Below are 58,082 nucleotides of genomic sequence, written 5' to 3' on the forward strand. Positions count from 1 at the left end.
TCCGGCTTGGTCGGTCGTCATACTGACACAATTGGCAGTGTCAGAGGGTGGGAAGCCGTGGGTGGTATCCTGGTCGTTGTAAACAGCAACTCCTACAGGTCGGTCAGGGTGCCTGCACAGCAAGGGAAGGAACTGGTGAAGGTAGTGTGATCCTCCCACGCGTTACACTTCACCAATGAGATTCCGCGCTGTCAGGTGAAAAGAGGCTGCTGGCTGTCTCCTATGTATCGGAGGAAGCATCTGATAGACTTCAGGGCTCCCTAGACCGGCAAGTAGGGGGCAAATGCACGCAACGACCAGAAAGGGGAGGGGGGAATTGGCATAACGACTAAATTGGGGTGGGAGAAAAACACAGAAAAATAGGAGGAGAAAAAGTAGATAAATAAAAATGTGTTAAATATATGGTGTATGGGGGAAAGAACAGATGGGCTACTGTGAATTACTATAGTATTTCTGTGGTAAATATATGGTGTGTATGAAAAAAACAAGGACAAGGAGAAAATATAAGACTATTGTGGTCATGGGTCTCACTTTTCCACTGTCATCTCCCCACCTACCATATAGACCGCTATGGAATCTTGAACAACAAAAATCTTGTGAGGGGGTCCCAAAGATACAATCTTTTCAAACATCATAGATTGTAGTAAGTCCTATCCGATGGATGCAAGTTACACACAAATGGGGTCTTTTTGAGGAAATAAAATAGTATTGTTTTTTTTATTGTATTGTATTTGTGGTTGTTTGTGTTAAGCTCATCGACTACAGTTCATAGTGTATATGTAACGTGTATTTCACCCATGCAAGAGGATGACCTTTTAAAAACGTCAGGTCAAAAATAGGCAGCCTACTCTTTCAACATTAGATGGGAATACGAACAAAACAAACTATTCTGTAGACAACTCTAGTTCCCACGTATAATGTGTCAGACGGACCTTAATCTCATATGATGTCAAAGTCGAGTCCTGGTCAATACTTTCCGATCGGCTGTTCTAAATACAGAAATCAATAACCTGCTGGGTGTGAGAGGGGGATGAGTGGGCTGTTATTGCATAGGAGCCGGGGACTAAGTGCGCTTTAAATGTAAACATGAGACTATAGCTGTATATATATATCAACTGTTCTAGGAGCGAACGTCTGGACTTACATCGTTCTTTATTGATCAAATAGCTACAAGTCTATGTGTCTTGATAGTAATGACTGATTTCCACTGCCTTCGACCTCAGATGTGCGTCTTGCTATATTCAAAATATTCACATTTGCTCTAGAAATAAATAGACCAAAAGGCTCCTTTCCCAGAAGGTGTATTGTACACTGGATTTAACCTATAGACCTTTTTTAGTTGGAATATTTTCTCAGGATCATTGGAATAACTGTTGGGGGACTTTTGGAACTGCTTGGACCTGGACATTTGGCGATGGGTAGTGTTGTGATACCGGCCGGTCTGAAGGAGTTGTTACAGGAGTATATTGTGCAGGTTCTGCGCCGCAAGCCGCCGGATTTAGTTGAGTTTGCTGTGGAACATTTCACCCGTCTTCAAGAGAACCTGGGCGATGACCAGGGTGCTAAAGACTGCTCCGTCAAACCTGCACAACAAGGGATACCTTCTAGTACACACTCCGAAGCAGATTGTGACATTCCCAGTGAGTATTATTCCATTATTGTCCGTCTGTTTTAAAATATCAAGTTCACGTTTTGTTTTAATTGTCACATATAAGGTACATGTACATTACAGTGAAATGCTTGGTTCTGTATGAGCCCCCTGAGAATGTGCTTCATACAGTAAAAAAGAATAAAGTCTGGAAAGTACTCCATCCACTGTAGGCTACTTGTCCTTTCATCATAGACGCCAGTTTGTGAAATTAATGTTTTGTTTAATGCAATGACCTGGGTCAATATTCCATTCTGTAGTAAATAATGATTATCTGTGATAGCGCAATAACTGAAAACGATTAGAAGTCAGCAATAGACTTTTGTTTGCTCTATAATGGGCCTCCATATTCCTAAATAGACTTGTAAAAGATATATATTCGAATGGAATGTCTCTCTTTCTCTACAGAATCCTCGACTAGTAAATACAGGCGTCGGTTATCAGGTTAGTAACCCTGCCCAATTAGTTTACTGTATGGTGAATTCCATGTAGTCTGTGTCAGCCAGGGTTGGGATCAATTCACGTTCAATTCAGTCAATTCCAAAATGTAAACACAAATTGCCATTTTCCCGCTGATGATGGAACATTCATTCTCATTGACTTGTCAACAGGTCGAAGAGTACGACCTGAATTTATTGGGTTGAAAGTGAATTGATTCCAATGACCCCTGGTGTCAACCCATACAAAACACAAACTATAGTGAAACTATAGTATTCCTGTGCTTTCCTTTCCTTTTCTATGCGCCAAATACCATGGTAATACCATAGAGCAGGGGTTCTCAAACCTTTTCATACCGTGACCCCATTTTATTTAGGATTTGTTTTGGGGACCCCATACTTATTAATGTATCGCGTAATTTCAATGTCGAATTAAGGAATATCAAAATAAAAGCACACGTTGTTGAACTTGATCATGTATATTTATTAGAAAATTTTATTACAGCACTATGTTATCAATACACATTTATAAAACGAGGCATATTTAGCCAAAATATGTTGCCAGAACATAAAAAAAATTGTTTGAGAACCACTGCCATAGAGTGTTTCTATGGTAAAACCACAGGATTACTATAGTGATTCACCTCAGATTTCTAGCATAGAGTAATACTATGTCTATGGTGAATCACTATCTGTGTAAAATCTATGGTGTATGGAAAGAAAACGCATGGACTACTGTGAATTACTACATTATGTGCGCAAAAGTACAAACCCCTTAGGGAAAGTATTCATGCAGCCTGGCCCCCCCCCTACCTGACTGATCTCCTTCTTCCCTACCACCCCACCCGTTCCCTCCGGTCCTCCTCCACTGCCTCCCTCACTGTCCCGACATCCAAACTCAAAAACGTTGGTGATCGGGCCTTCTCTCACACTGCACCCCGACTCTGGAACTCCCTCCCTCGCCTCAAAACCCACCTGTTCCCCCCCCCTTCCAGCCCGATTGATGTCTGTTCCTGTCGCTCTGTCTTTTTGTGTTATCTCATGCTGTTTTCCCCCTGTTTCCCCCATGGTCTCATGTTCCTTTTTTGTTTCTTTGTTTTTACTATAACTACTGTCAGCGACTTCGGGTCATTGAGAAGTGCTATATAAATAAAATTATTATTATTATTACTACAGTATTTCTGTGTTAAATATATGGTATTTATGAAAAGAAGTCAAAGTCAGCTTTATTGTCGCTTCTCATAATGTGCAAGACATACAGAGAAGTGAAATTTCGTTTCCCCCTTGCCACGGTGTATATAAAAAAAGATCTAATATAAACATAAAGTAACATATAGGACACTATAAACATATTGTAACATATGGGACACGATGTACATACAGTATACAGGACTATATATACAGTATAAAATAGAAAACTTAGAGGTAAAAGAGAACTTAGTGCAAATCTTTTTTAGCAGCAGTGGTACATAGTAAGTATAACTGATAAATAATGGCAGTAGAATACAATAGTGGCAGTAAAGTGGCAGTGAGTTTGTGAAGTGGCATAGATATGTAATGTCAAATAAATAATGGCAGTAAAGTAAAGTGGCAGTGAGTTTGTGAAGTGGCAGTGTGTGTGTCTGTGTGTGTGTGTCAGTGGGGGGGAGGGGTTAGTCCAGGTTCTGTGGTGGCAGAGTGAGAGTGGGGGGGGGGGGGAGCTGGGAGAGAGTTCAGCTTCCTGACAGCCTGGTGTATAAAGCTGTCTTTTTAGTCTGCTGGTCCTGCAGCTCGGAGGCTCCTCATTCTCCTCCCGGAGGGCAGGAGAGTGAAAAAACGTTGTGAGGGGTGGGTGATGTCACCCGCGATGCTTAGTGCTTTGCGGGCCAGGCGTGTATTGTAGATGTCCTGGAGGGAGGGGAGGGGGGCACCAACGATCCTCTCAGCTGTTCTGACCTTGCGCTGCAGGGTCTTGCGGCAGGATGCTGTGCAGCCGCCGTACCATGCAGTTATGCAGCTGGTCAGGAGGCTCTCGATGGTGCCCCAGTAGAAGGAGCACAGGATGGGCACTGAGGCTTCAGCTCTTCTCAGTTTGTGGAGGAAGTAGAGGCGCTGTTGAGTTTTCTTCGCCAGTGATGCGGTGTTGGTGTTCCAGGAGAGGTCCTCTGTGATGTGCACACCCAGGAATTTGGTGCTGCTGACTCTCTCCACCACTGCACCGTTGATGGTCAGAACACAGGACTACTATGAACTACAGTATTTCTGTGTTAAATTCATGGTATATGGAAAAAACACAAGGATTACTGTGAATTACTATAGTATTGCTATGGTAAATACATGGTGTGTATGAAAGAAAAACTCAAGGACTGCTATAAATCACTACAGTATTTCTGTCGTAAATCTCTACAAAAGAACAGGAATACTACAGGTTTTTATTGGGTTAGTTTCCCTATGGAAAGACACAATGTTTTGATGTGTGCTGCTGCAGTGTGTGCAGAGGCTTACAACCCTGATGAAGATGAGGATGATGAAGCTGAGCCTCGGGTCGTACACCCCAAGACAGACGAGCAGCGATGCAGACTCCAGGACGCCTGCAGAGACATCCTGCTGTTTAAAACCCTGGATCAGGTACATGGGATTACAGGAGGCTGCACTCTTCAAAGATATGGGTTGAAAAATAACACAAGAAGTGTCCCAAACTCAAAACACGATGTAGTTCAAGTTCAAGTTTGTTTTTATTTGTCACGTATAAAGTACATTACAGTGAAATGCTTGGTTCTGTATGAGCCCCTGAGAATGTGCTTCATACAGTAAAAAAGTAAGTAAAAGAGGAATAACACTATATAGTACAATATACAATATACAAACTAATACAACCTAAGTACAATGAAGTAAAAATGCAGATAGTGAGGTACAAAATGCAGAATTTTTTTTAAAGGCAAGGTGCAAATGCAAATGAGGTAGGAATGTAGTGCAAATCTCTTTAATAAATAGATAAATATGATGTAGTGTTAAAGTGTCTAAAGTGAATGTTAAGGTGAGTGTATGTTGACAAAACAACACTACACATGTTCCTATAGCAACACAATTTTAAAGGGGAACATCACCAAAAGTAAGAATTAAAATGTGTTATTTCCATGGTCTGTGAAAGTTCAGTAAATATTCGTCAACATGAGCTGCTTTCTCTTCCAAACCAGAGAAGTAAGAATTAAACTTGTGATGTCATCGGGAGCTGCTCCACAATGAATGGGAGACTGATCTTCTGGATTGAAATAATGTAAAAATAAAAGTTTTTATATTTATATATTATATTTATATTTTGAGACTTTATAACTGATGACATCACACATTTGAATGTCTAGTTTTGGGCAAGGAATCTATAAAATAAGGAAGGGTCATCACGTCACTGTGTAGCGTGTGAACGCACATTGGTGCACAAGTGTGGAAACCTTCAGTTCGGCCGACATTGAGTTGAATGGGATCATCATAATTTAAACAGGCTATTACCTCGGATGTCAGAGTCATCGGTAATTTGTTGCACTGTTGACTAGCTAACGTTTGATATAATGGTTGATGTATATTTCCTCAGATAGCTGGTATATTTAGAATTTTAATACAGGCTTCAGTAGAACTGGCACCAAAGTCTGGCACCAAGCAGAGCATAGAGCGCTGGTATTCTGACGTGATGACACTTCCTTATTTTATAGTTTCCTTGGTTTTGGGATTTGGCAGAGAGAATGTTCATTCATATTTGCCATAGACCATAGGAATAACATGTACACTATGAATTCTTAAATTGGGTGGTGTTCCCCTTTAAACTAGGTTGTGTAATTTTTTAACACATCTGTATGTGTTTAGGTATGTGTTGTGGTGTTTGTGGGGTGTTTTAAGAGTATAAAGTATATGAACAAATACACAAAATACACATGTAGAATTAGAATCTTCTTATAACCCATCCTAACTATTTAGGAGCAGTGGATAGCTAATGCCAGTTAGGGCTGCAACAACGAATCGACTAATCGACAACTAATTATTAAAATAATCAAGAATATCATATTATCAACACTATGCATTAAATTCTACTTTTTTGCATCTCTTTAATTTTTACATGATCTAAAAACCCAGGTGTTACAATCTCACAAGATTAGAATTTTGAGATCTGAACATTCTAATGTTGATGTCACCAGAGCTGCTGGCCATTGAAAGCTACAGAGCTCTAGAATCCTGAGAAAACGTCAAAAAAGACATCCACCTTACCCATACCACAGGTTTTCTCTTAATTGTGGTATATGAGTTTGAAACTTTGTTTTGTGTTCTCCCTATTCTGCTACTCAACACACCCACTTAGAAACACAATCAGTAACAGTAGGCTAACCTGACTCAGACCTGACTCAACCCTGTAACTAATGTGACTGTACTGCACTGTCTACCAGGAGCAGTTCTCGGAGTTACTGGACGCCATGTTTGAGGTGCTGGTTAAACCACAAGAGCACATCATCGACCAAGGAGACTCTGGAGACAACTTCTATGTCATAGAGAGGTATGTGCGTGTGCGTGTGCGTGTGTGTGTGTGCGTCTGGATTTCTTTCTGGACCGATGCCAAAAATTGGGAGTAAAAACCTTCCAATATTGATATTTCAACCAATATACACACACATTTTTAGCAAGGATCCCTAAAAATCAAGGAGTTGTGACAAAGATATATATGTAACTTACTGGAGGATGATTTGTATTGCATGCAAAAAACCTGCATGGTTTGGGCCTAATTCTGCATGGGACTAGCATACAGTAGTCTGTCTGTATGTTATTATGCTATCTGTCTGTATGTCATTGTGCTATCTGTCTGTATGTTATTGTGCTATCTGTCTGTATGCTATTGTGCTATCTGTCTGTATGTTATTGTGCTATCTGTCTGTATGCTATTGTGCTATCTGTCTGTATGTCATTATGCTATCTGTCTGTATGTTATTGTGCTATCTGTCTGTATGCTATTGTGCTATCTGTCTGTATGTTATTATGCTATCTGTCTGTATGTTATTATGCTATCTGTCTGTATGCTATTGTGCTATCTGTCTGTATGTTATTGTGCTATCTGTCTGTATGCTATTGTGCTATCTGTCTGTATGTTATTGTGCTATCTGTCTGTATGTTATTGTGCTATCTGTCTGTATGCTATTGTGCTATCTGTCTGTATGTTATTGTGCTATCTGTCTGTATGTTATTGTGCTATCTGTCTGTATGCTATTGTGCTATCTGTCTGTATGTTAGTGTGCTATCTGTCTGTATGTCATTATGCTATCTGTCTGTATGTTATTGTGCTATCTGTCTGTATGCTATTGTGCTATCTGTCTGTATGTTATTATGCTATCTGTCTGTATGTCATTGTACTATCTGTCTGTATGTATTGTGCTATATGTCTGTATGCTATTGTGCTATCTGTCTGTATGCTATTGTGCTATCTGTCTGTATGTCATTATGCTATCTGTCTGTATGTTATTGTACTATCTGTCTGTATGTTATTGTGCTATCTGTCTGTATGTTATTGTGCTATCTGTCTGTATGTTATTGTGCTATCTGTCTGTATGCTATTGTGCTATCTGTTTGTATGTTATTGTGCTATCTGTCTGTATGTTATTGTGCTATCTGTCTGTATGCTATTGTGCTATCTGTCTGTATGTTATTGTGCTATCTGTCTGTATGCTATTGTGCTATCTGTCTGTATGTCATTGTACTATCTGTCTGTCTGTCTGTATGTTATTGTGCTATCTGTCTGTATGCCATTGTACTATCTGTCTGTATGCTATTGTGCTATCTGTCTGTATGTATTGTGCTATCTGTCTGTATGTTATTATGCTATCTGTCTGTATGTCATTATGCTATCTGTCTGTATGTTATTGTACTATCTGTCTGTATGTTATTGTGCTATCTGTCTGTATGTCATTGTGCTATCTGTCTGTATGTCATTGTGCTATCTGTCTGTCCATTATTGTGCTATCTGTCAATATGTCATTGTGCTATCTGTCTGTATGTTATTGTGCTATCTGTCTGTCTGTCTGTATGTTATTGTGCTATCTGTCTGTATGTCATTGTACTATCTGCCTGTATGTCATTGTACTATCTGTCTGTCTGTCTGTCTGTATGTTATTGTGCTATCTGTCTGTATGTCATTGTACTATCTGTCTGTATGCTATTGTGCTATCTGTCTGTATGTATTGTGCTATCTGTCTGTATGTTATTATGCTATCTGTCTGTATGTCATTATGCTATCTGTCTGTATGTTATTGTACTATCTGTCTGTATGTTATTGTGCTATCTGTCTGTATGTTATTGTGCTATCTGTCTGTATGTCATTGTGCTATCTGTCTGTATGTCATTGTGCTATCTGTCTGTATGTCATTGTGCTATCTGTCTGTCCATTATTGTGCTATCTGTCAATATGTCATTGTGCTATCTGTCTGTATGTCATTGTGCTATCTGTCTGTCCATTATTGTGCTATCTGTCAATATGTCATTGTGCTATCTGTCTGTATGTTATTGTGCTATCTGTCTGTCTATGTCATTGTGCTATCTGTCAATATGTCATTGTGCTATCTGTCTGTCTATGTCATTGTGCTTCTGTCAATATGTCATTGTGCTATCTGTCTGTCAATATGTCATTGTGCTATCTGTCTGTATGTCATTGTGCTATCTGTCTGTATGTTATTGTGCTATCTGTCTGTATGTTATTGTGCTATCTGTCTGTATGTTATTGTGCTATCTATCTAACTATGTCATGTCGCAACCTGGTTTTCAACCGAGCACTTGTGTAACTGGTAGGTCCAGTTGTGTCCCTTGCCTGTTTGTCATTATATAAATAAATAATGCATACATAAACTATTCATGAGTGTGTGTGTGTGTGTGTGTGTGTGTGTGTGTGTGTGTGTGTGTGTGTGTGTGTGTGTGTGTGTGTGTGTGTGTGTGTGTGTGTGTGTGTGTGTGTGTGTGTGTGTGTGTGTGTGTGTGTGTGTGTGTGTGCGTGTGCGTGTGTGGATCATCTGTGGAAAAAATAAAATATTTGACTAGTCTGAATGGAGGGAGAAGAGGTGAAAAGAGTGGCTCAAATATAGAGGGAGAGAGAGAGAGAGATTTGAACGCATTGTGCTTCTAATATCAAACCAAAGTCTCCAGTCCCGTGATGTCTTGTCTTGTTTTGTTCATTGTGTCCCTCCCACTGTCAGCAGGGGTGTGTATGATATTCTCATCGAGAAGGACGAAGCCAGTCTGTGTGTGGGGAAGTACGACAGCAAGGGTAGCTTCGGCGAGTTGGCTCTCATGTACAACACCCCGCGGTCCGCCACCATCGTTGCGACGCAGGAAGGTTCCTTGTGGGCCCTGGTGAGTAGGACAGAGGGGACAGATGATCCCATGTGTCAAGGTTCTGTGACATCAGACACTATCTGAGAGCCTGTACGGCATGTTTCAGAATCAGAGTCAGAAAGGTCTTTATTGCAGAGTAGTTTACACATACAAGGAATTTGGTTTGGTTGTTTGGTGCGACATTAACTGGACAGACAATTATGGTAGAATAGAATAAAAGGTAGAATAAGATAAAATGGACTATAAACTAAATCAAAATAGAAGTTCAATAGAATAGAATTATAAAATAAAATAGGCCAGTGCTGTACAATTGTGCACAATGTGGTCGAGTATATACACAAATTTGAATAAAAAATAATAATACATGGATGGAATATTTAACAGGGCTGTGCAATTGAGCAGTAATGAAGCAAAAATAATAATCAGTGAAGTATGAACAAGTATGAAGAGTTTTGATTGTATATACAAATATATAGTCCAGTAAGGGTGTGTTAATGTAACACAGTGGGGTGTGTCAGTGGGGGTCCCGAGCCTTGATGAGGCCCACTGCAGAGGGGTAGAAGCTGTTCTTGTGGCGTGAGGTTTTGACCCTGATGGACCGCAGCCTCCTGCAAGAGGGGAGTGTCTGAAACCGATTGTGACCGGGGTGGTACGGTTTAAAACCTTAGTCCAGATTCATAAGCATGGTAGACAATTAGCGCGTGTTTGTGTCCTTACGTGTGGGTAGCAAATGTCCCCACAAGGAAGGAAAACAAGAATTCTTGCTGAACTTAAATCAAATCAAATCGAATTTTTTTGTAAAGCCCGCAATCACAAGTTAATGTCCCCATGGGCCGGACAAGTCAAGAAGAAATATCACAATAAATCAAGAACAAAAAACCCACCATGAAATCCAAAATAAAATGTAAAATAAATAAATGCAACACTCCCAGAGAAAAACTCACTAAAAACCTAGCAATAGGAAAAAAGCACCACAGGCAATGTGGAGGAGAGAAACCTTTGAAGGGCCATTCAAGGGGGGATCCCCCTTCTTGGATGTCGGTGATAGTGTGAGGTTTTGCCTGTTCCCTGGACCTTTAATTCCCTGTCTCCCCACCCACTCGCTCCGTTCCTTTAAGGTACTTTGTTGATTTATTGCATTCCCTGCCTCGCTCCGTTCCTTTAAGGTACTGGGAGGATTCTGTGTTGATTGGTCCGTGCCGAACACACACTTCTAAGTCAAGTATCAATTACCATCACGCACCTGATGTGTGTTCTAATTAGCGCCCCAGAGGGCTTTAAATACCTGGACTTCCCCTCCAGTCCTTGTCGGGTCGTTCTCTATTCCGTATTCTTATCTGTATCTGTATGCTGGTTCGTCTCCGGCGTGAGACGAGGTGCCAGCCATCGCCACCTGTCGCCGTTTGCCTGGAGTGGGACACAGCCGGTGCGCTCTCTAATTCTCTACGGGAGGTTTTCCTGTGTCCCACTCCAGACGTCTAGCTGGCGCGCCACTACTCCAGACGCACATCGCTCCCTATCCTACGGGGGGATGCGCGCACTTCAAGCCGACGCGCCCCACTCCAGACGTCTAGCTGGCGCGCTACTACTCCAGACGCACATCGCTCCCTATCCTACGGGGGGATGCGCGCTCTTCAAGCCGACGCGCCCCACTCCAGACGTCTAGCTGGCGCGCTACTACTCCAGACGCACATCGCTCCCTATCCTACGGGGGGATGCGCGCTCTTCAAGCCGACGCGCCCCACTCCAGACGTCTAGCTGGCGCGCTACTACTCCAGACGCACATCGCTCCCTATCCTACGGGGGGATGCGCGCTCTTCAAGCCGACGCGCCCCACTCCAGACATCTAGCTGGCGCGCTACTACTCCAGACGCACATCGCTCCCTATCCTACGGGGGGATGCGCGCTCTTCAAGCCGACGCGCCCCACTCCAGACGTCTAGCCGGCGCGCTACTACTCCAGACGCGCATCGCTTCCTAATCCTCTACGGGAGGATGCGTCTCTCCGAGCCGGCGCGCTCTCCGAGCCGGCGCGCTACTACTCCAGACGCTCTCCTACCCCAGACGCGCTCCACTCCAGACCCCCGAGCCGGCGCGCTCTTCTAGCCGGCGCGCTACTACCCCAGACGCGCTACTACTCCAGACGCGCTCCTACTCCAGACGCGTTCCCACTCCAGACGCGCATCGCTTCCTAATCCTCTACGGGAGGATGCGTCTCTTCGCTTCCAAGGAGGATCTCCTTGCCAGGCCTCCGTCGTCTGAACCCTGCCATCCCTGTAAGCAGCTCTAGCCCTCGCCCTGTCCAAGGCCTTAACCCTGTTTTTTCTGTCCCTGTCTCCAGCCCGCCTCCGCGGGCCTCTGTCCCTGTTCCCCTCTCCAGTGCCCCTGTTCCTGCCCTGTCCTTTGCCCTGGCCCAGTCCTTTAGCCTTAGCCCCTTAGCCTCCTCTTAAAGGCACAGTGCCAATTTTCCCTAATCCTTGTTTCCAGTATTTTGTGTTCTCCCTTAAAGGGACAGTGCCGCTTTTTGTTTGTATTCAATAAATGCCCTGTTCTTGGCTTACTCTCATACCTGTCTTGTGTTGTGCGATTGGGGTCGGTTACAAACCATAACAGATAGTAGTGTTGCTATGGATGATCGATGGGTGGAGAATAAAACAGGCGAAATAGTTGGTATGTATGTACATATACGTGTAATAAAACCCAAATAAGTACATGCAATAGCAACTGGGGTACAGAAGAAAATCTTTGAAAGATTTGAATAGAATAGAGCTAAGAACAACAACAAAAAGAGAAAGCATAGGGAAACGAGTGCTAGTATGAAAATAGGATAAAGGCTAAATGTCAAGTTCAAGTTTCTTTAATAGTTGTCATACAGAAGTACAGAATACTTTTGTACAAAATGCTTCTTACTGTTGCGCTCCAGAGACTGTGCATGACAAGATAAGTAAATAAAGCACAGTCTCGTCGGAGCGATCAGAAAGGCAGCCATCACAGCAGCGCCAGTGTAAGGCTCGGAGCTCAAAATATCAGTCATATTCCGTTTGCACATGAGTATGTATTCCGTTCGGATCCATTTGAAGTGAACTTGTGGGGACATTGCTCAACCCTACAAGGACAGAGGGACATTAAGGCTAAGGGTCAGCCACTTATGAAGACATGTTTGCAGAGCTGATTCCATGGTCATTGAGAAGTCGTCTGGTAATCCGGAGGTTCCCAGTTCGATTCCCGCTTCTCCCGGGCAGCGTGTTGAAGTGTCCTTGAGCAAGACACTTAACCCCTAACTGCTCCCGATGAGCAGGTTGGCACCTTGCATGGTCGCCTCTGCCATCGGTGCGTGAATGTGTGAGTGAATGGGTCAAATGTGAGGAACAAATTGTAAAGCGATTTGGATAAAAGCGCTATATAAATGCACCATTTACCATTTACCTCTCTCAGGATCGAGAAACCTTCCATAGACTGATTGTGAAAGACAACGCTAAGAAGAGGAGAATGCATGAGGCCTTCATTGAGTGTCTTCCACTTTTAAAATCTCTTGAGGTAAGTAAAAATAAAAGATATATAAAAAATTATAAAAATTATAATAATGGTAATACTACTATAGCTGCTGCTGCTGATAGTTATTATCATTATAATGCATGCTTTGTCTGTATATCACTCAACATAATATGATCTGTATATCAAATAGATTATATGATACAAATGTTTGGACTTTATTTGAGTAGTTTACCCTATGATTCATCAACCTCAGAGAAAATAAACATTTGTGTTCTTTATTTTATTTATATTTTTTTAATGCCACCACGTCTGTCCCCTTTTCCTTTGAGCTATCTGAGAGGATGAAGATCGTAGATGTCCTGGGAGTGCGAGTGTTTAGAGATGGAGAGCGCATCATAATGCAGGTATTGTTATGGTTTGTTACCAACCCCAACAGCACGGCACAGACAGGTAGTTCAGAGTTAGCCAAAAACCAGGGCGTATTTATTTCCAATAACAGAGAATAGCAAAAACAACTAAAGCACAAGTGGGGAATGTTCTTGGCAGAGTTGTCTGCGGCTCTGCAGCTCGTCTCAGAGCAGAGACGGCACTGTGGCATTGCGCCTCTGACTCTGCGGCTCTGCAGCTACTTGAAGATCCACTCTGGGAGGAACAGAGAGAGAGAGAATTGTCAACAAACAAGCGAACGGAATACAAGGCAGTCCAGTCCTCCTTAGCTGAGTCCAGTATAAACACAAGTGACAAATCTTCAGTGTTTACCAAACACACAAGTTTAGCTGAGTCCAGTACAAACAAAAACGGCACATCTTCAGTGTTACCCAAACACACAAAAAAACAGAAAGGTCCAGAGTCAGGAAGATGCAAGGAAAAACAGAGTATCCAAAAAAGTACGTTCCAAAACTCACCCAGGCGCAATTGCACAAAGCGGGCAACAAGGCACAGATCCAACGGATGGCAGAGAAAAGCAACAGCGGCGACTTCCATAGACGTCCTGGAGAAAAACAGACGAGGTACAACACGGGAGGGAACAAGCAGCAGCCAGTGGTAATCCAAAACGACCCGACCCAGAACGTTAGGAACACCAGAGTATATAAGGGCTCCACCGAGCTGATTAGAACTCACTTCAGGTGCGCAAAGGTAATTGGTACCTTGAAGCGTGCGGAATTGGACCAATCCTCACAGGTATTGTGACTTTTCCTGTCTTCAGGCTCAGAGTAGAAAGCTTCAGTTCTTCCGTTAATACCTTGTCTGCAGCATCAGATTTGTCCGCTATTCTCTTTTCTTTAAAGGAGAATGTCATTTTAAGAATTCTCATTTTGTAGTCTATCCTTATAACTCTGTATGATAACGGCGGCTACGTGGCGTAGTGGGCAAGGCGCTCGCCACGAATGACGGAGACGCTGGGCTTGCCTGTTCGAGCCCAGCGCTCCACATTGCTTTCAGTTTAGCTGGTCGTTCATACTAATACACATTGGCCGTATTAGGGGGTGGGAAACTGATGGGTGGGGATCGGGCGTTGTGGACAGCAACTCCTACAGGTCGGTTGGTGCGCCTGCGCAGTAGAATCAGGAAGTGTCGGGGGCAGCGTGAGCCTCCCACGCGTTACTCCTCGCCACTGAGAGATCGAGCTGCGCAGGTGAAAAGATGCGACTGCTGTTACCTCAAGTACCGGAGGGGACTTGTGCTATGTATGACTTAGTCCACATTGCAGCCGGCTTGTGGGAGGCAAGAAACAGCGTTCGTGACAGGGGAGGGTTGAATTGGATGATACGAAATTGGGATGGGAGAAAAATATAGAAAATGGGTTACGCTACAACATGTAGCACACGCATTTTGCAATTGCTCCGCTCCCACTAACGCTAATTTCGTTTAAAAACATTATTTGGACAGTAAAGAAAGAGAATAGACCACATCGTATGTATTGTTAAGACCCTCTACTAACCATATCAAAAGACAATATGGTTAAAGGTGGAAAGAAGGCAGAGAAAATAACTACGGCAACTTCAACGGCGCAGGACGTAAAAAAACGAGATAGACGCGTCCGAACCGTCGCTGGTTCTGAGCCGACGGCGACAAGCTCCGAGGAGGAGAAGGAAGAGGACAACGTACCGGGATCATCGATTACGGTCCCCGAAAGAGAGTCAATAGAGACCAACATAAAAGAAGGTACAGATTCAAGCTCCGTGAGAGGGAGAGCAGCCAGATTTATGGATTCCAACGTCACTGCATCTATCTACCATTTGCCGTCAACTGAAGTAAGCAGAAATCCACCCGATTTCAACACATTGTCTAACCTGATGGTAGAACAGTCTAACATGATGAAAGAACAGTTAGAACAGTCTAACCAGATGAAAGAACAGATGGTAGAACAGTCTAACCTGATGAAAGAACAGATGGTAGAACAGTCTAACCTGATGAAAGAACAGATGGTAGAACAGTCTAACCTGCAGATTACACACATCAAGGCGCTCGAGGCAAACGTCGAGGCTAAATTCGATCGCATCGAGGCTAAATTCGATCACATCGATGAGAAATTAGAAGAAGTCAAGAAAGCGTTCGATGCACAGTCAGAGCGAATCACGACAGTGGAGATTTCGGTGACAGAAAACACAAAAGCAGTCAAGGCGAACGAAGGTATCATGACAGTGATGGGAGAAGAGATGGAAAAAGTTAAAGATGAATACCGGAGGGAAATAAAATTGCTTAAAAACGAAGTGATGGAGAGGCAACTAGAAACCCATCGTTACCACAGGCGGAATAACATCCGCATTGTGGGGCTTGATGAATCAGTGAACTGCGATGACATCAACTTTCCAAACGAGTTATCAACGATTTTGAATAACTCCGATCCAAACAAAGTGCCAGAAGTGGAACAAGTTTACAGAATTGGTTCCCAGGGGCAAAATATCAACGGGCCGAGAGTCATCATTGTCACTCTGCGGAAAACTACAACAAGGGATGAAATCATCAAATATGCTCGCAACCAACGTGGGAAGCTGAAGTATGGTGATAAACCAATATTTATCTACGAAGATTTGAGCAGAGAGGCCATCATCCGACGTCAACCATACAAAGTTGTGATGCAAAAGCTGTACACAGCCGGCCACAAGCCAAGGCTAGCATATCATTTTCATTCTTGGACAATAACGGCCGCAGGTCAGGTCCATTTACACCCTTTGATGCTGAGGATTTCCTGATTCAAAATGCAGCAAATAACCCAAAGCATGACGGAAATGCCGGAATCAGTTAAGCCTCTCTCTAAATATATACCAGTGTAGGAATGACTTTATTGTGTTCATCAATGAGGTCATTCCACCAGTGTTGGAATAACATTGCTGTGTTCATCAAAGTAGCAAACGATATGCAAGTCGTCTATAACAATGTTTACTGTGTATAATACGATACATAATACATTATAATTTCAGTCTCTGGTCTCTGAGGGGACAAATAAATATCAATGCAAAAAGATCTATCTGGAATATTCTGGGTTTATCGCTCAAATGCCCTGGGTCTCTTAGATCATTCTGGAATGTAAAATAGTCTAGGCACTAGTATATTCTACAACCTTCTAGAATATAAGGCACCATGACAACGAAGTAAAGTAGTCTAGGCACTAGTATATTCTACAACCTTCTAGAATATAAGGCACCATGACAACGAAGCATACAACTCTAACAATAACATTCGGTGTGCATACACATAGCATATATAAATTAAATGAAGTGCAATCAGCCCTTAATAATACTTTAAAATTATCCACACATAAACGTATGGGCACAGCAAGGTTATTCTAACAATTTAAGTAATCACTCCATTAAAGGCACATTGAAGCGCTAAAAGGCGCTGCTTTTCTATCTTATCTAATCAGTTAAATCGGTTCTAGTGGCTTCTCCACGTTGATAATTATTTATCTCTTATTCCTTATCTATATCTTTCCATTGATTTTTATTTTATTAAATTTTTTCTTCTCATCACCCTATATTTTTTAAATATAATTTAACTTACATTGTTCTTTTCCAATGTTCTTCACATTAAGGTGTCAATATTACTATATATTTTTTAAATATATTGTAACTTACATTATTCTTTTCCAATGTTCTTCACATTAAGTGTCAATACTGATCTACAATCTTTTCCTTTTTTTTTTTTTCCCTCACACGTTGGTGGAGGGTTCAAAGGAATATGTCGATAAAGGTTTATTCTCTTTTTATTTTATTTTTTATTTTTATCTTTAGGTTATTTATCACAATACTTCATTACAGTAAGGGAAGGTGCAAGACCAAAAGCGACATTCTATTGCAATAGAATGGAAATGTTAGATCCTATGGCAATGAGCATAGGAAAATTAGGATTACAATGCTCAGGTTGGGCAATCCGGTGGACCATGGGAGAAAGTCAATCGCGGAGGATGTGTTCTTGGAACACAGGCATGTTCGACTTTCTGGGAGAGGGGAAAATAGGGGATTTTTATTTGTATATATATATGTTTTTAAGCTCAGCTCTCAACGGGACCTCATTAATTGGATGTGCATCTATTGTAGCTTCATACTCCAGAAACATTACCAAAAACTACACGAAAACATGCATAGACTATGGCTAGTTTGAATATAATGGTATGGAACACCGGTGGGATAAACAAACAACACAAGCGCAAAAGCGTGCTTACACTGATGAAAAAAGAACATGTGGACGTGGCACTATTAAGCGAAACGCACATTTTAGAGGGAGACATAAATACGTTAGCGGATAACATATACCATAATATTGGTCACTCTTCTTTTGCTACGAGAACTAGAGGGGTAGCCATAGTCGTCAGACGCAAATTAAATATCGAATTGAAAGGGGTATGGTCGGATGCTGAGGGGCGCATAACTATAGCTAGGATTATACACAATAACAGGAAAATTGCATTGGCAGCGGTATATGCCCCGAATTTGTACGAAGTGGGTTTCTTCACTTCACTAACAGGAGAAATGTTAAACCATCCCGAGTACTCATACATAATAGGTGCGGATTTTAATGCCATTTGGAACCCAAGGATGGACAAAACTTACCTTTCCTTCTCCAGCGAACAAAAGAATTCATCTAAAGCATTAAAAGATTGGTCGAAATCAACAGGAGTAACTGATTTATGGCGTTCACTTAACCCCATGACCCGCAAGTACTCCTGTCGTTCGGCGAGACACAACACACTATCCAGAATTGATTACGTCTTTGCATCCCCGAGAATATTTGATAAATACGAAGTGGAAATGACACCCAATGCGCTATCAGATCACTGCTACTTAATCCTGAAAGCAACATTTGGTACATTATCTACCCGGGCCCCAAGATGGCGTTTTAATTCGATGCTGCTTAACAACAAGGAATTCATTACACAAATTAAAGAAGCTCTCACAGTATTCCTACAAGTTAATGCTAACTCGGTGCAAGATCCCAGAATATTATGGATGTCGGTAAAGAGTATGATCAAGGATTTCTCGGATAGATTTACCTCCATATTGCGCAAAAATCAAAACACAAAACTGTCTGAAATGGAAACGCTTTACTCAACGCTTTTTAATTCTTTAAAATACAACAACTCTACTAGACTAGATAACCAAGTTAACATTCTAAAGACCGAGATCAAAGCAATGTACAGACAAAAATCGGAATTGCAAATACGCAGCACTAGACAACAGCAGTACTTCCAAGGTTCTAAACCTAGTCACCTATTAGCCATGCGACTAAGAATTAATGCAAAATTTGCAGATATAACTGCCATTAGGAAACAACAAGCTCTAGTAACAGAACCCAAAATAATAAACGATACATTCAAAGAATTCTACTCCGATTTATATAACTCAGAAACGACCTTTGATCAAGACAAATTAGACACATATCTTAATCAAATTACTCTCCCTAAACTTACAGATGAAGACGCTAAACAGTTAGAAGTACCGATCACATTAGAAGAACTCAAGAAGGCCATATCCGGAATGAAAAACGGCAAAGCTCCGGGAATTGACGGTATCCCATCAGAAATGTACATTTCTTGCTGGGACATATTTGGACCCTTATTACTAAATATGATCTTATACTCAGTCAAAGAGGGAAGCTTCATCGAACACCAAAATACCGCACTCATTTCAGTTCTTCACAAAAAAGACAAAGACCCCACTGAATGCGGTAGTTACCGTCCTTTAAGCCTCCTCGGAACCGATGTCAAACTGTACTCTAAGATATTAGCCATCAGATTGCAAAAGCATATGACGTCTTTAGTTCATACGGACCAAACAGGCTTCATAAAAGGTCGCCTGATCAATGATAACATAAGGCGAATACTGCACGTACTAGATACAGACAAAGAGGACATCACACCTAAGGCGATACTATCCCTGGATGCTATGAAAGCATTTGACAGGTTGGAATGGTCGTTTCTATGGGCAGTATTGGAAAGGATGGGGTTAGGAAAAGGTTTCATTGATATGATTAAAGTACTATACAAGGACCCATCGGCCATGATTACAACAGGCACAATCATCTCCAAAATCTTTCCGGTATCACGCTCTGCCAGACAGGGTTGCCCTCTTAGTCCCGGACTATTCAATTTATCATTAGAGCCTTTAGCACAATATATAAGACAATCCCAATCCATAGAACCAATCGTAATCAAGGGCACACAACAAAAAATTAGTTTATATGCGGACGACGTAATATTGTTCATGCAAAACCCCAACACCACATTGCCTCATCTGCTCAAGTTGATTGAGAACTTTGGTGATTTATCGGGATTTAAGATAAATTGGCCGAAGTCGGCTTTCCTTCCACTTAACACCCCTGCAAAAAAAGATATAACCCTCCCAGGTGCGATACCGATGGTAAAACATTTCAGATGCTTGGGAGTGGAAATATTCCCCACCATAAGACAAACGGTGAAGCACAATTACACAAAAATACAGAACAAAATCAAGGACGACCTGGACAGGTGGGCAAAACTTAAAAACTCAGTACAGGCAAGGGTATCAATAGTTAAGATGGATGTATTACCAAGAATCAATTTCTTCAGCTCAATGCTTCCGTTACCTCCTCCAGAGGGCTACTGGAAAAGATTACAAACCTCCACATACAAATTTATTTGGAATAACAAACCACCTCGCATAAAAAGATCCACCGCACAGAGAAGTAAAGCAGACGGTGGCATGGCAGTCCCAGATTTTTTACAATATTTTAATGCCTTCACATTAAGACCATTGAAGAAGATATGGTTTGACCCCGAGGCTTTGGTATCTTGGAGAAAATTAGAAGAAAACATAGTAGCCCCACAGAGATTGAAAGACATAGCATACACTAAACTTTCAATCAAGCATTGTGAGCGAGAATTTGGCCCAATAATAACCCATGCAATCAGGACATGGCGGGAAACTCAAAGGAAATTTCCTAACAATCAAGTATGGCATAATCACACTCCCATATTCAATAACAATGCTCTCTTAATGGGAAAACGACCTATAAGATTCCCTGTATGGGAAGAAAGAGGCATACACTCATTAGGGGATATTTTTAATAACAAGGGCCTCTGTAGTTATGTCGAAATATGCATAAAGTTTAACCTCACCGAGTCCACATGGCTTTTTTACATACAGTTAAAACTTTGTATGAGATCTCACGGTGTTCCATTACACATACCAATTGAACACCACAGATACCACAAATTTTTCTATGACAGAAATACATTGGGAGGTTTTGTATCAGGTTTTTATTCACAATTACTAACGTCCTCGTACGAAACCCTTCAACTAGACAATGTCTGGAGGAGGGATATACCAGACCTGGAAAATGACTTTGATTGGCAAGGAGCCTGGGCAAATGTCCGACTTACATCAAGGAACCCGGATCATCAACAAATCAATCTGAACTATATTCACAGGACATACTTGACTCCTATAAGGCTGTGCAAAATGGGGCTTATACAAAACTCCAAATGCTCCCAATGTACAAATGGGGACGAAGGAACATTTATGCACATGTATTGGGACTGCCCACCAGTTAAGGCATTCTGGGAAGATGTGTCCCAACAATTATCAATACTCGTATTTTGGAATATACCTGTACACCCCGCGGTATTGCTATTGAATGATGTTTTTGAGTTTGCAGTGAACCCACAACTAAAAAGATTGGTTTTATCGGGTATCACAGTAGCTAAAAAACTGATTGCATCACGTTGGTTTCAACCGGAAAAAATGTGCCGGAAAGTGTGGTTTCTTACATATCTTGATGTGATATATCAAGAAATATCAACAGCAAGAATTCTAGGGCTCAATGAATCCAAAATGTTAATGTGGTTAGAAGTGGTGGAGAGAATAAAAGCTAGCCTATAATGGTGATGTCTGGTTAGGAGTGAGGGATAATGGAGGTACTATCCAAGAGGGGGTCCGGGAGGGGGGGATTTGAGCTGGAGCATATGTGTGTAGGGTTTTAGAAAATAGGTATTCGGGGTATATTATATACTAACATTTATATAATTGTAACTTCGCTGGATATACACGGTATACGGTTAAAATGTTATTATTGACTATTTTTGTTTTATCCTGTTTCTGTACTTGCATATATTTTAACCACCTTTACTGAAAGTTTCATTATACATTGTGTGTTGAGTACTGACTTTTAATAAGTTTTGTTTTGCAATAATAAAAAAAATTAAAAAAAAAAAAGAAAATGGGAGAAAAAAGTGGATCAAAAAAATAACTCTGTATGATAGCATGTACATACCGTATACATTTATATATTTATATTTACCGCATATATATATCCATATGTCTGAATATACCTGCATACAATCCTTCTATATATCTACTTATACACCTACATATAACCCATATAACTCTGTATGATAGCATGTACAATAGTGCTGTATATACCGTATATATACATTTATATATTTTATATTTACCGCATACACCTCAAAGCTATGATGGACAAATGTGGTGTTCGTGCTATTTTAATTTTATACTTCCAGGGGGAGACGGCTGACTGTTTCTACATAGTGGAGTCGGGGCAGGTGACGATCACGATAAAAAGCAAAGTATGTGGGTTGTTTGACATGCTTAACCATAGAGCTAGTTGCACTGTCTTGTGTTTTTAATCTCGGTCAACATGTTTTATCCACAACCTTGTCCAGCGGTTTCTATGTACCCATGTAATCAGAAATGGAAATAATATGGAAATACTATTACTCAAGTAGAAGTAATGTTACTTCAGTGAAATGTAACTTATTCAATCACAGTAACTTGAGTGATTGTAGGTACTTTCTAGGGCTGTCCCCTTAGTTGATTATCTGGTTGCTTTGATCTTAGTCAACAAAGAGTCAGTTAGTCAATTAGCCATTTTTTATTTCCTGAAAAATTATAGGTACTCTCTGGTAAGCACTAGATTTGAAATGATAAGTACTCCCTGGTAAGCACTAGATTTGAAATGATCAGCACACCTCAGTAAGTTCTAGATTTAAAATGATAAGTACTATCTGGTAAGCACTAGATTTTAAATGATCAGCACACCTCAGTAAGTACTAGATTTAAAATGATAAGTACTATCTGGTAAGCACTAGATTTTAAATGAGAAGTACTCTCTGGTAAGCACTAGATTTTAAATGAGAAGTACTCTCTGGTAAGCACTAGATTTTAAATGAGAAGTACTCTCTGGTAAGCACTAGATTTAAAATGATAAGTACTATCTGGTAAGCACTAGATTTTAAATGAGAAGTACTCTCTGGTAAGCACTAAATTGGTCCCTCTGCTGCACAATTTTACAGATTTGTTAAATCAACTAATCAACTATTAGTCGAGGACAGCCATAACAACTACTTTCCACTTGTAATGTTTTAGTTGTTTGCATCTATATGTAGTGTCGCCAACCATTTCAGTTAGGATGTTCAGTGGTTCGTTTGTGGTGTTCCTCTCCGTATTCTAGACCCTGGCTGGCCAGCAGGATAATACAGATGTGGAGGTTGCCCGTTGCTGTAGAGGACAGTACTTTGGGGAGCTGGCGCTGGTTACTAACAAACCACGCGCTGCATCAGTCTATGCTGTGGGAGACACCAAATGTCTAGGTTTGTCAAACACAAGATGTCATTCTGCTTTCCTCATCCCACTTTGCCATTTAGAAAAAGACGAGTCAGTCGAGACAGGGAGTTAGAGCAATGAGTTAGAGCAGTGAGAGCAATGAGTTAGAGCAGGGAGTTAGAGCAATGAGTTAGAGCAGGGAGTTAGAGCAGGGAGTTAGAGCAGTGAGTTAGAACAGTGAGTTAGCAGTGAGTTAGAGCAGGGAGTTAGAGCAATGAGTTAGAGCAGGGAGTTAGAGCAGGGAGTTAGAGCAGTGAGTTAGAGCAGGGAGTTAGAGCAATGAGTTAGAGCAATGAGTTAGAGCAATGAGTTAGAGCAATGAGTTAGAGCAGTGAGTTAAAGCAGGGAGTTAGAGCAATGAGTTAGAGCAGGGAGTTAGAGCAATGAGTTAGAGCAATGAGTTAGAGCAGGGAGTTAGAGCAGGGAGTTAGGGCAGTGAGTTAGAGCAGTGAGTTAGAGCAGGGAGTTAGAGCAATGAGTTAGAGCAATGAGTTAGAGCAATGAGTTAGAGCAATGAGTTAGAGCAATGAGTTAGAGAAGTGAGTTAGAGCAGTGAGTTAGAGCAGTGAGTTAGAGCAATGAGTTAGAGCAATGCGTTAAAGCAATGAGTTAGAGCAGTGAGTTAGAGCAGGGAGTTAGAGCAGGGAAACAGTGCTACACTGAAATAGTGCTAGACTTTGTTGGTAGAAGAAATAATCCCCTCCACTACAATTAGAGTTTTCTCAAACCAAAAGTGAAGACAAATTCGTCCGTGAAGCTGTGAATGCGCGCACCTCAGCCTACAACGCCGGGCTCATGACAGGCAACATGAACGAGCACAAGACGCCGCGTTACAACCTACGGAGAACAGTGATAGAGGCAAAAAGGCGGTACAGGGATATGGTGGAACTTCAGGCTGAACAATGATGTCTCCCTGGCAAATTAGCTAAATACCTTCTATGCATGGTTTGAGGCTGTAAATTACAACAACAGCCTACAGGCCACTGCAATGGAGAGTAGAGCCACTGCCGATGGAGGCCCATTCTGCAATCTGTTAATAAAATGTTCACTCAATCAATCACCGCGCACCGTGATTGATTGAGTGAACATTTTATTAACAGATTGCAGAATGGGTACAATACAGTACGGCTCAATACACACAATTGTTAAGGGGATGCAGACCAGAGAAAGACTTTAGTTTTGTTTACATCAGGGTGCCCCATTTTCAATTCATAATGAATTGTAAGTAAGGGTGCAATTAGCACCGTGCAATCCATTCTTTGTGGATCTAGCTCAGTGTTCAGGTTAACAGAGCATGAGGTGAGGAGGACCTTTAACACATTGAGTGCCACGCCCCTTCCGGGAAGTGACCCCTTCCTTGCCGTCCATTAACCCCATGTAAACGTAGTTGTAGTTTGTAGAGCTAATCCTATATTTTATAGTATAGCTAAGTTATGGGTCTAATAACGCTGTCGAGTCTCAGTGAGTTGCTTCTGGTCAACATGCAAAAAACAGATTATTTTTTCATCCGTACATTTCCGTTTTATACTGTTTTGAATATGAATATCGTTTGGTTGCTTCTGAGTAATTCCAGGGAAAAGACGCTAAAACAGCGTTTTTGTGTAATTCAATAAACACGTTGTCATTTTTCACCTGATTATCGGATCTTCCTGAAATCAACGCTAGACCATCATTATTATCCTTCCTTGTGCATGCATGCAATGTGGTTTAGACCGGCACGCCCCCTACCCCCCCTCCTGCAACCCAACGGCAAACAGCCATACACATAAAACACAGATAGCGTCAATCGCGGTAGAAATAAATATCAGATCAACGTAAGCTTTCATATATAGTGTCCTTACCTGTTCTCTGATGTAATGCAAAAAAAAGAATCCAATTATCTCATCGCCATTCCAGTTATCCACAGCGATCCTGTCTCCGACGTTGTTGGGCATTGCACTTCAACGGGCGGGCGGGGTCAGTAGTCCAAACCATCCCTACAAGCGTGTGTTTTGTCGGAGTGTTTAGGACCCGCCCCCACGCCGCAGCTCGGTAGAGAAAATAAACTAACCCGTTTCTAACGGGGTGCAATAATGGAAGAAGGCGTTAGAGGGCGGTATAAGACCGTCTGCCAGCTCAGACACACTCAGAACAGTATGCACAAGGTGCCCCGCTGAATTATGAATGGCAATAGCGCATAAAAGAAATACTGTGAGAAAACGTAGATCTACGTTACTTTCCGGCACTCAACGATCGGGCGACAGAAACGTAGTTCTACGTTTTCGGCAACCAAATGGTTAAGAAAGTGAATACCCAGGTACGGCATTATTTCAACCAAAATTTAGGGGGATAAATAGAAATGGGAGAATCAGGAATTATGGAAGTGTTTACATCAGCAGGCAGATCATCAAAGTGTAATAGGATCGTCTCTTGACTATACAGTGGACTCTGTCAGGCCAAATTGAACTCAACTAGCACAATGTATATTAAGGAGAAATGGGAGAAAGAATGTAATGTCAATCTCAGGGGATGTCTGGGATCGATTATGTACACAACAATGGGAAACAACATGCTCCAGTAAGGTTTTTTATCACTCCACTGCAGAAAAGACATCAGGGGACCGGGGTGGGATGCTGGAGATCCTGTGGACTAAATGAATTCTGGGAATGCCAGACCCCATGGTGCCATATTGGCAAGAGATTCACAGGAACTTAGAAGCCATTTTTGAGAATGACATCCCCTTTGACATCTCCTTCGAAAAATGGGATTTTAATGATAAGAAATTGATTATGATGCTTCTGATAGCAAGCAAGAAAGCTATCACAAGAAGATGGTTAAAACCAGAGGCACCCACAGTAGACTAATCAATGGATAGACGTAATTCATGACATATACATAATGGAAAAGATGTCATTTTCAATTAGAATCCAACTGGAAAAATTCTATCGGATCTGGATGAAATGGACAGAATATGTCAAACATACACGTCAGATTTTAGTTGAACTGTTAAAAGAACAGATGTGAACTTTACTTATTGCACAACAACCTAAGAATTATATTCGAACCTTTGTGATACATGTGACGAAATCTCCCCAAGTTCACTCGCTAGCCTGTTGACTTTATTTGATTTGATTTACTTTTCTTTTCATACATCTTTTATTTTTATTAATTGTTGGACATTTCCACATTCCACAAACAAGTGAGAATTGATGGACATTCTCACTTTCCACAAATGAGAAGGATGGGAGAGGGAAAAAGGACTGGAATTCTTTCAAGAATAATTGTTGTATTATGAATGCAATAATTGAATGATTAATGCAATAACCATGACCACTTGGAAAAAAGAAAAAAGATTAAAAAAAACACTCACCTTAGACACTACATTATATTTATCTATTTATTAAAGAGATTTGCACTACATTCATACCTCATTTGCACCTTGCCTTAAAGTTTTTGTACCTCATTTTACTCATTGTACTTAGTTTGTATAGTGTTATTCCGCTTTTACTTACTTTTTTACCGTATGAAGCACATTCTCAGGGGCTCAGAACCAAGCATTTCACTGTAAAGTACATGTACCTTATATGTGACAAATAAAAAAACAAACTTGAGTTAGTTCCAATAGTTGTAACACCAAGAAAAGTAACCACAGCCTGTGATAATAACATAGTCCAATACATATGTTTAACTACACAAGAGAAGTGTATCATTTCCAGCTGAGAAGTGACGTATGTCCCTCTCCTGTTATTGTGAAGGGGAGCAGAACTTCAGACAGCACTATTTTAAGAGATTAATACCTCCTTGTTCCATTTCCTCTCAGTAATAGACATTCAAGCCTTTGAACGTCTGCTGGGTCCATGCAAGGAGATCATGAAGCGAAACATCACCCAGTATGAAGACCAGCTGGTGGCGCTGTTTGGCTCCAGTGTAGATTTGAATCACTAGCTTTGGAAGAAAAGTACAACTAGATATTTAAGTCAAATGTAAAAACAGTGTATAGTCCATGCACTATTGTATCTAAACAAAAATTATGCCTACATTTGTGAAATGAAATGCAATTTGTAAACTATGTTTAGTAGAATGATATTTAACTATTCTTGTAGTAACTCTACACTTGTGGATGACTTAATGAATTTTCATAATTGTATGTTGAAATTACAATATTAGTTCAGTTCCTTGTAATACTTGTTTGTCATTGTTTTCCTATAATTTGTGGTCATGTAAATCTTTGTGTACAATTTATTGATCTGTTATTTGTTCAAAGAAATTGCCTATATTGTTGTACATTTCACATCTTTATTCAGGGTATCTGCAGGTTAAGACTTTAAGACCTTTTTAATGCCACTTAGAGCTAAATGTAATACCAATTTCACAATCATTCTAGCAAAAAAAAAAAAAACAGAGGCATTGAACTGGCGGCTATACTTAAATAAAATTATCGCACATTCCATACAAGCTCCTAGTAGCCCTGCAAAACACTACTTGAATAAAAAAAGCATTTGCTATATTTCATCTCCCGACAGCGTGCTGCCCACCCAAAAAATTAATAGCTGTGCAAATGAAATTTAAGACATTTTAATATACGTGTTAAGGCCTTAAATTGAGAATTATGAATTGAATACTTTTAAAACATTATACCCCACAGATACCTTGTTTATGTTGAAATAATCTTATACAACTAATGTTAAATACATTTCATAAACCTGTTCAATAGAGATGCCAAAAGAAAGTATGTGGACTTGAGTTTTATAATGAAGACAATTATTCCTGTTAATGTGCAATTACTTTTAAAGATTCAGTCAAATGAAAAGTATTTAACAAATCAAATGATACTAAAGAAGCTGAAGACATTATACTCATGACATTAACAGTCCAAAATAAACTTTTCACTGAATTAAAACATTGTACTGGATCTTTAAGGTTGACCACCACTTTTATAACTTAATACAGTAAAACTATCTATTCTACACCTACTAAGTGGATAACTGTCATATGCATTGCACCATTGCTTGGAATGTAATGCCAGGTTATTAAGACAAAGTAAAATGCAAATATCTCATTAATTAATTGCATTTATATAGCGCTTTTCTAGACACAGCTTTCATTATTTTCTTAACTTAAGAGATTCTGCAATGTTTTGAATTTGTGATAAAGCTGGAATGCACCAATATCAAGTCCATACCAGGCTGAAACGGTATAATACAAAGAACATTTCAGAAATCAACCCGACTTGATTTGCTGCATTTCTGTCACATAGAAGCATGTTGGATCTCTAATGGAGAAATGTATTTATTATTATTTTTATCTAAAGCCCCCAAACAATTGCCATGGGTCTAGTTTCAGTAAAAGTTATAGATTGTTAGAATATCGGCCGATATGTTACTTCTATATAAACCAACATTTTCCCAGCATATACAATTTCTTATATTTCTACAAAGTATCTTGCCAACATTTTATCCCCAATGAAAAAAACAAACTACATGAAATAAAGATCATGACTTTAATATTCAAGTTTTCTGGATTTTCTTTTTATTTGTTTTACAAAATGTGAAGTGCCATCAGCAGACTTCACAAGAGAGTTTGCCAACCTGCTGTGTTATAAGTATTTACACCACAAAAAAAATCATCAAGGATCTCCATGTATTCTTCCCACGCATCAACTTCCATGTATTTCCATGTCATGTCACAGAAGTCTCTCGGCTTCAAGTTGTCCCGAGTATCATTGTCAAAGTGTTCTGCTTTTTTTTCTTTTTTCTTTTTAAATATTTAAAATATTTACAAAGTCCAGTATTCCAAAACTCCTCAAAATCACACTCTAGCTTGTTTCTAATGCAAAGGCAGGCGAGAGCGATTTCATCTGCGTCAGTAGTGTGAAGATGAGCTGGACATGACCCTCCGTTATTTTTGTGTTTTTTTTTTCTTTTTTTCGATTTGTTTTCCCTCTTGAAAAAAGGAAAAAGGCTGGACAAGAAAAAGTGTACATAATTACTGTATTAAAAAATACATGTTGAAATGTCGATTTCTAGCTGTCACAGTACGACAGCTTCTAGATCCTTTCTGGTGATGAATTGAATACGACAATCATTTAAAAAGACAAACAAAAAAACAAAAAAAAAGGCCACCCAGTTTTAAGTCACTCGTTCATGTTCATCATCAAACTTCCTGATTTTCCAGACATAAAAAATAAAAATCCCCCTCCTCCCTCCCCAATAAATACAAATACAGCAGAGAAATGGGTCAAATAAGACTGAACAGACGTCCTGGTTTGGTCCGTCCCGGAGTTCTTTTGAGGAGGACAAACATACCAGACAGGAGTGACAAAAAAAAGAAAAAAAAAGACTGATATGGGGGGGGGGGGGGGGGGGGGGGGGGGAGTGAGAAGTTCTGATAGGACATTTTCCTAAACATTCCCATTGTTGTCCAGAAAAAAAAGAATTCTCCAAAATCCTTTTTTTTCTTTAAATGTTTTTTCTTCTTTTTCCTGAGGCTCATTCATTAAGAACGTCCCGACTCACAAGCCGCTTTCCCAGCCGTGGAGATAATTTTTCTTACACCGAGGTGATGACAATCATGAGGTGAGGTGAGATACTGGAGATCCGGTTGAGGAGGTCAGGGGCCAGCTGGGAGAGGTGGCTTTCTGAAAACTCACACGGGGGGAAGATCTGCAGCACGTAGGCAGGCTGAGGAGACAAGAAGACATGAATGTTAGGAGAGGTCTGGAGACAAGAAGACATGAACGTTAGGAGAGGTCTGGAGCAGGTAGGCAGGCTGAGGAGGAAACTAGACATGAACGTTAGGAGAGGTTTGGAGGAGGTAGGCAGGCTGAGGAGGAAACAAGAACACATGCATGTTAGGGTAGGTCTACTGCAGGTAGGCAGGTTGGGGAGGAGACAAGAACACATGAACGTTAGGGGAGGTCTGGAGCAGGTAGGCAGGCTGGTGAGAGAAAATGGTGGTTTTTTCAATGTATATTTGGTTATAAACTAATATAAAGAGACGCTTTAAGAGGGTAATATCATTATCATCACGGGATGATATTGACGGTGGTGGAACCAGTGGTTTCACAGGCACAGGCCGCGTCAGCGAGGGTGTTTGTTTTGAATTCCTTGTAAGAACAAAGATAACGGAGCGGTACAGAGCGAGGGAGAGGGGTGACCTCTTTAATGCAACAGTGAATGAAACGTTTTGAAGTGTGTGTAAAGGTTAAACGCGGTTGTCATGACAGCGCGTCGCCTGACAACCAGAAGAGGGGCGGGGCTATCGTTTCTACGACGAAGATCTATAAGTCGAACGGTGTTTCCGGGTGTAAGGCAGACTAAAATCTGACTGAGACTAAGAGGGGAGAAACCAGAAGAGACTCTCTCTCCTCTCATCACAAAGGGGGGGAGGGAGAATGCCACATCATCATTAGCTTCGGCTACCACGAGGATGGTCTTGGCTAACGACTAGGCCTGACCACTATTGGACTGAAAGGACAATCTGAACACACCGAGAGATCATTAGAATAGACTCTGAGCTGAGGTTTCTGTTTATCAAATAAACCACGCTTTTCCTTGTAAGGTATTTCACGTTGTCGAAGTGTCGAATTCTTACGGAGGTGGAGAATTATTATGGTTTGCGGATTGTACTAACGGGGAGAGATAAGGATCTTATCAGCCAGTGTCAGAGACGTCAGGACCATTAAAATGACACAACGCAGAGGAATTGGATGGAGAGCCAAACAGAAGAAGATGTGATACTGGCCAGTTTGATCAGGATCTAACAGTTGGTTGCCGATGACAGCCGGATTTGCAAGAGATAAAAACAACGGGAACAGTTGGTTGCCGATGACAGCCGGATTTGCAAGAGATAAAAACAACGGGAACAGTTGATGCCGTTTGGACCCGGATTATTGCTTGTTTTGAAGTTGCTTGAAAGGAAGAGACTATGTGCAGTGCCGAGGCGTGAAGGGGTAGCCAAGCCAGCCAGCGAGCCAAGCAAGGCCAGCGCCATGGACCCAGCCAGCGAGCCGAGCAAGGCCGGAGAGATAAACAGCGCCATGGACCAGAACAACTGACGGTGAAAAGATAAAGTGAGTCTCAACAACTTCACAAGCCAATAAGAAAACGAACAATAGTGTATCCGTAAACGTAATTAGTTTGACACAGAGAGAATGCCAGCTGTAATAGTGTGTTTGAATAACAGCAGAGCGGCACCGGTTTTTGTTTTGAAAATCGAGAGTCTTATCTACAGAGCACAGAAGCCACTGTATAGGAGATGGGAAGGGAGGCAAAGGGGAGATGTTTCATTCAATTAAAGGGGCAACATCGTATTTAGTTTGATTACTGTTCAAAACGCAGAAAGCGGGAAGCGGGACTGTGACGTGAAGGGAGCAGTGAACAAACGTTACGGGTGTGGTCGGTAGCGAGAGAATGTTTGAGACATTAAAGGGACGGTGAGGGAAAAAAAAGAAAAAAATTGGCCGCAGAGCCACGAGGAGATTAGAACCGGGAAGTGACACGTCAGCTACAATCCTCTAGAGTGAGTTTGGCCGCCATCTAGGGGGGGCAGTGGGATAATACAGGCAAATGGAGGAGGAGTAGGTCGCCACCTAGTGGCGGAGGGGGGGGTAGTGCTGGGGAGTTTCCATTACCCATAGGGGAATATTTAGAGTTTAATTTAATTAAGGAGTTTAATTGCGGAGGGGGGGGGTAGTGCTGGGGAGTTTCCATTACCCATAGGGGAATATTTAGAGTTTAATTTAATTAAGGAGTTTAATTTTTTCAAATTACCAACTGCTTGTGTGTATACACGGTGGTGTATGCGAGAACTTTGTAAAGGAACTCAAAGTGTAGAATAGAGCAACGGACTGCTCCGTGTAGAATAGAGCGACGGGACAGCTCCAGGGCGACGTAGACAGCCCCGTGTGTAGTATAGAGCGACGGGACAGCTCCAGGGCGACGGAAACAGCCCCGTAGGGTATAGAGCGACGGGACAGCTCCAGGGCGACGGAAATAGCCCCGTAGGGTATAGAGCGACGTGACAGCTCCAGGGCGACGGAAACAGCCCCGTAGGGTATAGAGCAACGTACAGCTCCAGGGCGACGGAGACAGCCCCGTTTAGGGTAGAGCAACGGACATCTCTGTTGTATGTTATGTGAGTTAGGGGCAGGGAACCAACCTGCTCTGTTGTATGTTAGAGCGATGCTCTGTTGTATGTTATTATCATAATAATAATATCGATATACAGGTTAATTAAATAGTTTAATTATTGAATGGGTTAAATAAGAATTGCACAGAGAGATGAGATGCGGTTTAATTAAATAAGTTTAATTATGAAATAAGAGGGAGTTCGATCTCCAGTGGGGCCTTCTCACACCTAATAAATAGGCAGAGTCTTGAAGACACGTCACCAGAAAGAACTGGCGCGCGCTGGGGGTCACCCGTGGGACGAACAGATAGAGCGCGGAGTGGGTATCGTTTAGCTGCTGGTGTCACGCCGGAAGACAAACAGGGAACAGCCCTGTAGGATTAGATATGGGTGTTGAGAAGGTGGGGGACTAATAGAGAACAAATAGCGCCATGGGCTGTAGGACACTCACACCGTCCAACAGTCTGAAAGGGCGTGGCCATGGCAGGGGCTTGCAGGGGAAATATATAGAGAACTGGAGATAACTCCATGGAACGAGCTGCAGGCCCAAAGCCACGGTAGACTAATAGAAAACACAGGGTCGAGTGTACAGAAAAACTGCTGGCGTGGTGTTTCTGCTTTCAGAGTCTGGAGAGGGCCGACGGCGGTGTAGATGAGCCTCAACCAAGATGACCGACGGGGCGGAGACGGCCAACGGGGCAAAGACGGCCGACGGGGCGGAGTCCAGCGGTCGCAGGCGGTGTTGCCCAGGGGAGAACGAGGCGGACATCGGAGGGGGCTTTCCTGCGGAGACGCTGTTTAGAGAGCGTTTTGAAACAACAGAGCACGGGCGGTGAATCAGGGACAAAACAGGGACTTCCTTTCAGAGTCGATCAGGAGATCGAGAGACGAGACAACAGCGAGAAGTCCTGTGTTCATTGATTAGGAGTATGAGATATAAATGGAGGATTCATATATAAGATATATGTATAGAAGGATATATATATATAGAAGGTAGATAAGAGGGAGAACGGTAAAACAGGATATAATTATTGGGAGCAGACAGGGGGGGCTCCAATTGTTATGAGTCGTTGGATGTTGTTGGTTTTGGTGGTCGGTTTCGGTTCCCTTTGTGCACGAAGGGGGGGCGCAAGCAGACATCAGGCAGCAAGATCACTGGGTTGACCGTGGGCCGTCTTCATTTCTTATGCACGAGAGATGAGGTTGGTTTGCTTCAACCACAGGCTATTTTTGGCATAATTAATTAAAAAACCAAATAATGATTTATGATTCTGAAGGGGTGATAAGAATCAAGGGGGGATTAGGTCGGCTACGTGGCGTAGTGGGCAAGGCACTCGCCATGAAATGCTGGAGACGCTGGGCTCGTCAGTTCGAGCCCAGCGCTCCACATTTGCTTTCAGTTTAGCTGGTCGTCCGTACTAATACACATTGGCCGTATTAGGGGGTGGGAAACTGATGGGTGGGGATCGGGCGTTGTGGACAGCGACTCCTATAGGTCGGTTGGTGCGCCTGCGCAGTAGAATCAGGAAGTGTCGGGGGCAGCGTGAGCCTCCCACGCGTTACTCCTCGCCACTGAGAGATCGAGCTGCGCGGGTGAAAAGATGCGACTGCTGTTACCTCAAGTACCGGAGGGGACTTGTGCTATGTATGACTTAGTCCACATTGCAGCCGGCTTGTGGGAGGCAAGAAACAGCGTTCGTGACAGGGGAGGGTTGAATTGGATGATACGAAATTGGGATGGGAGAATTTTTTTTTTTAATGGGAGAAAAAGTGGGAAAAAAAAGAATCATGGGGGGATTGAGAGAAAATGGTGTTTTTTTCAATGTATATTTGGTTATAAACTGATATAAAGAGACGCTTTAAGAGGGTAATATCATTATCATCACGGGATGATATTGACGGTGGTGGAACCAGTGGTTTCACAGGCACAGGCCGCGTCAGCGAGGGTGTTTGTTTTGAATTCCTTGTAAGAACAAAGATAACGGAGCGGTACAGAGCGAGGGAGAGGGGTGACCTCTTTAATGCAACAGTGAATGAAACTTTTTGAAGTGTGTGTAAAGGTTAAACGCGGTTGTCATGACAGCACGTCGCCTGACAACCAGAAGAGGGGCGGGGCTATCGTTTCTACGACGAAGATCTATAAGTCGAACGGTGTTTCCGGGTGTAAGGCAGACTAAAATCTGACTGAGACTAAGAGGGGAGAAACCAGAAGAGACTCTCTCTCCTCTCATCACGAAGGGGGGGAGGGAGAATGCCACATCATCATTAGCTTCGGCTACCACGAGGATGGTCTTGGCTAACGACTAGGCCTGACCACTATTGGACTGAAAGGACAATCTGAACACACCGAGAGATCATTAGAATAGACTCTTCAAGGACAATACAATCTGTTAACATCTGAGCTGAGGTTTCTGTTTATCAAATAAACCACGCTTTTCCTTGTAAGGTATTTCACGTTGTCGAAGTGTCGAATTCTTACGGAGGTGGAGAATTATTATGGTTTGCGGATTGTACTAACGGGGAGAGATAAGGATCTTATCAGCCAGTGTCAGAGACGTCAGGACCATTAAAATGACACAACGCAGAGGAATTGGATGGAGAGCCAAACAGACGAAGACGTGATACTGGCCAGTTTGATCAGGATCTAACAGGCTGGGGAGGAGACGAGAACACATTAACGTTAGGGGAGGTCTGGAGACAAGAACACATGAATGTTAGGGGAGGTCTACAGCAGGTAGACAGGCTGAGGAGGAAACAAGAACACATGAACGTTAGGGGAGGTCTGGAGCAGGTAGGCAGGCTGGGGAGGAGACGAGAACACATGAACGTTAGGGGAGGTCTGGAGCAGGTAGGCAGGCTGGGGAGGAGACGAGAACACATGAACGTTAGGGGAGGTCTGGAGCAGGTAGGCAGGCTGGGGAGGAGACGAGAACACATGAACGTTAGGGGAGATCTGGAGCAGGTAGGCAGGCTGGGGAGGAGACGAGAACAAATGAACGTTAGGGGAGGTCTGGAGACAACACATGAATGTTAGGGGAGGTCTACAGCAGGTAGGCAGGCTGAGGAGACAAGAACGATCACAAATCTAGTACATACCTGATTGGACCCTGGGTTGGGGATGTTGATGATACCAGCAGCCAGCTTGGCCTGTAAGTAGTGGATGAAAGCTGCTTTTAGAGCCTGGGTCTGGTTCACAACATCGTCTTGGTCTCGTCCACATGGCAGAGCTAGGAGGAGACAGAAATCTGTGTCCCCCTGAAGCAGAAGAAAAAGAAAAGGATGTTAACAGATGCCCCAAATACTACATGTATTGTTAAAAATTATAATTCCTGCATAATGGATGTGTGAACTTCAGGCTAGCCTTCTATGTAAACAACTGTGGCTTAAGGAACAGCAAAACTTACCGTCATTCTTCTTGCCACACTCTCCAGTTGAGAGGCCTCTAGTCTCATCCTCTGGACAATTCTAAGCAATGCACCCTCCTGTAGGGGCAGTGATCGTTGAGCCAAGGCCTTGTTGCCACAGACAAAGTGCAGCTGGACTGCAGCCGTGTCATTCTTCAGGGCCAACAGGCCTTGCCATACAATAGGGTATTTCTGAAGAAATAATCAAATAAAAAGGGGAAATTATTAGAAATGTCACCGTTTCTCAGGCAGAGGTTAGACTAGTGTATTCCTGGCGTTTTTTTATACGTTTTTGACGACGTATGATGTCCTATCTACACAGAAACGCGTATTTTGGCGTTTTTTTGTGGATACGGCTGAAACGCAAAATTGTGTTTGCGTTTGGAGATACGCAAAAAAACGAGTCGACAAACAGCGTGTAGTCAGCACGCTAGCCGTTGTTGCGAAAACGCCCATGCGCAGTAGATACCATCTGCGTGCCCTTCCGGTGACAGCAGAGTGTGTGTGTGTGTGTGTTTGGGACAGAGCTCCGTGTCCCAAAATAGCTTCAGCTACCATGTGTTGTCAAGTTATTGTTATAAGGACCCCAGTCCAAGCTACAACAGTCTGCATTCCCTTAACAATTGTTTGTATTGAGCCGTATTGTATTGTACCCATATGCAATATGTTAAATAAAGTTTACATCCATTCATTCTGCTAGCATTACCGATGGCATGAGCAGCTGGCTAACGTGAGCTATCAGGATTCAGACCCTGTTAGCTCAGAGTTCCTCTTTCAACTTAAGAAGCATTAAACAAAATGGCCCAGTCATCTATTCACCTTTGTTTAATACACACAGCGTTGTCTCTAATGTTATCTAACTACTGATAGCTCGCGATATCATCAGTTTTGATGCTGGCTAAGTAGCGTGAGCTAACAATGCTAGAATGCTACCGATCGTTTTTTAGCCTAAACTATCCGCTCTTGGTGGTCACTTGTGTTGATGTTAGTTTTGTTTCATCAACAAATGACAGGCAGAACACACAGTGAATGTATCCGTTTTGTTTATTGCACTTTTATTAGGCTTTGCTGAAAAATTATTGCTGCATTGAGTAAAGCAAGATGGTGGCGCGGCATAGGCGCCTGCCTTATTGACATTTCTTTGCTGGAGCTTCCACCAGGAAGTGTATTGGCACATTCGTTCTGATTGGTTGAAATTGCCTTCATGTTTGCCACCTACTGCCACCTACTGCTTTGGCAGTGTACTACATCAGTATGCTCTGGTGACAAAAACGAAAAAAATACGAAAGTGTGACTCGAGGCGCATGACGTCGCGGCGATACGCGGCGATGCGTATAAGAAAACAATACGAAGATGATACGAAAGGTGTAACCTCAGCCTCAGTCTTACCAAACTCTCTGCCTTGTTCCCCTCTAGTCAATGTTTCTCAGTCTTACCAATACTCTGCCTTGTTCCCCTCTATTCCCTCCGAGGCTCAACACTATTTCAAGTGTTCCAGATTTCTATATACATAATAATATTGTCTTACTGTGAGCAACTGCACCATGTTGACAGCTTGGTGTCCAACTTGGGTCATCTTCCCATCAATTTTTGCTGGGAGGTCTCCACCCTAAGGACCCAAGAAAAGTATTTAACACCACATACAATAAGTTGACACATTCACATTAAGATACTACAGCACACCAGCATAGATGATTCTACTGTATTCACTCACCATAGTTTGTGCGACATTGAGCGATGGCTGGTTAAGTCCAACAGGAGAAGTCTCTGTGATCTGAGAATGGATGGCTCTTGGGTTGTTGTACACCACAGGATACTCTGAGAAGGATCCAGTGGGTCCTGGTGCCATCAGCTGAACCCTCTGGGGAGAAGCCATCGCCGGCCCAGGTGTCCGTATCCCCATCATCCCATCTTTACCAAGCGGAGAGTGGGGTCTCTTTGCTTCTAATGGCTTTGTTGCATCCTTCTCAGACACCCCTTTAGTCAACACGTGTGACCTGGGAGATGTTGAAGAGGGAGTCTCTTGGATGTGTCCGGAATGCGGGTCTGGGATGGCACGCTCTCCCTGTTGGTGCAAGTGCACGCGCATATCTCTTTGTGTCATGTATGGGTCCAGTTGCATGCCACTGCGCATCCCACGGGGGTCCGACTGCATAGTCTCTTGTTTGATCTGTGTGGCAGACTGTCGCCCGGCAGCCTGGTGGTAGCGTCTGGCGTCTTCCTGTTCTCCCTCGTGGCTCCTAACAGAACCGATGTTCGCCTTGAGCACCATGTCTCTGCCAACCGCCTGGGGCGATGCCGGCCGTTGCTGCAGAGGACCAGACCAGGGAGAGGCCAGTGGCTCACTATGCATCCCAAAGTTCATCACAGAGAGAGGTGGAGTATGGACCCGAACGTCTCCTTGAACCAGATGCCCCATTGGAATAGTCTGGGAGACCCGGTGGGGAGACATCCTCCCTAAGCCGCTGTGAGGAGGCATGATGACTGACTGTTCTGGGTGATGTCCAGCAGGGACATACTGCTGCATAGCAGGGAGGCCAGAGGGAAGCATCACCCCTTTGGGTGACGAGGAGCCTATAGGTGAGGACACTTTAGCGAACGGAGAATGAGGGTGGCCCGACTTGCGGGGAGAACGTGGCTCCTGTTTGATCCCACTGAGATGTGAGGGAGCTCGGTCACCAGCGGAACCTGTGACAAATCCTACGTGGTTGCCAGGTGGAGAGGGCAAGTGGGGACTTATTGCAGGACTTATCGCAGATGTCCAGGATGGTTTAGCTCCGTCCGCACTGTGAGAATCAGGGCCTTCCACCTTCTTCTGATGTTTCATCATCATTGTGAACTCCGGATGATGATAACCCATTACTTGCTGGTTGCCAACTCCCTGTGGAAGCCGCTTTACTACCCCTTGAGGTCCAGATTGGTAAGGAGAGTCCATCTTTTCCAGCACCGTGTTTTCTTGTTTAATGGAAGATAGAATTGGCTGCGTCTTACCAAGATGCCCATGGTCTGCCTGTAATGAGGCACCCTTTTGAGCGCCTGACTGAGAGTGCGTATACAGCTCCTGTTTTATCTGTGGCATGGATACCAATTGTTGAGATTCCATGTCCACCGCTGTTGCCTGTGGGATCTGGCTGATTTTGGCACTAATCCGCTGTGGCCCCTCAATCTTCTTCCCCGAGTGGCTCAACACCACTACCCCTTCAGAAGTATTCACCCTCAGACCTGGGCTAGAACTGGTACTAAGTGTGGAGGTCTCAACCACAAAGCGGCCAGCACTTCCACCCTCCTCACCGACAGAGGGCCCGTGGTATGATCCACTATCCTCTATGCTGGGCCTGTAGTTCTGTTTGGGGAGAGACATGTCCACGCAGGGATTTCCAACTGTCATGGTCACCTTTTCTTCAGTGTCGGTGGGATTGCAAACACGACTGATGACAGAGGTAGCTGTGGATGCAATAACAGAGATCACAGACTTGGTCTCTGGAGACGGTAGTGAGGCTGGCGGTCGAACAACTGGTTGAGCTGGATGAGATGGCGTTCTACTGTCAGGCAGCGGTGACTTGTTTGGCATGGTAGATAACGGGGTAATACTTTCAGATGGGTGTTGATCTCGGTGGGTGGGTAGATTACTGGGAGCAGAACTACTCCCAGGGAGAGGAACATTTTTGTGCTTCATGAGTATCCGCCGTAAGTCGCTAGTGTTATGATCGATATCCAGGTTTTCGGAGTCAGTGGGTAGTGGCTGATTTTCAAATGGTGCTGCTGATAATACAGGTGAAGAGGAAACTCCTGGGTCTTTAGATTGGCTCAACCAATCTGGTGGTGAAACAGGAATTCTACTTGGTTGAATGGGTCTGATAGCGGGGCGACTAGGGGTTGGAGACAGGGATGGGGATATGCACTCGGGCGGTGGCTGTTGGGGCTTTGGGTAGGTAGGACTCTTTGCTTGGGGGCAGATGGGTTTAAGCTGTTGAGCCTCTGCAGGAGGTGATTTTGATTCCATATTAACATCTGTAACCTTGACAACGAGAGGGTCTGGCTCTTGCTTCCAAGTAGTTGGAGTGATGACGGCTGCAGCTGCTGCTGGAGTCGCTTCTGGAGGAATCTTTATGCTGGAGGGTTGTGTGACATCTGATGTAGGAGCAGAGGATTCCTCAGGTGTTGGTCGTTCTTTTGTGTCCTTTTTACCCATCTTTTGACTTTTGGACTTCTTGGGTGTTTTTGCTCTTCCCTTGGCACCTTTCTTGGGGGTGGTCACGAAGGGAGGTTCCTCTGGGACTGTGGCTGCACCTGTTGCTGGTTCATCATCCTTGCCTGGCGGAGCAAAGGCTTGAATCTCTGCTTCTGTGTCTGCACCTGCGCCAATTACTGGAGCTGCCTGGGGGGGCAAGGGTACACCTACATCCTCAGCAGTAATAGAGCCAATAGCGGCCATGAGTTCTCTCTCACTTGCAGGATTAGAAGATTTTTCCTCCTCCGAGTCACCTTTTGTCTCCGTTGGGGGGACAGGTGGAGTTGGTGGAGTTGGTGGCTTTGTTGGAAGGGAAGGGTCAACAAATTTAGCAATGTTCTCCACAGCCTGTACCAACTCCAGTTCTTGAGAGAGCAGGTCTTTAGATGTATCCATTGGCTCACCGTCATCTGGTGTACCCTCTTCCTTGTCCTCGCTGCCAGGGCTCAGTTTGTCGACATGATCAGGATCAAGTATTTGATCATCACTGGGGTCATCAGGTTTAATGTTTTTTGCTGCATCTTCTTGATTCCCAGCCTCTTCGTCCCCCAACTGAAGGAGATCTTGCACCTCTGTGACGTTCAGTCTGATTTTCAGGTTCTTGAGGACAGGAGACTTAGGAGTTCGTGATAACTTGGTTTTTCCTCTCACCGTCTTCTCTTTCTCGACAGAGGGTTTATCTTCCAAGACTGGGGACTGTTTCCCACTTGATTTACCTCCACAAGCTTTCTCTTCCAAGATATGGTCTTTACCTGACTCTCTTTGTAACTTATCAGTTACTTGCGCCTCGTCTTTCTCTTCTTTCTTTGGATCAACTTTTGTAAAATTATCTTCTTTACATGAAGTCGATGGATCCTGTAAAGGTAAACAGTCTTCCTCTTCAAGTTCCATCTGGTGAGCAGCCTCTTCGACCTGGTCAGTTTTCTCCTCCTTTCCAATGGTTCCGGTAACTGTGAACACAGATGCTTGACTTGACGAGCCCTTAGAGGAATGCGGAGAATGTTTACCTTTTAAAGCTTTAGGAATTCGTTCACCACTTTCCGATTCGTTTGAGTCGATATCTTTGGTGTCCGTTTTGAATTTTTCTCCTTTAGCTGCTGAACAGTCTTCTCCTTGTTTGCGATTTTTCGGTGGCCGGCCTCGTCTTGAGGAGGTGATGGGTGCAAGTGATTCCTGCTCTGCATTTTGTTGTGGGGCTGCGTCTTTATCTCCACCACGCTTTCGTGCAGAGCGCGGCGACTCTGCAGTTTCCTTTCCAGTCCGCGCGGGGGCATCGTCTTCAACTGGGGTAGCGTACACAGATTTTACATTTCTTCGCCTTGCTCGGCCTACCGATATGCTCTGCTCTGCGACGTTTTCAGAGTCCGTTCCGTGGACAGGAGACTTGCCTGTAGATTTAGAATCTGAGCTGGCCTTTACAATCTCTGCTCTTGGAGATGAGCCACGTTTCAGCTTCTCTTTGTCAATGCGCTCACTCTTGCGAGTGGCTTGTTTCTCGGAAATCGAGGCAAAAACGGCAGGCGCCGGAGCAACTTGAACAGGGGATTGCTTATTCTTTTTGTTCTTAGTTTCTTTTGGCTTTGGTTCTTTTTGTGGTGGCGAGACTGGTTCCTCATTTGCCTCATCATCAACAACAGGCACCTGCTCTTTACTAACTTCAAGTTTATTTTCCTCTTCTGGTTCCGTTACTGCTTCAGCACCGCAAGGGGTCTCTTTCTTTGAAACATCCATCTCATCTACAAGACTGAGTGGTGTGGTACTTCTGAATTCGGACAATTCTGGCTGTGCTGGCTCAGGATCCAGCTCTGGTTCAGAACAGCTCACAATGTCCTCATGAGCATGATCATCACTGTTGCTCAATGGTTGTTCTATAGCCAGGGGTTTCACATCTTCAATAATAGTATCAGATTTCTCTTCAGAGGGAGACATTTTAACTCTACCCACTGGATAAATGGGCTCTGGTGCTGCTGCAGACACGTCAGAATCACTTTTCATCTCAATGGGTGGGTGGGATGTGGGTACAAGGTGATGTGGGTGTGGGGATGCGTGTACAAGGTGTTGTGGGGATTTGGGTACGAGGTGTTGTGGGTGTGGGGATGTGGGTACAGTTTCCTTTTCTTCTTTGACCTCTTCCTTTATCAAAGATTCAGGGAGTACTTGCTCAGGGAATGAACTTGCCACAGCACATTTCTCTTCTCGCGGAGACATCTCCTTGGGCACTGGCTGGGCTATGAAACTGGGTACTAGTTGTGGCTCAGAAATCTGCTCCTCTGCAGGGCTAATGGGTTTAATCTCTGGCTCTATGGCAGGTTCTGAGATTCTAGGTGACTGTGAAGCTTCTGGATCAGGTGTTTTTTCCACTTTCACCTCATTATCTCTCTGAATTTTATCTTGCAGCAGTTGTTGTTCTTTCTGTACCTTCTGTTGTTGCAGTCGTGTAAGCTCCAGAAAGCGGCTGTGGAAAAGGACAACGGGCTCAGAGTCGGCCTGACCATCCGCTGCCCCCTGCTGACCAGTCTGTTGGTTCACCCCGTGATCAGGTTCTTCATGCTTACGTTCCAAGTGTTGAAGTCGCCTAGAGTCCTGCTCAAAGATCGAGCTGTGAAGGAAGCGGGAGGCAAAAAGCTCCCTGCGCTCATGTTCTTCTGGCTTGGGCTCCTCCTTTCTGTCATCTAGCTTGTCTTCAGATCCACTTCGAATTTTCTTTTTCTTCATGTACCAAGAGGGTGTCGGTCGCGGCGCAGATTCTACCTTCTCTGTATCTTTTCTGTTGCGTAAACTTGCTAAGTGAGAATCGTAATCCAAGAACGACCAGTTGTCTTCCCTAGAAGAGGAGAGGGATTTTGCCCGTTCCAGGAGAGCCTTTGTATCCGGTGTGATGGTCTGGTCGAGGGCAAAGGAGTAGAATTTGTTCCTCTCCAAGCTGGCTGAAAACCTCTCTCCCATTGGCCTCTCAGAGAAAGGCATAGACGTCGAAGGCATAGGAGAATGAGGCTTGTTCTCTCGGTCCTCCTCAGAATCCGATCGCACCTCCCCGGGTTCCAAATCATGCCAAAGTCCAAAATCCAAACGCTTGCGATTGTGAAGGTTTTTACCTAGACTCCTAGCGAAGTTCAAGTCGGGTAGCAAGTCTTGCTTCACTCTGCTCTCCCACCGCTTTTGCTGTTCTTCATCCACAGTGAGTAACGGAGTACCTGGCTTGGTTATCTGTGCAGTATGTGTCCGTTTGACCGATAGCTCCAGGTCGGGGTGAATCTTGTCATCGTTCCTGGCAAACCCTTTGTGAAGGGAAGGGTCCACAGATTCCTCATCTGGATGGTGGGGAAAGTGCTGATGTCGCGGAGGGATAGTGTTGTTCCAATCAAGAACCTCCGTCTTTTGCCTGAAGCTTCTGTAAACACGCTCCCTCTTGCCAGTTAGATCAACATCAAATTGGTCTTGTTTCTTCAGTTTATGAGATGGGAAGTGGTCTGTGACGTCCTCGGGTGGTTTGCCCACTTCATGGACGAGACTGCGGTGTTCAAAGTCCTCCGCTTCGCCTGCCTGTAGACTTCCAGTTCTCTCAGGTTTGTCGGGCTCCGGTTGCTGCTGGTGGAGCCTTCTGTTTAGCTCCATTTGTTTGCGGTAACTCTGCGACAGGTCAATATCCAAATGATCTTCCTTTTTGACACCATCAGCCGTTTGAACAGCGTATTTGAAAACGGCAAGTTGTTCTTGATCTCTGGTATTACTTTGGTCCATATTCCCCTCATGTGAAAACCTTCTGGATAAAGTGTGTCGTTTTGGCTCCAACGGATCTACAGGCCCCTCCGATGGCTCTCTCTGTCCCCTCATTTCCTCTTGGCCGTCCTTAGGAGTGCCAGGGAACACAGTTTTTTCCGCTTTGGACCTCGAGTCTCTGCGCTGAGGATCTTTTTGTAGTTTGTCACTATCCATTTCTTTCAAATAAGTAGCACTAGCTCCGAAGTCTACAGGTGGATCTTCCTCTTCAAGCCTACTTCTCTTCTGTCGAATGGTCCTCCCACCGGCATCAGCAAAACGCCTTTTCCTTGCCGCCAGGCGATCGGAATCGGCCGATGAATCTTTCCCATCATTTCCAATATCAGTCTTTAGATGTTTCTTGCCACGGCTTTTTCCGTCCACGTCTGAATTTTCACATTTCACCACATCAGATGGTTCAATTTTAATAGTCATGTGGTGAGAGGTTGATGATTCAATTTTAATAGTCGTGTGGTGAGAGGTTGATGACTGATTTGGAGTGAGAGGGTCACCTTCTACCTTATATTTCTGCCTCTCGACTCCATCTTGGTCTGGCGGCTTTACCCTTCCAGAGGTCCCATCGAAACCAGGCTCAAGCTCCGTCTCAGTGGGTAGGTTGCTGGGGGACTGTCCCTTACCTTTCCTCGATTTTACCTTCTCCCCTTTGTCTTTGTCAGCCTTTTCTTTTCGTCTCGCTCTCTTGCTCTTCTCCACGCATGCGACACGCTCAGCTGGCACGCTCTTGTCCGTTTTGGCGTCCTTTGAGCCGTGTTCCGGTGGAGTCTTGTCGGTTTTGTCAAAGTGTGGCGGCGAGAGGGAACTCACACTGCCACTTCGCTCGGAAGACTGGCTGTAAACCCGTCGTTCTGAGTCTCTGGGTGTGCGTTCGGACGGCGACGGGGAGACCGTGGGAGTGATCGGTCGGCGCGGATGGGAGGGGCTCCACCTGCCGCGGTCTGCCTCAAAACGCTCCCGCTCTCTCTCCCGCTCCCTCTGGATGTATGTGTATTTTCTAATGTCCTGTTCAAAGGGGTCTCTCGGGAAGTCCCGGTACTCTCTGGGGTCCTCGTGGAAACGTGGGTCGAAGTGCTCCCCCTGATAATGCTCCAGTTCAGGGAAACGCTCCCTGCTGCGAGCCGGCGGATACTCCCTACGAGGTTCCTCTGGATAGATGCCAGGCGTCCGTACATTCTCAAAGAAAGCTCTTTCTGCAGGGAATTCATGGTATGGAGGTCTGCGTTCCTCTCTGGAAAGACGGGATTCAGAGAAGGGATCAGTGAATTAATTCTGTGTTCACACAATCAACTGACATTTTCAAATATGTAGTTATGCATAACTGATTGATAATTTGCACTTGAAAAGTGAATCAATCTAGGGCTTCCCAGTGTTACTCATCTAATTGGTCGTTGGAATCTTATTTCCTGAATAAAGGTTGAAAATAAACAGAATTATCCTATTAATCAATTACATGCACAAATAGAAATGTTACCGTCTTTCAGTAGGAGGAATTTCATAGAAGTCTCTGATGTCCTGTCCTGATGTCTGCATAGACCGATAGAATGCCATCTGACTCTCTTGACTGGCAAAATCCACCTACAAAAAAGGGAAGTCATTCATTAGATAAGATACCAATTAAACATCTATTTTTACTCAGAAAACAGTGTTTTTCAAGGTTTACCTTTATTTTATTGCCACCAATCTTCCAGCCTTTGGTCTCCCTGACAGCTGCTTGAGCAAAATCGGTGTTGTTGTACAAGATGAGAGCCATCCCTTTCAATCTATCAAACACAACCTGGAGAGGGAGACATGCACATTATATTTAGAACCACACTATATTAATCAACCACACTATATTAATCAACCAAACTACAGTATATTCATCAACCACACACTATATTCTTCAACCAAACTATATTCTTCAACCACACTATTTTTATCAACCATACTATATTCATTAACCACACTATATTCATCAACTTCAGAGGCGGCAACAACTTTGTCAAGAAAAATATTAACCTTGACTACATGTCCATAGCGGCAGAAATGCCGGGTGAGGTACTGCTCCGTAATGTTGGAAGCCAAACCGTCCAGCCAAACACATGTTGTGGGCATACTCTTCCCAAAACCAAGCTGTATGTAGAAAAGAAAAATAGCAGATGATTAGCATTTACAATTTAATGAAGTGTATGGGAATTTGTAATTAACTCAATGACTCATTTATTAATGGGAAAAAAAATGGAAAAAAAACACTACCTTCAGTCTGTTGCTCCCCAGATATTCTCCATCCATCTTCTTTATGGCTTTGCAAACGCTGGCAATATCAGAGTATTGCACAAAAGCATATTGAGGAACTCCATTGACCTTCTTGATGTCAATGTCCTGAGGGGGAAAAGACAAAGTAAAGCGATTAAACGAAGAAAGTCCAAAGTCCATTAGCCTTTATGTTTTTTTTCCAGTGATTGGGTTATTATTTAATCGTTCAAATAAGCACACCCGACATTAGAATAATATTCACATGTACGATTTAGTTCGTAATAAGGACCCAATTTAAAGAGGTTCTTCTGAATAATAGCCTCTGCACATGGACATTGGAGAATTTATTTATAAATGTTTACAGATTTGTCCATCGACTAGTGTTGGAATTTCTAACTTCGATACGATACATTGAAAAGTATTGATATTCGAATACCATTTTCGATACCACGGGGAAAATGTGAAATCTTAAAATGTAAAAAAAAATATATATATATTTTTACAAAATAACTAAATTTAGCTTTTGTTGCTGGTCGATTCTTTTCAGCTTCTTATTGGACAGGGTTGTAGCCAATGAGAGTGCCTTTCCAATGATACCCCACATCATTGGATCTGCGAATCAGGGATCTAGGTGAAAAGTCACGTGCGAAAACAGTAAGAAAAAAACCTGCAGAATGCATTGTGGTGAGCAATGAGAAAACTGAAACCTGCTTTTTTTTTCTTTCAGTTTAACCAAATAGCTCCTAATCACTCATTTCTGAACCTATGCTACTCTATTTCATTAGCACTAAAAGTGATCTCTCTTTATTGTATCAGAAACTTCAGAATGTTTTCTTTCAAAAGAGACCAGGCTTATGCATGTATCGGCCCCGATACGATCACTAAACTAGCTGGGTATCGGTAAAAATATATATCGGATTTTTATATATATATATATATATATATATATATATATATATATATATATATATATAATAAAATAAGAAATAACAATTCAGTACATTTATATCTATGTGTTCATTTGTTACATTTAGTTTCACTAAGTTAGGAAAGTAATGTTTTAAGTCAAGCCTGATGTTGCCTTGCACAAAAGAATGATCCCAGTCTCTTCCACACAGTGAGGCATACAGTTTATTAATTGAACAATGGGTATTTACATTTACATTTAGTCATTTAGCTGACTTAGATTTTTTTTTCCATTTCAGATAATGGTATGGGGATCGGTACTCGGTATCTGCCGATCGGTATCGGGACTGAAAAAGTCGGATCGGTGCATCCCTACCTTTAACAACAGCCATCAAAGAGCCACTGCACTACGAACTGCTAGCCAGCCAGCCGGCTACCTTTAATTCACAATACAACAGCCAGATGGCCAGCTACTGCACACTACGAACTACCAGCCAGCTAGCTGGCTACCCTTAACCCACAATACAACAGCTATCCAGCCAGCTACTGCACTACAAACTGCCAGCTAGCCACCCCCAATCGACAACACAACAGCCAGCCAACCGTACAAAATACGGTCTCAGCCAATCACATTGATTTGTACAGTTAGTTAGCTAGCCACTCTATTGCGAATTTAAAAAAGGTAGCCAGCCAGCCAGCACAGCCCGTATTAGCTAGCTACAGTAGCTAGTTAGCTAACGTTAGCCAACGGAAGAACGATAGCTAGCCAGCCAACAGCTGCAACAACGAACGCCAATGATGTTATCAGCCGGTGATATTATGAGCTATCAGACAGTAGCTAGCCAGCTAGATAACGTTAGACAACGCCTCATGTATTAAACTAAAGTTAATAGTTTACTGGGTCATTTTGTTTAATGCTTCAGTGATGTTGAAAGAGGCGCTGTCACGACAAGTTGCAGAGGCTCTGCACTTGCCATCTTCGGAGCGAATGAAAGGATTTGTTGACAAGACAGGTCTGTGGGGGGAGGGGCAATGTGTGCACTGCAGCAGTGTGTGTGTGTGTGTGTGTGTGTGTGTGTGAACAACTTTCTGTAGGAGAGAAGACAGCGAGAAAGCCAGCTGGTATCGATACTATAGTGCAGAAAGTATCGATATTGGGTGAAATTAGTATTGAAACCGTTTTAAATATTCAGAATCGATATGTATCGGAAAATCGATATTTCTGACAACACTTCCATCGACTAGTCAATTAGTCCAAAGAGAAATTAAATCCTATGACCATCAGTCAACTAAGAAAGAAGAAGACAGCTCAAATTGTAACGTACCACAATTTCTCCAAAGCGCTGGAATATGTCCAGGAGTTGTTGATAACTGGTGGTCTTCTCCAGGTTTCCTATGAAAAGTGTCCTCGTGGCCTTGGGGTGGAATTCATCTATCCGTCCATCCAAAGGCCTAAATTCATTCTCACTTTCCGTTTCTGATGGGAGGAAGGAAGAGCGTTATCATTAATATCACCACCAAAATTAAGGGGGGAAAAAAAGAGAAAAAAAAGAAAATATAACCTGCCCTTGTTTTCACCAGCACACATGCAGACAGCAGACACTTCTATTCCAAGAGATTTAAAAAATAACATAAATAAATAGTGTGTTTTTATCACATACCTCTAAATAATCTACAGTATCAAAAAAGACAAACACAATATTGTGTTACTGGCAAACACATACCAGGTCCGTTCCAGGCGGTGACCTCGATTTGCATGCCGAAGAACAGCTTCCCTTTGGAGACAGTCAGGGCCTTCTCTTGGTCCTCCTGCTGTCTGAAGAACACCAGGCCGTAGCGGTCCTCCGTCGCACCGTGGATCTGCACAGACGTCACCTTCCCATGTTTCTTGAATTCATGGAAGAGCCCGTCTTTTAAACTTGTGTCTGGAGAGAAACACACACAGTGTACAGTGTTGTTGATATCTTCAGTTTAATTTACCATGAACAGAAAATGATGTAAGCTTTACAAGTAAGAACGATAGGTCAGGAGGACAGACTATCCACAAAGACACTAGCCTACACTTTCTTGTTCACAGTAGCTTGGCATCATTTGCACATGATTTATGAGCTACTATTGGTATTCTATTTTGTCTGACAGATCACCGGTTTGAGCCCCAGTCAGGCAGTAACAATGCCCCTGTCACGGTGATAGGGACACCGTACAGTTGAGTGTCATCCTTCAGATGAGATGTTAAACCGAGGTCCCGGACGAATCCGGTTGTTAAAGAACCCAGGGTAACTATCGCAAAGAGTAGTGGCTTCCCTGGCATTTCCTGGTCAAATTCCCAATCTGGTCTCTGACATCAAGGCCACCTAATAATCCCTTCTCCTCAATTGGCTGATATCAATCCCTGTATCCTGAGCCTTTCAGCCATTGTGTGTTGTATGCCTGGAGCCTGTGTATGGCAGCCATTGAGCCTGCATTGAGCACCCAAGGTTGAGTGCTACACGGTGGCGGTGAAGGAGGCAATTTCCACCCTACATTGTAAAGCACTTTGTGCGTCACGAAATGCAGTATATAAATGCAATGATCATTCATTCATATTAGGGGTAGGAATCACCAGAGGCAGACATGACATTATCACTATACTATTACTAAATCACAATATTGTAATATATTGTGATTTTGATTTATTACCTTTTTTAAACTGCAAATTATGTCCCCAACGGAAAACTTTGTTAACATCTGCAGTTTTACCTAATACGATAATGTTTTCAGTCTGTTCACCTCATTCTAATATTTTTTATTGCACCCAAAATGGGATTGTCAAAGCAAAATATATCTTTTTTTATATCGATACTTGCTGTCACTATCAATATAATATCGGCGTGCAAGATATCGCATTATATTTCTGTATCACACTCCTATATTCTATCAGTGTTACTGGGTCACAGAACATAGTCCAAAGTATTGTATAGCTGCACTAGACAACTGTCCATGGAATTGCCCCTGCTTCTACCTTCTTCTCAGATGAAACAGGAAAGTGAAAATGTCATTGTTACTTAATTACCTTTATTCAAACCTCCCAACATGAGCTGGGTAAGAGCAAGTTATGTGAGAAAGAATTGAAACGGTAAGGAGGCAGTTACTGTAGCTGCTCCCATCCTAAGAGTAAGATCAATCCATAGTGATTGCACTATAGCATGTGAAAGATATCAACATGACAGGGTAGATACCAAATTCATACTATATTTGGAAAGTGACACTCATGCATGTATAGTATCAAAATGTTTTTCTGAGGCCGATTAAGGCCTAGTGTCCACCAGGCACGTTCAACTTTTACTATCCTTAATGTTGTACAGCATTATAGATAGGTTTTCACGCCAATATTGTCCGGTTAGTACTTAGTAGGGATGGAACTCTTCGTATAAAAAAACATCCCAACCATTCAGTTCGAGCACCACGGTTTGGGGCACCTAGGGTCCGCTCTGTTTACTTTGGTAATGTGGGACACTTCACTGTAGCCTAATGCATCACTCCTGGGGTGTGTATGGAGTGCTTTTGTAACTTGCCTTTGACCATTTCGATTTACTGTCATACAACACTAAGAATAAGGATTATCAAGTTCGGTTAACATTAGTAATTCATGTCCGCTGCATTTAAATCCAAAACCAAGCGGGACCTTTTAGTTTGTCCAGGCGAGGTGGTGAGTGCAGCTGCGTCAGTCAGTTTATCTTGGAAATGGCTATAAGGCTACTGGTAAACGTTAAGTGGCCAAGACGAGCCATGTCACTTAATATTCTACAGCATCGTTTTAAGTCTGCCGTTTGGGCGCATTACAGATTTACTTTTGTCTACAATAGAGACGGATTAAACAGCAAGTGGGTGTGACAATTGCGCACCTCAGGGTGTATGCAAGCGGCAATACATGTAATGTTATGGGCCAGTTTGCATCGCCCCGGTCGGTTACACTTAGAAGCTCAAGGAGAGATCCAATGCATTTACACAAAACAAACTCTGCATTTAGATTCTGACAGGGCAAAATCCATAATCAGATCCTTGTTATTTATAGTGAATTATAAGAAGCCCGATAGTCACGTTTGTTATTTCAGTGCATAACGTCAGGCCATGACGTTAATATTTCCTCATAGTCACTTCAGCAATAAGTAATTTCCAAACTTGGAACAGACAACGCAGAATTGTCAAAGAATTATCCAACACGTCCACTATTTATGTCTACACAGAGGGAGACTCCAGAGCAAAAGACTGTCCACTTACACTTACAGTGAGACAAAAAGGGTTCTTCAGACATGCCCCTTATGAGAGCCACCTATAATGAACAAATAATTGATAAACAAGTATGTGTTCTTTATGCTTTCAGCTAATGCAGCGCTGCACCGCTGCTGAATTAGGACCGCCGCTGCTATGAACTATTTTTTTTTATCATTTAATTTGGGCTGTGGGGGGTGCTTAATGTAAAAGACTGACCTGAGGAAAAGGCTGCAGGGAGAAAGCACTGCAGTCTAGTCGATTTTGTGTTTTGAGCACAAATTCATCATAGATCTAGCCTCTTTATTTTGCTCTCAAAGTGCACCAGATTGATGCATTTAACTTTAAAATGTAAAAAAAAAAAAACGTTCCGGGGGAAACACGTGCGTACCAAACGGAAATAGTATTTCAACGTATTAAAATCAGACTTCTATAAATTACAGTAAGTCCAATCAAATGCATCAAACATTCATATCACAATATAACAAATAATTATTTATAAATGTACCAAAATTTGCCAGAAATATGTGTTGCATTACATCACATTTGTTACCATTACCACCATAGCAGTTCAGTCACTTTTCCTTACTCACCTGTTGAGCGTACTGGCAGGTTCTGCACCCTGATTCCAAAGCTCCTACGTGGCTCGTCCGAGTCCAGAACCATGGAGGACTGGGTAGGAGCATGAGTAGCAGACGACTGAACAGAACGTGCACGAGACCCTTCGCTTGAGCTACTGTTGGAATCACTGTTGCCAAACAAGACAAAACGCAAGAAAACCAGAGGACAAAGCTCAGAAGCTGTTCAGTCTGAATCAACACACACCATGCATCAATGATTTCTCATTTCGAATGAGGATTCTCCATAGATCCCATTAACAGGACGAACCACAAAACACAGATATCAATAACCGGCACGTCGCTTTAATGAAACCAGATCCTACCTGCCGCTGCCGGTGCTACTGGTGCTGCTGACCGAATCCGAGCTGGAGGACCTGCTGTGGGACCGAGAGCGCGGCCCTCGACCTGGGGAGAGAGTGGCTCTTTTGGGGGAATGGGGAGCTTTTGGGGTTTGTCCCGTGGTCCGTTGTGGGGAAGGATGTCGGGACTGCGAGGAATGAGACGACCGGCTGCGACGGTTGTGGTAAGTTCTGTCGACACGCCGGCCGCGGTCGTCTCTGTATAGATCCCGCCGTGCAGTGCCGGTGAGTGTGAAGGGGTCTCGGATCCTAGTCTCAAAATGCGGGTCCGTCGTCTCAAAGCTCCCACCCATAGTACTACTCCCAGGTCCGGCGGCGGCGGCGGCAAACATGGTACGATCGCGGTAATAATCAACGTTGTAGTGACGCTGTCTTTCGAACGAGCCGCTGCGCTCTTGGTGTCCATATGGGCTGTGATCGTATGCACGCTCCCGGGGTTCAGAACTACTGTAACATAAGAACAGGATGGAGGGGAGAGGGAGGAGAGAGAGTTATTTTTTATTTCAAAACGGAACAGGTCATTTATCAATGTTTTCTTTTTCCATAATATTTTACTCAACATTGAAAATCCAAACACTCCATGAAGCAGGGACGTGGCTAAGAGCCTCATGGACGGCAAGGAACTGGTCAATTAAAGTAGTTTAAATGGACAATGCCAGTGTATTTGACGTGCCCTTCGTCATTTTAGCCTCAATAGGAATCAATACCTCAGAAAGTTGATCTTCCTCCACTTTTATGTGGTAGGTAGCTATTTTATGCCGATTCATCGCATTCATAGGCTTCCAGTGAGTTTCCAAAGTGATGAAAATATCAACATATTTCCTGAAATGGTGCCCCAGTCCCTGTTTCACCTAAAAGGAGGAGGGGAAGGTTGTATGTTTATGGCTCGATGGAGCACCTTCTCAGAAATACAGTGACACTGCACCAAATGGGATTTTTGTAGGATTTTGAGATGCTTCAGGAATTTTCAGATAGTCTGGAGCTATTCTGTGCAGGTTCACCTATAAGAGTGGTGAACCTGCACAGAATAGCAAGCAATTTCTCAATATTATAATGGAGAAAGATGTACAGGATCAGTTGGAGTCATTTACTTCTATCAAGGCATGTCAGTGTCAGTGACATGGATAGGAGCCATAAGTCAACAACTTTGGTATTGTAATAATAAATAGGCCTAATAGTGTGGTGCTTCTACTCATATCTATGCTGACGGTATCCTACGGTGATATTTGGCTTTATTAAGTAAGTAAAAACAGACTTTTAGCACACACATCTCTGTATGACTTCATAAACAGTCAACACCCAATATTAGCTCCCCTGGGTATCTGTAGTCACCACCTCTTGTTGCAGTCATTCGACTAGTCTAAAAATCATATGGAAATTTCTGTCACACTTTAATTAAGCTTAGCCATTATCAATAACAAGAGCAGGAAAAGCCACTGATTGCAGTGGCTCCTAACCCCCATGGGGAGCTCATGTCAAGAGTTTGACTGTCATGAATGGTGCATGCTATAAAGATATTCTACCCTGAAATACTGACAATCTTCTATCAACTAGCCAAACTATCAACTTAGTGCCATGCAGACTTTCTAAGAGAACTATCCAACATGTTAAAGCAATAATGATAGTCTGCAAGTAAAGGATACCCTTAATTAAATAATAACCAAAATGGCAAATTCTTTAATTATAATCTTAATCCTAGCGAGTGGGGGCATTTGTCTGACTGCTGGGGTAATTTTTACAAAGCGGAGCAAAAGCAAGGAGAGAGCGAGAGAGAGCAAGAAGGAGTGGGGTGAGTGTGAGATCCCAAGAAGGAGAAAGAGCGAGCGAGGAATACAGTTACAAGACAAGCCACTCACACAGAAATAATTCTCAAGAAGCATTCTGACCCAATAAGATTTTTTTTCTTTCTAAAAAGCAGTGCAAAACATAAGAAAAAGAGACAAGGTGCAAAGTAAGGTTAGGGAAGGAAAGATGCAGAGGGCAGAACAATACCAACCTTTTAGGAAAGAAGTTACCGACCCTAATCCAAATACAATCTAGGTGGCCAGATTTGTGAAGGACCGAATGAAAAACAAAAGGGAAAAATCGTCTGATCTACTTGGGGTCAAAAACGGTTCCTTAGTATTGGCAGTACTGCGTGTGATCTTCGAATATCGAGTGGAGCACCGGGCCAGTAGGTTGTTGAGAGGTATAATCCACAATTAGGCTACTTAATCTCTTCATTGGATGGAAAAAGGGAGAAAACAAAACCAAAGAAATTAATCTCTTAATGGATTTCAGGATGTGCAAAAATACAGCAACATATGACCTAAAATACATAAATGTGAATAAAAAAAATAGATGGGTTAAAACTTCAAAGTATCTCATGGCATTCCAGGTGACAGCGCCAGTTAGTGGGTCGGCTTGACGCAAAATATATCCATCTAGGCAAGGCTCGTCTTCTAGCGTGGAAGTGTAATACGTTCCAATTCTTATGTTTCACATTCAAAACTGTGGAGTATTTATTCCTCTTTGGATATCGCCAACGCAGTTAAAAAGCACGCAAGCTTGCATACCCTCAGTACATGACAATGACAAAAAAACTGATCAGCCAGCGCACATAAAATAATCCTGGCTCATGGGCATGACATAAAATCCGAAATATTATGGATCCTATGAGGCGCACTGATGTAGAGTTTTCATCTTTCGGCAAGTAACGACCTTGGAGGAAAGTGGACTTCTCAGTTCTTTGCAACAGGCCGGCGTTTGGAGTTTCCTGTTCTTCAGCCCAGACACTGAGGTTTTGCAGCTACATCCACACATGTGAAGAGTAATCCACCAAGGGAATGGCAGTTACACCTATCCACACTATGCTCCACATCCTTACATCCAACATGGGGTTACATGCTGCATACTTCCAAGAGGGTACATCCACACGTGTCTTCTGCCGTCTTCATGGCCCTCAATCCCAACAAAAATAAAATACCTCCACAAAATCTGATGTTGGACGTGGTCTTGATTCTCTCATGTTCTTCGTGAATTCTTCTTGGTATACTCTCCGTACTTGGGACAAACACACAGAATTCTACGTATTTTTTAAACACTAAAGAGCCTAGAAAATGTGAACTAATGGGCCCTTGCTATGATGCCTAGCCGGTGTAAACATCTTACATCCATAGGTTTATATCGCTTAAATCCAGAACCGTGAGTATCCAGAGAGGCAAAGCTGTAGAGAAAAATGTAGTCCAGCCAGAGCATGTCGAGAGGAACCACTATTCTACTCCCTCAGATGAGAGTTCCTTACATGAATATTACCTGATTACATTTGGAAAAGTATGAATATTTAATCCGTCAGCACTGCAGTCATGATTTACTCCCAAGGTCAGGCGATCCCAGGCAAATCGAAGTTAGATCCCAAGCTTTGGAAAAAAAACAAAATATCCAAAAACTCACCAGGATAGATTCCCCCAAAATGTGATAAATCCAAAACTCACCAGGATACTCCCCCACAGATGTAATATCCAAACTGGAGGTCAAACCTTCAATGATAACCTCTTACCAAATTATATTTATGCATAATCATTTGACTTGATCCCATGAGCGAGGCGAGGTCTATTAGGATGGAGGGTGGAAGGATCCCTAGGTTACCTTCCTCTAACACCTTCAGGCATGTATTCCCCTTGTCGCTACCAACCCAGCTATGTGACATGTTTTAGTGGGATGCTTTCATCTCATACCTAGATTCCCCTGCACTTAAAGGGGAGACCGTGTGCACTTACCCATCTATTCTCCGTTCATAACGTCCCTCTCTGGTGTGGAGGGACACTGGGGGGCCAAACACAGGACCAACTGTCCCCCTAGAGAATCCTGAAACGTCTCGACTGCTCGAGGGGGGGTTGTCTTCGAGGCCTCGCACAGCGCTAGGGACAGACCCGGGTTCATTGTAGTCAGTTCGGAGGTCCCTGTCTCCCATCTTGTTGACGGCATTGTGAGCCTTCTGAGCACTTTTGATATCCACAAAATCCACAAAGGCCGCCACGCCGCCCTCCGAGCCCCGCTTCCGTAGCACCTTGACACTCTCCACACGTCCATATCTGCAAGGGAAACGCGAGTAAAAACGGAAGAATTAACAACGCAGGCAAGGAAGGAGATGCGTCTCATGTTGGTCGAAGCAAGTGATGACTCTTTACAGATTAAAGTTCATCCATAGAATATTCTGTCTTTTGAGACCACCCCATTAGGACTGTGTGTGCATGCCTGCATGGGGTGTCATTGCAACACATTGCAAATGGAATACTAGTTAATCGTCCTTCCCGGACCCAAAACATGTCAAAGGTCAATGCGTCAAGTGCAGAAAGTATATCCTCGAATATAAATATTCCACAAACTGGCTAAAGTGTTTATGTTTAGCAAGTTTCTACTCACAGAGCAGTGTGTATGCCGTTAATGTCAGCAATGTCGTAGCTAATTGTATGTAACTTAGTTTACTGCATCGTCCAAGTGTTTATTGATCAGTTGCAGCAGGGCGGCCTTGGTCGTTGGGTGAGAGAGTTAACGTCAGCTAACCTATCTATTCACATTAGTTCATTTGAAAATGATCCACGAGTCTGACTAGTTTACATCGACAGCTGCATTTAAAGCAACTATGTGAGTGGTAATGTAATATAGGGCTGTTTTATTGCGATATAACTTAGTAACGTTACGAATGGAAGTTAGCTGTAGGCATCGAAGCTTTAGTTCAGCCATCACTAATAATGTTAGCTTATGTTAGAGGTTGATTTAATTTGACACCCAACGTTGGTTTTACGTGTTTTCGAGCTGACCAACTAGCACATCGTTACATATTTCAGTCGGGTTATTATGGGAATGTTTGCGCAAAGCCGGCCAACTTTAACTGCAGGCAGACAGCATTATAATGTTGGCTAACTGAGCTAACAGTTAGTTACTGAACATGGAAACAGACTTGAGCCTCCCGACACAAAATGGTTGGTTGGGTGGTAACAGCTAACAGCTAATCGAGCCCCCAAGACGTAGCCAAGCTAGCTAACGTTACATACACTCAATACACACTATTAACATCTATATTTGAGTAGGTCTCTTTCAATGCAAGTAATTTGTCATGTAGAAACTACGTGTTAGTCAAGTCAGTGCGTATGAATCCCCTAAAACCAAACGGGCCCCATTATTAAGATGTTAGCTAACGTGATTAGCCTGCTAGCTGCTAGTTAGCTAGCATAGTGTTGAACACATCCCGCCTCGCCGACATCATCCCTCTTGTTGCGTAACAACCTACCGTTTAAAATGTTCGACAATTTTCTCCTCTCGAACGTGTTCGGGTAAATTTCCCACCCAAAGGTGTCTGGTTTCCCGAACCATCGTGTACTATACTTTTCCCCCTCATACACAGATATGCTCTCGCACGTTTTTTTTAATCCCCGCCGCCGGTCAGGAGGTCCGCCTCACAAAATGAACGACGAGAGATTCCGTGAATGTTCTCTCGGCCTGCTGGTCGCTCGGCTCTTCGTCCTCCTCTCACAGCTTCTGTCGAGGCGAGTGTGTATCTCTCTCTCTCTGTGTGTGTGTGTGTGCGTTGAGTCTGCTGCTGCTGCGCGCGCGGCTCCCGGTTTGATTTCCCATGGCTTTGCGCGTGCTTGAGAACACGCATAGCACACGACATGTATGTATTTTTTTTCTTTAACTTAAGATTTTATTTGCAACTTTTTCCCCACATCAACAACATTTATAATTGACAGACAAAATTATAAGAAAATAACATAATCAAGTAAAAAAGAACATCAATTATAAATAAAAGTAAACATATTGTGGCATGGGGTCATCGTCGGTACATTGAGTATTTACATTTCAGTCTCTTCTCTTAGTTCCTGTCCTTCTTCTGTGGTGTCGTTCCATGTACGTATTTTACTTGTAGACATTGTACAAGACTAGCCCTTTAAAAAGGCATTTTGAGTTGGTTATGTGTCACCTACATAATTATTGAAGAGTTTGATCAGTACGCGGGGAATATTTTATTTGGGACTTTCTTCTTAGCCCACTGTAAATCAGAATATAATATCTGTTTGACTCCGGTGTTTACAAAGATCACCAACATAAACAAACATTTTACAACCACAAAGATACAGCGAATGAACCCTTGAACTGAAGAACCATATAAGTCAGGTTTGAAAAAAAAATATCAAC

General features: G+C 43.0%; 2 protein-coding genes across 3 annotated transcripts; one reads left to right on the forward strand and one right to left on the reverse strand.

Moving 5' to 3' along the window:
- Positions 1 to 1,414: 1,414 nt before the first annotated feature.
- On the forward strand, positions 1,415 to 26,938 carry prkar2ab (protein kinase, cAMP-dependent, regulatory, type II, alpha, B; the record flags this gene model as incomplete). The annotated part of the gene is made up of 9 exons (XM_084315639.1): positions 1,415 to 1,640; positions 4,553 to 4,692; positions 6,498 to 6,604; positions 9,285 to 9,438; positions 12,855 to 12,956; positions 13,244 to 13,318; positions 21,913 to 21,978; positions 22,863 to 23,001; positions 26,814 to 26,938. 9 exons carry the CDS (start codon positions 1,415 to 1,417, stop codon positions 26,936 to 26,938), a joined length of 1,134 nt encoding a protein of 377 aa, XP_084171765.1.
- A 1,928-nt stretch (positions 26,939 to 28,866) lies between these two features.
- On the reverse strand, positions 28,867 to 57,381 carry LOC311230788 (msx2-interacting protein). 2 transcript variants are annotated; one of them, XM_084317157.1, is made up of 15 exons: positions 57,178 to 57,381; positions 55,664 to 55,978; positions 51,870 to 52,352; positions 51,520 to 51,674; positions 48,400 to 48,600; positions 48,001 to 48,152; positions 45,770 to 45,895; positions 45,533 to 45,646; positions 45,195 to 45,308; positions 45,006 to 45,109; positions 37,241 to 44,762; positions 37,055 to 37,135; positions 35,527 to 35,718; positions 35,219 to 35,377; positions 28,867 to 29,673 (listed from the first exon to the last, which is right to left on the reverse strand). In XM_084317157.1, the coding sequence occupies exons 1-15, from the start codon at positions 57,258 to 57,260 to the stop codon at positions 29,542 to 29,544; spliced, it is 9,933 nt and encodes a 3,310-aa protein (XP_084173283.1). In that variant the 5' UTR covers positions 57,261 to 57,381; the 3' UTR covers positions 28,867 to 29,541. The 2 variants fall into 2 exon arrangements, with proteins under 2 accessions (XP_084173283.1, XP_084173284.1); XM_084317158.1 differs by lacking the exons at positions 55,664 to 55,978; positions 57,178 to 57,381 and adding an exon at positions 53,902 to 54,154.
- Between the last annotated feature and the right edge of the window lie 701 nt (positions 57,382 to 58,082).

This window comes from Notolepis coatsorum (genome assembly GCF_963971535.1).
Source record: "Notolepis coatsorum genome assembly, chromosome: 6".
Lineage (NCBI taxonomy): Eukaryota > Metazoa > Chordata > Actinopteri > Aulopiformes > Paralepididae > Notolepis > Notolepis coatsorum.

Excerpts from the sequence above, each read along its gene's own strand:
- LOC311230788 (XM_084317157.1), bottom strand. The coding sequence starts at position 57,260 with ATGGTTCGGGAAACCAGACACCTTTGGGTGGGAAATTTACCCGAACAC. Across the intron at positions 45,110-45,194 it reads TTGGTGGCAATAAAATAAAG|GTGGATTTTGCCAGTCAAGA; the intron begins GTAAACCTTGAA and ends CCTTTTTTGTAG. Across the intron at positions 35,719-37,054 it reads ACATGGTGCAGTTGCTCACA|AAATACCCTATTGTATGGCA; the intron begins GTAAGACAATAT and ends TTATTTCTTCAG.